The sequence below is a fragment of the Phaethon aethereus genome (genome assembly GCF_964289735.1).
Source record: "Phaethon aethereus genome assembly, chromosome: 5".
Lineage (NCBI taxonomy): Eukaryota > Metazoa > Chordata > Aves > Phaethontiformes > Phaethontidae > Phaethon > Phaethon aethereus.
This window is the reverse complement of record NC_138579.1, coordinates 53,104,177-53,176,265: the sequence shown is the minus strand read 5'-3', so window position 1 is coordinate 53,176,265 and position 72,089 is coordinate 53,104,177. Positions and strand designations below refer to the sequence as shown.

General features: G+C 40.5%; 1 protein-coding gene across 1 annotated transcript; it reads right to left on the bottom strand.

The window, feature by feature from the left end:
• Positions 1-19,620: 19,620 nt before the first annotated feature.
• On the bottom strand, positions 19,621-65,504 carry LOC309405203 (mucin-5B; the record flags this gene model as incomplete). The annotated part of the gene is made up of 47 exons (XM_081999917.1): positions 19,621-19,792; positions 20,355-20,478; positions 21,191-21,230; positions 22,134-22,262; positions 23,450-23,545; positions 24,470-24,592; positions 25,135-25,175; positions 25,898-26,002; positions 26,989-27,166; positions 27,611-27,642; positions 28,009-28,130; positions 28,283-28,352; positions 28,879-29,057; positions 29,735-29,927; positions 30,480-30,663; positions 31,088-31,338; positions 31,642-31,819; positions 32,338-32,579; positions 33,271-33,363; positions 34,654-34,809; positions 35,880-35,917; positions 36,126-36,210; positions 36,644-36,772; positions 36,955-37,111; positions 38,027-38,263; positions 38,660-38,839; positions 39,604-39,714; positions 40,457-40,595; positions 42,330-42,481; positions 42,778-42,878; positions 43,263-43,315; positions 44,346-44,598; positions 47,700-47,826; positions 49,300-49,394; positions 50,247-50,411; positions 51,128-51,265; positions 51,517-51,586; positions 52,606-52,707; positions 54,765-54,903; positions 56,132-56,249; positions 57,002-57,127; positions 57,919-58,144; positions 58,542-58,675; positions 60,670-60,757; positions 62,098-62,212; positions 63,474-63,729; positions 65,423-65,504. 47 exons carry the CDS (start codon positions 65,502-65,504, stop codon positions 19,621-19,623), a joined length of 6,324 nt encoding a protein of 2,107 aa, XP_081856043.1.
• Between the last annotated feature and the right edge of the window lie 6,585 nt (positions 65,505-72,089).

Sequence of the window (72,089 nt, the reverse complement as noted above, 5' to 3'; positions counted from 1 at the left end):
GGATTTATTTTCTCATTGAATGAGCTTAAACTGGTGTTCCTATGGAATTGAACTGCTGACTACCTTCATGAAGAATGCAAGTACTTAAAAATCACCTTAGTTACCTTGGGAAGAAGCAGTCATCTAGGGAAAGACAAGGCATGGTGTGGGAGAGAGAAGTGACGGAAAATGAGATTTAGTAGGCAACAAGTAGGTGAAGACACTGTCATGTATTGTTTGGTACTGGGGAATCTGCATAACACTTCTTCTGGAGATATTTCTTCTAGATTCTCTAGAATCTAGTTTCTCTTTCTAGAGATAAATTTCTTTTTCCAGATAGTTCTGCATAGTAGCTAATGTCATATTGACCAACTGGATAACATCTTTCTTAGAAGAATAATTTAAAAACATGTTAATACAATGGATAAACATTTTTAGTGATTCACTGTTAAGATTGGGCGTTCCATGTGTAACTCAGGGTCCTTTCGTTACCCTTCTAAATACTGACCCCTTTCAGCTTTGGCCGGTCACCTCCTACTGTCCTCCATGGTTAGCAGAGCAGGAAGACTCAGGATTACATATATTCATCCAGTACACTTCTCCCTTCCAATTGCTAGAACTTCTATCACAGATGTTAAATACTACAGCTCTGATCACAAGTGTTAAATCTTCATCAAATGATATATCAGGAGGAAGACTAAACAACCTCAAAAGTTTCACTTTACTTGGAATTGTTTGGAGTAAATTGCCGAGATATTTTTTTCTAAAGGTGTGACCTGACTCTACCAATCCCAACTGCCTATAACAGGAAAAGTTTTGACTTTCCTCTCCCTGTACGAACCATTAATCCAGAAAACAATGCCTCAATTCTTAACATCTCTCTCTCCTCTCAAGTTGCCTGTTGCCATTTATTCTTCATTAACTCTTCCAGCTCTACAACTGCAGTGATCTTGCGGCTATAACATTTCTGCTGTGAGCATGGGTTGTGAGGCCACGTGCTGTTCCTGCAATTGCATCACAAACACATGATATAGGAAAGAATGAGTAGAAGAATGAAGATAAGAAGTGGGAGAGGCAATTCAAAAGGAGCTTAGCCTCTGCAATGCAAAGCCACATCCTTCTATTTTCTCTTTTAGAGGAGAAATTGTGAAATAAGGAAAAATCCCATATGGAAAATCAGAATACAGAATTTGAACACCTTAAAATTTGGTTGGTTTTGGTTCCAGGATCTGGTTTGGAAAATACCTGAAGTCTTTATGGTTTTCTTGAGGGAGAGAATGGGTTCTGGCCTTAGGCATAAGGAACAGTGTGTGTACACATAGGGCCTCTGTCTATTTCGTAACTGAAAATGGTGCATAGTGAAAGTTATTCTAATTACTCTCACTTAGAACTTTACAAGTCTTAAATCTTCTCCTTCACTTTCCTAGACAGAAATCCCAGCTAATACAAAGGAAGATTATCTGTCTCATTCCAGCCTCCTTATTCTTCTGCAAAGATGGAAGTAACCAAAACAACAACAGGAATGGCCACTGGAGAACAGTAATTGTATGGGGTGGGTGAGGGGTCTTACACCATATAAGGGTAACAACCATGCATGAAATTCTTTGGGAAGGGCTCTGCACCCTGAGGACCATTTCACTTACAGCATAGTTTTGAACATCTTTCAACTAGCCTGTTTACACCAAAGATGGGCAGATCCCAACCAGGGCAACGTCTTTATTCAAGAAGCAAATTTTAGCATCTGTTTCACTTTAGGCCTAAGTTCCACTGACTTCATATAAAGTCTTGTTCAAATGAGGACCAAAAAAGCAAAGTTTTAAGCTTTTTTTTTTCTCCATTTATATCATATTTCAGTGACTCTGCTCTTTTTGCTCTAGTTTTCCTTTGAAAAGAATGCTACAGACCAATAGCAACTCTGTTTATCAGCTGTGCTGATGCTGTTCTTGGCAATAAGCATAGGGAGACTGGAAAATTATTTTCTTGATGGAATTTCCGCAATACTTTTGGCATTAGACACAATGGAGTGAACATGACTTTGACGTAATAACTTAATTGATATATTCGTTTAAGTCCAACTCTCCACGACTCTTGAACATACCTTAGTCAAAAGGAGATAGGCTAGAAGATCAGTGATCAACTTTTAAAAGGAAAAATGTCCTTTTTTTTTCAGAAATATATACAGTTTTAGGATCTATAAAGGCAATAGTTTGACAAACTAGGGAATTTTTCATTATTAGGAGACCAGACATGGTCCATCAAACACTCGATATTTCTGATATGGTATCAGCAAAAATGTAATCAACTTCCTAGTACTGTGTGTTTTGAAGTCACAGAACTGCGTGCTGTGACCCTTTAAGAAACAGAAAAATTTTTCTCTAAATCACAGAATCATGGAATCTTTGGGTTAAAAAGGACCTTTTAAGGTCATCTAGTCCAACCCCAGTGCAATGAGCAGGGACATCTTCAACTAGATCAGGTTGCTCAGAGCCCTGTCCAACCTGACCTGGTGTATACACCCACCAGTACTGCAGGTGGGTGTAACAGGATTGAATTTTTTTTTAAAAAACTGTCTGTACCTCCTCCCACTACCTCCTGCTTCTTGCACTAAGCAGCAAAGGAGTGGCAGCTACAACTCTGGTTTCGAAAGAGACTGGCATATAAAGCTATTAATTAGTGACTGGTCAAAGACTAGACTAAACAATGACTAAAATTTAATGGTAACCAGTTTTTACCTACTTTCCTGAAAATAGAGTTTGTAGCAGTGGAATTTTCCCAAAGCAGAACAAAAGTCTTGAGATGTGTATGAGAGGTCTTATAACACTGAATGTCTGAGGATAGCAAGAGGGGCAAGAGGAAGTAAATTTTGTCCATGGAGAAGGCTGTTTCTGACTACAAACCCAACTAAGGTCAAATAAAATTTAGTTGGAGTGCAGTGAGTCGATGATTAAGAGATCAGCTACAGGTAAAAGATCCTGTACATGCTGCAGTGGAGAGGCACAACCTTTAGTTCCTCAGCAAGCCGGACTTTGATGACCCCCACAGGAGGACTGGCTAGACCTGTCCAGGGCCACACAAGGTCCACAACATCCCATCACACATGTGCCTTCTCAAACTTGAGTAAGGACTCTCTGCCTCTCCACTCTTCCTACTCCTCCATCCTCGTGTTACCTTACCCATATCTCTCTAGGGTAGAGGACACCACTTTAGAAAGGAGTAATTTCCCCAGTTTCCCAGTGTCCAGGACTCACACAAGATGTGAACTAGTGTACAGTCAGCAGGGCCATAGCTGTGGCTTCAGTTGTTCCACAGCAATTTCTGCAGGTGCCTAGGCTGGGGGATGTACAAAGTACCAAAAAAAACAAAAGAGGCAGGGAAGCCTCCATGCAGGTATATGCTGTGAAGCTGGTAGCCAGATGTAATTTGGTGAGGGGTAGAGATGGCCTACAAGACTGTCAGAAGGACAGGACTAGTGGCTTGTGTTGCTTACACCTGGAGCTGCCAGAAATTAATCCATGTCCTGGAAGAAGGTTCTTGGATAATCTTGAATATTTTGCAGCTGCCACTTCCTTCCCTCCCTCTCACACGCCATCAAACACACCTACTACATGCAAACAAGGCAACTGGGATGCAGGAATCATTCTTAGAGGGTGCTCCCAGCTGATGAGGGAAAGGAGATTGGGCAATCCATGCACGCTTTTGCAATATCATTCAGAATGCACTCCCCCACTCATCCCCTGCCATGTAAGTTTTTGTTCTATTTAAAGAGGAAAGGTGTTGACAAGTCTTAGCAATGTCTGACTGGGATAGCTGTAAATCTAGAGCACCCATTGGGCTGGAGATCCTGCAGATGGTGACACCAGAGGTGGTGATGAAAAAGCAGTGCCAGAGCTCTTTCACTCCTTCTGGGAGAGAGGCTGTGCAAAGAACATGTAATTGAGGGACAAAGGGAAAAGCCACCAGTAAAATCCCCATCTACCTGTGGAAGCTTAGAGCCAAATGGTCTCATTGTAGGACCCAAATGCATCAGGCTGGGGACCATCTAGTTCTGTGATAAGATGCACTCATTCAAAACACTGGTCTGTTTTTTTTTTTTACTTGCAGCAACTTAAAAAAAATTAACCACATGCAGCAGAGTGGAAAAGAAAATGCCAACACTGGCTTTAAAAGTCTGTAGAATCTGGAATAGAGGGCCTTTCCCCCCAGCTCCTATGTGCTAGGAGCATTACATAACCTTGTAAGAAGCACACTGATCTGCCACTGAAAAAAAATAGATGTTGACTGCAAAAATGGGAGAGCCAGGAATGTATTATACAGGAACAGGTCTTGCCAAAGTAAGCAAAGTCCAAACATCCCACACTTCCCAAATTATCTTTCTTTCCTGCTTAATGCACTGTCAATGTAATGCAGTTGGACTTTGGCATTATTGTGGACTGGTTTCAATCCCGTTTATATTGTACCTAGATAGGAATTGATGATAAAATTATATTGTTTGAACAAATAGCTCACTTCCTTTGCAGTAATTCTTACAGTTGTTAACATATTAATAATTATAATCATGTGTTGCATTTATAATAGTGCCTTTCTTCACCAAGAATCCTAAAGCTCTTATGAAATAAAGTGATTGTACTGTGTGTATGCTTAACTGAAAATATATCCGATATCACAGCTCTGCAAGTAAATCATGCTTTAAAACATAAGGAGGTTAGCTTTCCTACCAATCCATTGCATTTTCAGCGCCTTTAAGTAGGCCTCTGCTCATTCCTCCATAGAGATTATAAAATATTTTCCACCAAAATAAAAGTGTAAGAAATACGTAGCATTAGGGAATCTTCCTATGGGAACTCTTCATGTCTTTTCAGTGCTGCAGCCATTCCAGTTAAGTTTTATTTCCCTTCATTTCCAAAAAAATTAGACAAAAATCAGTGGCAGAAAATGACTCCTTAATCAACAATATTAGTATTTCAATGGTTCTATTCAGCCATTACTGTTGACACTCTGAGTGTACAGAAAACTTGAGGCAAGTCTTCATTGCTCAGTCTTGAGTGAAGCAGGAAGGTGCATGCTGTTTTTACCCAAGAACATTATGTGAGGTCAACGCTGGCAAATACACTCTTTAAAGTAGCTCATGTTTTTTAATGTCATTAGAGTATACATCATGGTAATTTAGGCTAGGTGTCTCAATTAAAAATAAACAATCTGTACATCTTTATGTAGATGAACTAACAAAAGTCCTCTCAATTCTTGATTCAGTAAACAGGCTTGCAAGTATCATATAGTTTTGTTTAGATCCACAGGGACAGTCGTATTTATTAGAAATTAAAACGTATGGAAAAGTGTTTAAATGAGCTAGGTATTTCTTTAAATCCAAAAGTAAAAGCTTTCTAATACAAACTTAATATGAATGATTCCACTTTCTCTTACTGCTCAAGGGTTAAACATGAATGTCTTGGAGGAATTTTTTAGGAACTGGACAGTGAAATCCTTTCCTACATGTATGGCACATAGCCATTGTAAATAGAGTGTGTCCCATCACTGCCTTAACTGCCTCAACGTCTCTGCGTGATGGGGGTAAGAGCACAAAATCTGTGCTACTCTGAAAATGCTGAGAAATTATTAATTTTTTCTCTCTCAAGGTCGGTGAGTATATCATTAGCCAATGTAGATAGTAGAAGTAGTCAATATTGTCACTGCTTACAAGCCCAGTGTCAAGATTTAACCAAACTCTATTCTTCTTGGTGTAGATTTTTATTTGTGATCTTAGAGTTAGTATGCTAATTGTATCTATTGGCCCTTTTAATCATATCTAAAGATCAGAAAATAGGGAAAAGAGAAAGAATGGTAATCACTCATGATGAAAACAACGTCAGAGGACGAAGTCAAACTGCATTTCTGAAAAACGAAGTCTGGAAACTATTTTTCCAGTAGAAACCAAACCAAACCAAACCCAAGCCAAGCATGTTGGCCAAGCATGGAAAATGTCTATTCCTTAGGTAAATGTTTGAATAGTTAAAAGAATGAGGGAATGATGGTGTTAGCTAAAATGTTTTGTGCATGGGTGATATAATGATCTTTCTTTACCAGACAGACGTAAGAACAGTGCAAGCTGTAGGAACGCCCTGCCCTGTGAGTCAACAGACTGACAACATGGCTATTATTTGCCAGTTTAGAACAAGAAGCAGCGAATGCTTTGGCTACAGAAGCTGAAACTACATGGGTTAGCAAAATGGAAGTATACATGCTGGAATATATCCAGGATGCCAGGTCGTTAAGACTTCTACCTCTCTGAAAAATACTATAAATACTGTATTGCCCACAAATAAGGAAGAAATGTAAATGTTGTTCAAGATTCCAAATTATTCACAGAAGGCATATGGAGACTTAACAGCAGCAAATACATGCCTTTTGTCTCAACTGTTACCAGCTCTTGCAGGTTTTGGTACAGGTGGCGGGTTCATGCTTGATGCTCTATAGGGCCAATAGCACAGCCCTTGTCTTCCAACCCTTCCTGCCTCTCCCTGTGTGACCCTGTTATACCAGAATAGATGCACTTTGTAGATTAAGGTAATTCAGAAAAAAAAACTTTCTGAAGATTGAAAGAGTGTCTTATTCTGAATTGGCTTTTTGCACAGACCACTCTTAATTCCCAGATAAGAGCAATCACCCAGGAAGCCAATCAATGACAAATGGCACAGCTGAAATTCATACACACACCTATAATCCAAATTCACTTCCGTAAGGAGATAAGTTTTCAGGAAGTTCACTAATCAACAAGTGGAGAAAGCAGAACAGGAGGTGTGCTTTCACTACTCAGTTTATTTTCCAGGATTTACATTTAATTAACGTCAAAGGTAAAATGAGAGAAGTGTTCCCATACTGGTTTCCATCAGAAATGTTTCTTTTTTAACAAGCCAGCATTTGCTGATAAACTTATCTGAAAAAATAAACTGAGAACGAAGACGTAAAATGGTTGCAAAATTATAAACAACCATTGAAAAGGATGGGCTGAATAGAAAAGAAAAAAACCTCAGGAACCTCACTAGGCAGCAGCTTTTCCAAAGCCAGTGGTGTCACTGGGAGTGGTTTCATTGTATACTTGAACCTTTCAAGACATGGGGTGGTGTGCAATACATCAGACAAGCTTAGAGGCAAAACCTCCAGCAACTATCCTAATATTTAGCTCTGCGGAGACTCATCCTTCGTGACTCATCAAAAGAAACTGAATTATTCTAAAAAAATGAAGAATCTTCAGTAATATTACTGGGAGAAAACACAAATGCAGCTAGTTTTGGCCCATTTCTTAGGAAGTTTGTTGCACAAGAACATTTCCAGGTTGTGAACCTGAGGTACAGTTTAAAAGGGAGGAGATGGGTCCATCTCAGTCTTTGCAACTAAGTTGCTGCTTTAAGTCAGGGTCATTTTTACAGGAAGACAGAGGTCCTTGTCTAGCAGACCTAGATTTGTCTCATTACTGCTTTATTAGCATTTCCGATGAACACATTCAAAGCCTTTTGCACCAATACTTTTTTTTTGCAGTGTTGGCCCATTCACTCTACATGTTTTGAGCAACAGGCCACAGGATGTCTGCAGATCACCTGCTGCTCTCCAGGGTAGCTCCTGTCACTCATGCTGACATATTGGTAATTTACTAAACTCCTAAATTTGTTCACCTTTGCCATGGAGCTCACTAGTACATGGTGAAAAAGACTCAGGGCTGGACATGGATAGGAAGAATGAGGTCTACAGTGCCTTGACAGCCTTTCAAAAGTGCTTGCTCAGTTACATAATATAAAAGTTTTGTCTGGTAGCACTTTGTCCTGTTTTCAGAAATGCAATGACTTTAAATTGTAGCTGCTTCCTTGTAATTAACTAAGCACAAAAGCTGAACCCATGGAAATTGTACAGTAAACACTACTTCTTACTTGTATACTGGAAAGAACAATGAGGGTACAGACTCCCATGCTAAAACCTAAGAGCAACAGAAAATACTGTATTTTGGGGTGATTCCATTGTGCTGGCATTTGGTTTAGGGAGAAATAGTTGCTTTTGCCAACAGAGAAACAAATTTTCCCCTGTCATTGTGTATGGGTCCCTTTTCACCTCTCCCGTGCACAGTGTTTGCTGAAGTCTGCCTGGCCAGTTAAGCAGGAGGTTAGCTGTGCTTCAGCAGACATGTGGAAAGCAATTAAATGATTTATTGCCTCTTTTGAACACAAGTTTTGAAAAGCAAACATTGTCCAGTGCAAGAACACCACTAGTGGCACACAGCAGTTTGCCTCACTGTTACTTTCCTTTGGGACCTCCCAAAACACGGCAGAATACCACTGGAGTGACACTTGGTCCCACGGGATATGCTATGCTGAAAAGAAAATATGGCTGTGCTAGGATGAGGGAGATACAGTCACCTTTTTTGCAGTATGAACACCCAAGAGACCCTGAACTTATGACAGTGAGTTTCAAACAACATGTGAATCACGAAACAGAGACACTCTCACAAGCCTCCACATTTCTCTGTCAGGCACAGCCAAAAAAAAGCCAGGTCACTTGATTTAACTTCAGGCTTTGAGATCAGCACGCTCATGGTGAAGAAAGGGTCACAGATAAGATAAGGTGACAATCAGTGACCTTTCCACAATTATAATAGAAATTGCAAAGCTAATGCTAAAAAAAGTGTGGGAGCTGGGTAAGGAACGCTAGCTCAGGACATAAGCTATGTTAAATGCTCAGGCTGGCAAAGGTCCTGGATACGCCATTGCAGCCATGATTTATGCCAAATCATGTACTGAAAGCAAGAGGATGAAGTTTAACTTGGATCTCTGTACAGAAATATGCCAACGGTCAGGAACATGTTCGAACAGGCACTATGGACTTTAATGTGCACTAAAAGCATCAGCATGGCTCTCCTGACTTGTGCCTCTAAAAATCATGTCCCTGGTCTACCCATGAAATTTGTTAAGAACCTCAAAGTGGAAGAGAGTTCTCAGGTCACCAGCTTCCCTTCTAGTATCTAGAAGGAATCATATCAGGTAATCTCTCATAAATGCATTGATCTCTACCTTAAATCAAATATGTTTTTTGTCTTTGCCATTCCCTAAGCAAAATTGTTACAGGGTCTTCCACTTTTGATGGCTTACAAACTATATCTGATTTCAGATTAAGGAAGAAAAAGCAAATACCTCTGTAAAACCTGTGGATTATTCCACCCTTCTTGTATTGACTTCCTGACTGCTGATGGTATGTGCACCAAAATATGCAAACTGACTCTTTATCATTCACCTGAAAAAGCTCTGACAGCATCAGATCTTTTTGGTTCTCAACAAACATTCATCTTTACAGACACATGGACTATGGTTGTAAATAGGAATTAGGAGAACACAGGATACATGAAATAGTAGGATTGGTATACAATTAAATGGATGCAGTACTAATAAATCTAATGCTTTACTGTAAACAAAAGTATAACTCTCTCTTCACATAATTTCTTTATTGTCTCACTAAAGTTCTGTTGACTTCAGTGAGTTTTGTTCTGGCTTACATTGTCCTAAGTAAAAACAGTAACACTTGCAATAGCAACATAGGATTGTTTCAAGTGGACTGAAAGGGTAACACAATAAGCAGTACTTAGTATTTTCTCTATACATGCATATGCTATGCTAAAACTGATGTAAAGTCATCCATAATAAGATGTTCCGTAACAGATGATATAAATGCATTGAGAGAATGCCATTGGTAATATGACTGCACTAGACCTTGGTGCAAGCAGAACTAAAAAAAGGCTACCAAAATACATAGTAGGAAATCATAAGTTATATTTAAAAAAATGAAAAAAACATTTAAGAATAGTTAAGTTTAGCCATAGGGATTATAAATAGAATTCTCATCATGCTAAATATTCTGTCATTTAATGAAATGGGAGACCATCAAGTAATTTACGTCCAAAACTGATTTAAAAAGAATTTTTCTCCATGGTTTCCTTAAATCCAAATATAATTTCTAGTAAATGAAGAAAATTTTTACACAGGAGTCACACATGGTCAAACTGTATGGGATTTTTTCTTAAAATTTCACTTTTGTGGATGCAGTTTCATCTAATACTCTATCAAAACATGAAAAAGTATCTCAGTACTTTTAGGCATAACATAGACTTTTGGCTTTAAATTTGTTCTGTTAATAGCTTCATTGTATTCATTGTGCTCTCTAGATTATGGCAAAGGAAAGATCAAGGCCTGCCAGAGTGAATGAACTGGCACTTTATAAAGTTTCACTTCTGGAATGCCTACAATACCCCTGGTATAATTTAAAAGCCAGAGCACAAATAATCTTATGAATATAGCAGTATAGTAATCTAATCTAAGTCAAACAGTTTTTTAAAAAATTAACTTACTTTTTTTTTCACCTTGGCAATTTGTCACATTTAAAAATACTGCAAAAGGTTCAGACCAAGGTTATTTTCTGACACAGTATTGCAAATCTTTGCTCAAAGAAAACCAGGATTTATGTGAAATAAATAAGACGCAATGCTGTGTATTCGTAGTGAGCTCGGGAGTAGCAATGTCACTGAAGGGGAAAGACAGATTTGCAAGAGGTTTCTGTTCCAGTGATGCAATTATGCATGAAAGTTTTTAACAGCAGAAATTACTATAACTTGTGGTTACTTTGCTAGTATTTTTGTGGGACAAAAGCCTGCAAAAAGGCTGACACCATCTGCAAGTTAAACAACTAGAAAGCCAGCTGGTGTGACCTGGCACGTTAGAGACAGAGGTCCAGAGAACAAGAAAAGAGGGATTTTTGGTGGTGGTGGGAGGTCCTGGAGTGGTTTCCTCTGCCTAAGAGGGATGCAGAGCACTGCCATGCTTTTCACTGGTCTTTGTGTTTATTAAAAATAAAAGCCCCAAAAATGAACATTACTGTTTTTCGGTTTGGTGAAAATAACTGCTGTTTGTTGCACGTTCTGTTAAAGAGTGTGTCTCTGCAAAGCAGAACATTTAGAATCATAGATTCATAGAATGGTTTGTGTTGCAAGGGACCTTCAAAGACTATCAAGTCCAACAACTCCTGTCATGGGCAGGAGCATCTTTGACTAGATCAGGTTGTTCAAAGCCCTGTCCAACTCGACTTTGACCACTGCCAAAGCTGGGGCATCCACAACTTCTCTGGGAAAACCTGTTCCAGTGTCCCACCAGTGTTATAATTAAAAAATTCCTCCTTATATCCAATTTAAAACTACCCTTTTCCAGTGTAAAACTGTTGTCTCTTGTCATGTTACTATGGGCCCTGGTAAAAAGACTTTATGTATTTTTCTTGTAAGACCCCTTTATATATTGAAAGGCTGCAATAAGGTTTCCCCAGAGCCTTCTCTTCTCCAGGCTGAGCAACCCCAACTCTCTCAGCCTGTTTGCATAGGAGAGGTGTTCCATCCCTCTCGGCTTTTTTGTGGCCCTGCTCTGGACCTAACAGGTCTATGTCTTTTTTGTGCTGGGGCCCCAGAGCTGGATGCAATACTCTAGATGGTGTATCACAAGAGCAGAGGAGATGGGGAGTATCACCTCCCTCGACCTGCTGGCCACACTTCTTTTGATGCAGCCCAGGATGCGGTTGGCTTTCTGGGCTGCGAGTGCACTTTTCTAGTTCATGTCAAATTTTGCATCCACCAATACCCTCAAGCTCTTCTCTGCAGTGCTGCTGTCAACCTCCCATCACCCAGTCTATACTGATACTGAGGATTGCCCAACACTTGTTGCAGCCTAAAGTAGACCCTCTCGAGGAAGGGGAGATGGCTCTTTTTCTCGAGAGTAACTGCACAGGCTTATCTGGGAGAAGATTTGGGAGGGCAAATGAACCTAGCCAGGGTGTGAAATATACGGGATCAGCCTGCAACAGGAGTGCAGACAGGGAGAGGAGGAGCAGGGGCTTTCTGCAACTGAGAGCAAAACCCAAAGCCAAACTTCAGAGGCAAGGGAGAGAAGGAGGCTTCCCAGGGACCCTGAAGAGACCTGTCAACCACAGTGGTGCTGGCAGTGGGTGGACTGGGGGAAAGGACTCTTCGTGAACACAGCTCACAGGGATTAAATAGTAAAACCATTTAAAATCAGATTCTCCCAACTGCTCTGCAGTTCCTGTGCTGAGAGTCACCCTGTTGTAGATAATTATTTTGTACTCTAGTAAAATCCAGCTGTAGGGACTGGAAGTATCTGGTTTTTTTTTTTTTTGGCATGGAAGAGCCCTTTTTACTTTAAGAACATTCCACTTCACTGAACTGACTGGCTAGGGATCCTGTCACACCACGTTTCTGTTCACATCATAACACTGCTTTCAATGTCAGCTCATATCGAATGACAGGTTGGGTTTTTCACAGAGAGCAAAGGCTTTTCTCCCTTTCACATTTTTCTGGAGTAAGCATATATTTCACTCTAAAGGACTGTACTGACCCATCTCATATCTCCAGCTGTAGTGCAGACTGAACACATAACTATTTTGTATTTTCTTCAAAGCAAGTTGTGCAGATGAAGCAGGACCTGCTAGTCCAGTCAGAATCCATTAGCAACAAAGACTATATATGTCAATGTTTGCTCCATTGTTTTGACTGCAGGAACAAGAAGAAACAGTTCTTAATTACTAATAATCCCTCGCATGCATTATTAACAGGCTATTTTCTTCAAATAGTTGGAGACTGCAGTGTTTTAGAAGCTCCGTGTACGAAGTACTCATCTTTGCTGATGATAATGAAAAACTTTGTTATTTATTGTTAGGAGAATCTTTCTCAGGCAAGGCAGCCCACCTTATATGAGGGAAATGAAATGTAAAAATGTGGTTCAGTTTTAAAGATGTAATAAAAAGCTGTGATTAAATAAAAAAAGGTGATTCCTGAATTATCCCAGATGTAGAAACTAGAAACTAGAAAAGAATCAGGCCCAAGGCTATTAGAAACCAGTGATTCCATACCAGTGAAATATAACTATTATGGAACCATCCAGTAGCTACAAGCAAGGGTGATATTACACAGTGGTGTAGAACTGTTCATCAAATAAAATAACAACTCAGTTCTTTAGGATTTTTAGAGAACAGACAAATATCCATCAGGTAGACCTAAGATAGAGTGGTAACACTCATGTCCAGGATGCAAAGAAACTCCTTTCACTGAGTCTTACTCTGCAGTGAAAAGTCAACATCAAAATCAAGAAGCTTAATTCATTAGTTATTAATAAAAACATGTCAGGGATGTTGAGCCCACTCTCAAGCATTGCTATGAAAGCAAAATATGAGACCACTGGGAAAACTTTGTTTGTTTTTTTAACTTGGGGTTTTTTTTCAGATGTTTTTCAAGTCATTGAGCTTGAGGGAAAGGTGGATTAACAGGCATAGCTTCTGTTTCTGCCAGAAATCTTTGCATGAGCAGTAATCAAATACCTAACTATCCAATTATGAAAGTGTGTATGTAGGGTGAGAATGTGTCTGAAACTGCTTTTCCTTTTACAAAAGCTATAGGGGTCATTATTATAATCTAGTCTGAGCATGAGCAGCACAACATGCGACAGAAAAATGTTACCCAATCAATTACCTGCTGCTGGGAAGGCCCGTATGTCTTTAGGAAGATGTCCAGTCCAATTTATTTGGTGATGGAGAAGAACAAACATCCACACTGATGCCACAGGCACTTCACAATACAGAGCAAGCATTGACAGCTATAAAAATTTCTTGAAGGATTTCCAAACTAGTTATTTAGGAAGGGTGTGACAAATTGTTGCTGTTCCTGAAAATTTTCCTGGGGTAACAGTAAAGGAAGATGGATTTATAGTATATATCGCATGACCAGGAAATCTTTTCCATGCCTAACTTGAAATGACTGCATCTGAAAAAGCTAAAGAACATCATCAAGAGCAAACAGAAAGTGTAAGTGGGCAAGCTAGAAGTAGGTTGGGGTGCTTGGGGATGTAAAGGTACCTGCTATGGTTGTTGAGACAAATAGCCCTGGGGGAAAAACTAATCCCAGGCCATAAAGTAGCAGCTGGTATGGCTACATTGCACTTTGGCAGCCTTTTGTTTATAGAACAATGCTCACTGAGGGTCAGATTAAACTCTGGTTTTAAGCCAGGTTTTTATGGCATTACGAGGAATGGATCAGTCAATATAGAAAAATGTCTGGATATGTAAAGACGTGAAGGTAAGATGCTGTAAAGGAGTGGCAACAGCCTTGCTTCATGACTATCTTTGAATAGTAGCATAGGGAGAGGTGGTGTCACGGAAAAAAAATTTCAGAGCTGGAACACAAAAGGGCACTTCTTCAGTGGCGTTCAGAAATTCAAGATGAATCTAACTTACATATAAAACACATAGGAATGGCAGCAAACTCCCCGTCTGGTAGGTTAGCCAATTTTAAGCTCCCTTTGATTTTGCTGGAGTCATACTAAGGGATATTGGTGTAAGTCAAAATGTGACTCACTCTGTTAGGGTTGAGAATAAGGTCAGTTACTAAGGATTACATTTAAAAAGAGAGTAAACGGAAAATTCATAAGACCACTACAAATGTTAAAAGTGAGATGAAGCCCTTGCCAAAGAACCTATCAAAAATAAAGAAACTGTTCTCAGCATCACACTTACTAGAAATCAAGGTGAAAGGGTCTTTCACTGAAAGTCCTGAGGACAGTTGAGATGTTCAAGGCAGTAAATATCTGGCACTTCCTGTTACAAATATATAAAATCGGCATTTGGGATCAACTTCTTACATGGTTTTAAAGGATTTAGATGATATAGGGCTGTACTTACCTTAGACTGCCTATGAAGTCAAAAGAGGGAGAGGTGGGGACATTTCCAGAAGGCAGTTGAGCTCTCAAAGTAAGATACATAGCAATTTTCAGTAACTACACAGAAAGAGTGTCTTAAAGTCCCAACTTACACGTATTTATTTTAGGTAGATGGGATAAACCAGAGTCTCCTCATCTAGTCCTCTTTGATTTCTTCACTCATAATCAATGGGTGACCTCACTGGACTGGACCCTCTGGAGGATCAGTAGTTAAATAATTTTCTTTCCAACAAGGAGGACATTTTAAAAACAGCCCTTCACAGAAAGCAAGCTTGGGTGAAACAGGGATATATTATAAACAGAGGCGTCAACCTACAATTACAGGAAGGCACTAGACAGAATCCCTTTGGATTAAAAAAATCATTAAAGCCAGCAAGTATCAATTAAACTGCCTTAGACACTACTGATGAAAACTGGGGCTTCACACCTAAAGAAAAGTAAAGCACATAAGAAATTACAACCTCTCTGTAGCTTCATGATCAAACTCTGGCCTACTTTTGACACAAGGCCAATTGCTTGGGTACGCTGATGATGGGGTTGCTTTCCTGAGAGAGGGATTGCTGTTGTCAAAGAATTAAATGGATGTGAGAATGGCCTTGTACAAGCGAAACTGAGACTCCATTGTTGCCCTAAAGATAATGAATAATCAAATCCTTTGAAGTGTAAAAACCAAAAAGATTTTCACAACTGATACCTTTGTTTTGGTGTCTTTGGAAAATTGTCACAGTTCTTTCTCCTAAAGGATGTTTGGGGTGCCTGACAAAAGGGAGCGTAGCTGCTTCAGGTTTGCAAATAGTGTGTTATATACTACTGCAAAAAGGCTTTATAGACTGAAATGTTACAATCACATAAAAGAAGCAAAGACCTTCCTTTATCCTTATCCTTTAACATATATTACTTTATAGGAAATATAAACAAGGCCAAGAACATGTATTTGAGCAAACGAATCTGTAGAAGAGTCAAGCACAGCTCTCAGACCACCCAATGCTTGGTCTCCCCCTTACCTGCAAGACGATCCATCAAATTTGCCAGATTATTTTCTTCTCTGGCTCATTACTAATCAGGCAACTTTCCTGAGTGATTTTTAGACGAATTTTTTCATGTTTACATTGCAACTTTCTCATTCTAATTGTTAAGCCGGTACGCTCAAACAAAATAGGTACAGCCTTCTTTTAAACAATCTCTTCTGTATTAGAGGGCATTTACAGTTCACAGTCTTTGTTTTCAGCTCAAGATTCTGGATACCAGGATAGATTAATATCGATACAGCAAACCTTAGATAACACTAGAGGCCCGATTTCGCAGCCAGTGGATCCACTCAGCGGAAAAGTTTGTAAAAGAACAGTGCCTCTCCCCAAATAAAAATCCAGAACACACCTTTAATTTTCTTTTCCTCCTTGCAAACACCAATAATTGGTAACAAAAGCCAAACAAAAATTTAGCTAAACTACGTCAAAGTAGTGTTGGGAACTGACCTTTCAAAGCCGCAAACCAATAGGCAAGTCAAAGTTCATCTCATAATGGCAACCCAGGCTCAGAACACACCAGTGACATGACAAAGTGTCTTAGAACTTGTTCACCTGACACGAGGCAGTATCTCTGGCAAATATTTATTTTAGCAATATGGGACAGTACTTCCTGGTGTGTTGCCTCAGAACTGTTCAGTGAGAGGGAATACCATCATCCCATGATAAGAAAAGAATGGCTACAGGCTGAAACCAGCTGAGCCCTGGCCCAGCTGGCTCAGCTGAATGCTGGTTCTCCTGTGGTTACCCTATTGAAGTGGATGCTGGTGTAAAGAATTCACGCAAAAGGAAGAAACAGTGCTTGGAGCAATGCCACTGATTTTTCTTGAGTTACACCAGGGAAATGTTTGACTTGCAGAGACTAGTCGCTAACTGGAAGAAATGGCCTGGGGCTACAGATGAGGGCTTGACCATGCACACGTGAGAAGCAGCCACACAGCAGTGGCAGCAAGATCATGGTCAAGTAAAACGTTTACAGAGAAGCTTTTCCTGGAAGAGCCACCTGTGTTCGACTTTGCCACTTCTGGTGGGAGGCTTTGCGACACCAGCCTAAAGAAGGACTCATAGACTGCAGTCCATCTTGCTCTGTGCAAGCAGCAATTCTGCTGCACGCAGAGGCAGAGCCACTCGGCAAGAAGGGCCAGCTTGTAAGTGTGTCATTATATCTATTTGAAAGAGTAACTTTCCCAAGATCGAGCAGCTTTCAGGCTGATTTCTGTTTCTGTGCATTTGTGTGTGTGTGGATGGGGGGGATGTTTGACCCATGGACTGTCTCTGAGCTGAGGAAGCTGAAGTTCTCAAAGACGCTTTGCCTTGCTGGCTGCATCTCAGCTAAATAGGACTCTGCACCTGCAAACAAAGGACCAATGAGCTCACTTTAATACCCAGCCGTCAGAGCTATAAATAGTATTACACAGGCCAGTTAGATGCTGGACTGAGCGAGTAAATGAAGTGCAAGGTGTAACTAGGAATGGAGGAGGAACATGTGAGGTTTCACATGAACCTCTGTTCAAAAGCACTCTGGCGATGGGAATATGCCTTTGATTCCAGCATTTCACTTGCCCGAAAAGCAAAATGCATGCTAAAAATGAACAGGAAAAGTATACCTTTAAATCAATGCCATTCTCAGTTTCTGTGTAAAGTCTCATCATCACTAAAACACACAGGAGAGCAGAAATCTAAGTACACCTGGTAAGATTAGATTGTATTTTATGCCCTTCTCCCACCTGAAGATAATGCAGAGATGGGAAACATTTCTGATCGTCTCCTTGCTAAGCCATCCTGCTGAGAATGACTGATTTGCAGGGTGGTTTACATGAACGTGTATCTGACTACTTACAGAGTCTGTTTACTCTTCTGATGACAAAAGCATTCAAGAAAGATTTCTTCCCCCTCAGGGAAAGGCAAGGAGGAAAGAAAGGAATGTCCTTTTTTGCTGCTGTTCTTTGCATTGTAAAAGCTTGCATGCACTTGATTTGTATCAGTAGACTAATGTGAAATTTATACATGAGCCTCACTGTCAAGCAGTTGCAACACATGCCTTCCAAGGGAGTTGCATTGCACTGACAGTTAACTGAATTATTTGGAGATTCCTATCATTTACAATCAAGCAAACTGATCCACTGACTAGTGCAGAGTCTGGGAATGGGAGACTTAGGTTCAGTTCAATGATCCTTATCGGTCCCTTCCAACTTGAGATGTTCTATGATTCTGTGATTCTATAATTCACTACTTCAGCACAAACACGTTGGCTTTTGTTGTCCATGTTTCCCAAAGATACCTGCAGTGTACCTATTCCCACTGTGACGGTTAGGTACACCCAGCATCTCTTGTATTTTTTATAAGGAAACAGAATAAAAACAAAGGATGAAATGAATCTCCTCTGATTTCAGCTGTCCAAGCCAGCTACTCTGGCTCTCAAAATACCCAGTGGTGAGAAACTGATAACGTCCCAAGGGCTCTTACACCAGTCTTGGGCTGAGACAAATCATTTCAGAAAGGGGTTGGAGAATGGGTTAGTTAAAACAATCTGAGCTGAATCCTGCAGAAGCATAACACAGACTGCCCTATTACATCACAGTGATGACCTAATAAGCATGGCACTCTCAGGTGAGAGCAGAGAAAAACATGTACCATCCAACCCTTATGCCTATTCAAAGTCAAGGATTCCCACAATTTTAAGATCAAAAACACCATAATGAAACAGTACGTATGAAAGTAACCTGACATCAGCTGAAGTGATTTATTATGAAAACAAATTAAATTAATGATTACTTGGGTGTCAATAGCTGCAGCATTTTAAAATGGAAAGCTAAAGGTTAATGCATTTCGTATCTCTTGGTCAGTTCAAAGCATTCCCTTAAAAACAGTTTCCAAAAGCCCCCACATAGCAGGCTGCAGGACATCATACTCTAAGAAAGTCGCAGACTTCAGTTCTCTTTCAAGTCACGAAAGACCAAACTGCTCAAGTAGCAGATGCATCTGCCTTCCTTGCGTACTCTGGAGGTTTTGTTTGATCCCTGTCCACATACGGTATTGTCACCAGTATCATTGGACATGCTAGCTGGGAGGGAATCGTTTATAACACAAATCACAGTCATGTAACCAGTAGTGAGACTGAACATCTCTCACCTGACACACAGGTCAGATTTTGATGTTGGCAAGTAATAAAAGACGCCAGTGAGATAAGGACTCACAATAAGGGTGCAAATATAGTAATTTTGTAGCGTATATGTAAAACATGTTTTTACACTCCTGATGTAGTGCTCACTGTGCAGAAGGGAAAAAAGCACCTTGCTTTCCTCCAGTGACCCAGAGTCACAGCCAAAGTAGCTTCAGGGCCACTGGGAAGAAGAATGCAAATGTGCCCCGGAGCTGAGTCCTGCCTCCCTGACTGAACCGCAGCTGTGGAAGTGATTGCTGTTTCTCTTCTAAGGGAAATGAAGTGATGCATGTGGCTATGGTTATTTATAAGGTGCACTTTCTTCAGGCAGGATGTTTGAAAGGCACCAGCTCTCTCTAGAGTGTCTTGTAATAACCTTGCTTTATATGTAACTATGGGATTAAAGACATGAGCTACCTTGCCCCATTAGCAGCATCACTGAAACAGGAGAATAAGTCCTCTTTGAAATGCAGTTTATTCTACAAACATTTAGAGTAAAATCTTTAGTTAATTTCCATAACTGCATATAACACCAGAAGGAAAAAGCACAAGAGAGAAGTATGGTCATTTGAAGGTTACTCACAGCTGTTTTCTAAACTACTCACTTGCTAGGGAAGCATTAAATGAGAGCTGAAATATTTCCTTTAGTTTATGCTCATGTTCTCTTTGGGCATTTTGTTTCCACACATCCACATTCATCTACATGCACATATGTGAACTGGACTGTCTTACGCCCAGAGCAAACCAGTTCCACCTTCACTTCATGATTCCTTTTTTCATGGCAGCAAATGCATTTGTGTTCCATTTGGCTGGCCTCAAAGGAATACCTATAGAAATGAGATTTGCACATGAGTCTGCTGCCTGTTGTCTTCCCAAACTGATCTATACTTGCTGCTCCAAATGGATGTACTTCTAAGGAGCAGAGGAACAAAATTCCCTATCTTTTTTCTGCTTATTCATAACAGTCTTCCCCAGGACACTACTAGCCACACAGGGCCAGATCCTCTAGTACTTAATAACTTCTGTGGATTTTGGATTAGGCCCATTCTGGCAAGACAGAAAGGAATAAATAACTCATGCAGAGACCAAAGAGCAGGAAAAAAACTCCACTAAACACCAGAGCTGTTGAAAAACCACATAAGGACATGTTTAAGAACAGGTAGTTAATAAATGTAGTTGGTATCTTTTTGAAGGGACCTATTTTCCTAACTAAAACAAGGCACTCTAAAGACATTTAGTCACATTGCTAATGACTGCTCTTCTGCACGCCCAGTCTCCCAACCAGGTCCTTTTAAACAGCAGGAAGGGGACAAACAGCTGCAGACCATTGGTGATGAGAACCCAGGAAGATTAGACATGGGAGGGGGCAAAGAAGGGTTTCCTACTTACACAGAATAGGTACTGCACGTCCCTTCACAAAAGGGCACTGGGACTGGAGCAGCTGACTTACAGTTGTCGTGGACGATATACTGCTCTTTCACATTGCGTTTGCATTTATGTGGCAGGTCGATACCTGTACAGGAAAACACTTCTGTTAGATTCCTTCAGGCTGGGGAGTAAATGTTTTGAAAGGTATCTGCTAGGAAACCAAGGGCAGATCATCCTACTAAAACTTTTTACAGTTAAATGCGTAACCAAAAAAAACAAATGAGAGTGCAAAGAGGCTCTAATTCAGCAAAGCAATTTCCTTCTGGTCAAGGTACTTTTCTATTTGTGGACTAGCTTAAATGTTATGTCTAAGTTCATGTAAAGATACTGTTGAACCAAGACCTAAAGGAGACATGAAGGGTTTGGTTTTTTTAAAAAAATTCCTATAAATGACATTTTGTAACTCTATGACAACCTATGATTTAAGGGTGGATGTACAGAAAAAAGACTCTTTTTTCCATGCAATTTCCAGATGGAAGAATACAGAGCATTTTTTCTACAAATTTTCTTATCAGGAGTATGGTTCAAACTAAAATTGTTTCAGTTGTTTAAAAAAAAAAAAACAGAAAAGGAGATCAAAGAATTTTCGTGTCAGCATTGGAAAAATGAGGCAGATTTTTAGCCGCAGCTGTGAGTGGATTTTTAACATCAGCTGTGAGGTACAAAACAGCTCTGCTGCTGTAAGAACAGTCTTCCAGTCTTTGGAAACTGCAGACTCACAGTGCATGTAGAAACAGGACTACAAAGGGAGAACTTAACAGTATTGGAATAGGGAATCAGTAATTTAATGCACTCACATGTTTTACAACAGCCATCTGAAGTCACATCAACTGTCCCCTGTATTGAAAGCAAACATAACCAGAACAGTTCAGATGCACACATTGCTAAACAGCTAGTAGCAACGATGAGAGTTCAGGTATATTTCCTCATCTCTGACCAACACAGATTCCTCGTCAGACCTATTTGTCTACCAAACATATATAAAACTTCTTTAAAAAAATCCAGCAAGGCAGGGAGTGAATTTTCTTAAAACTATATACACTCTCACAAGCCAGGTAAGATTTCCTGTAACACATGCCTGACCTTGTGTAGGTCCTATTGAAGGCAGCACAAAAAACCCAGTCCCAGAGAATGACAGCTGCTCCTGGAATTGAACAGCCTGACCAGCACAGAACCTACCCCAAAGCTAATTCAAGTCAATGGCTGTCTTTGCCCCTTCTTTGGTTTTCAGATCTGCTGCAAAGCCCCACAATGCCTCTGAAAGTTACTGGAAACCACTAATTACTGAAAGCCAGGGCATGAATGATACACCTTGCTCATCCATGTATCACTTTGTTGCTTAGTGATGCATTGTGTATCAGAAGACGCTGTGTTCATCGTTTCCCCCAGGGGTCCATGGTGAGGTACTGTTTGCTCAATTGCATTTCATAACACTGGTGTTTCTCAAGTGACAAAATATCCCACCTTTGTATTGCTCCAAAAAGCTTTTCCTTCAAGTTCTGGTGCTTATTCCACAACAAGTAAAATGTGTGGATTGTTTGCAATTAGTTTTCTTTTACTTCCATAGGACACTCCATTCAGGGATGAAAAAGTACATTTTCTTCAAACAAGGATGATCAGTTCAGAAAGATCAAGAAATAATCATTGTATCAATGGCTCATTCAAAATAATAAAAAAAACTCCCAGACCAGCAGCAGGGCTCCTTCCAGAAGGTTTTCTTTCTGTCTCTAAAATACTTACTGGTACACAGTTTGATTCTTCAAATGGTAGGCAGACCTTTACTGTACTAGTCAAGGAAAACTGGCCCGCTGATTCAGTGCACGTGTACTGAGTACAGTTATCATATGGAGCTTTGTAACTCTTTCCAACCTGAATAAAAACAGGAAAAAAACCAACCCAATGTAGTATAGCAATAAAAATAGAATAACACAACAGTAATACAATTAATGAACTGGCAGAGGGACTGGGTTGTTCATATCACTCTAAAAGTGCTGGGATATCTTGAACTCACATCTGTAAATTACGTACCAAGCTCACCCACTACCAGACTATGCAAAATCCCTTCTGTGGCCACCTAGGTAGAAAGAATCAAAAACTCGTGGCAGAATGAGCATAGAGGTATGAACAGAAATGCCAGAAGGTAAGTGTGTTAAAGTATGTGGAATAAAATATACACAAAAGAAAGATAACTCTTTTAAAGGATTTCCACAGTTTTCTTTTTTAATAGATGGAAAAAAAGCAAAACGCGTGAAAGAGGAGAAAGGTCTTCATAATAGAGGTTAAAGGATAAATGTAAAGCTTCCTCATGGAAACATAAAAGTTGTGTATTTGCACAGGAAAAGCTAGCTTGCAAGATAAATTATCGAGGAATAAAAAGATGAACTAGAAAAGATGCGGAACACAAGAGCTACCAGAGAAGCAATAGCACATGAGAGAATAGTCATTGGTTTGAGACAGCATCATTAACCGTTCATCGGAGTAGCAGGCTGTAAAAAAACCAAAGAGCTAACCTGAGGCTCAGCCCATGTCTACACAATGCTACGCTCAGAAGACATGATGTATTACCTGCGTATGTTACCAAGTCACAGCTACACTACAGCACTACTTTTGATTTCTGCCTCAGCAAATTCAGAACTAGTGGTAGTACAGCTATATCAGCTCTCTCACCCTCTTTAGCCCACTATCTCCAGAGCAAGATACTGACACTTTCCAGATCGGAGCAGTATGATGTGAACCCAGATCACGTATCTCTGCAAGAGCAGTATTACACAATGTCACCATCCCCTCCAAGTTCTTTCTCTCTGTTGCATGTCAGGAGGAGGGGCAGTAATATGATTTCCATTCCTGCCAGAGATGCATAATTTTCATCACAGTGGTGCCTGTGAGATGCACACAGCAGACAGCAGCTGTATAAATGTCTACATTTACTTTGGAAATACTGGCATTTTTAAATCTCCTAGAGGTCTTCCCAGCCTCAAAATATATGACACTGGTTCAAAAAATGCTGAGGTCTTTTTGATAATTCAGCCTTGTGTGCAGAGCAAGGGAATGCTTACCTCAATGGTCACATTGCCAAATGGAAAATTTGCCACACATGCCACTTGCTGGCACCGGCTGCAGCACTGACCCTCCTCTTCCACATAGCGGAAGCCCTGTGGGAATGAAGTTTCCATTTAACCATGTTACCTGATATCTTGTTCATGAAGCACCTTTGGATCAAAGCCACACCAGAGATGGCAGAAGAAATGAGACAACCCTCCAGTTTCATTTCTGTCATCTTTAGAAACCTGTTGGAACCACTTCAAGCCTGACAATTAAAGCTGACAATTTCTTTCCCTTATTGAATGGTAACTTCTGGGCACTTCAGTTACCACGAAGACCCTGTCATTGGCTATTCTTCTTCAGGCTAACACACAAGTCAGGTCAAATAAATTGATTCAGTGTATGATTACTTGCACAATCTACCACCAGTGCTTGGTCTGATATGAGCACAAGAATTGCTGCTGTCAGACATGTGAAGATCATGCATTAGTTATTTCCTCCCATTGGTCTCTTGGTGGGTGTGGGTGTATCTGTCTCCAGGATAAAGGATAATGGTTTTATCCATTTTTAGGATTGGTGGTGGGTCTGGCCTCATCTGGGCAAGAATGGAAAAGAAACCACTCTTTGCTTACATTCAGTAATAGCCTGAACACTTTGTGTGCACTCTCAGCTTCATCAGTACTGAGAAGTGTCTGGAAATGTATGAACCACTGTGCAGTTTCTTTACAATCTTGATTTTTGAGCTGACAATGGCCACACCAACAGAACGGCACAAATACCATCTTTCAGCAGTTGGGACTTCTTTTTAACAGGTTTGCAATTGTTCTCCCTCAGGGCACCTTCCCAAGGGTGACCTCTTAAATTTGCTAGAGCAAAATTAACCAGCACCCTAAAAAGGACTTTACAAAAAATCTATCAGAAGATTGTATCCCACTATCTTTCAGTGAGGAAGCAGTTATACTACCCCAGTTTTACAGTACATCCCCTCAACAACCATTGTCTATGGTCAGGGAGGCTGAGCGCGCAGCACTGACCTGCTGGCAGGTGGTTTGGCATTTTACTGGAACACACTGGATGCGGTTGGTCGTTGTCACAACGTCCTGTTCATCTGTGCACACACAGTCCTCGCAAGAGCTTTTAGGCACTATTGCCCCAGGCTGGAAATATAGAGGAGACAGGCCATGGCAACAGTTCAATGGGTTCTAGAATAAACATCCATCCTATCAAAAATGAATGCTTGTGCTTGGGATTTATTTTTTGGAGCAACTCCCTGAAATTAATACCTCCAGATCTCTAAAACCTCATACTGTCAGTATCACAAAATGAACGCAAGCCTGACACTCCCAAGTGCATTAATTGCGTTAAATGAGTTCTCTCATAAATTCCACACATCAGTTTTCTCTCCGTTTGACCTAATAATTAATCTTACAACATCCAATGAGATGTAAAATTTATATTCATTCACAATTATGCCTTCTTGACTCTAAAACATAGGTAAGTTCTCATTTAGTAAGCAAGCTACTAGTCTCTAGCGTTATGTATTCAGTAACATTTCCAATATGCATAAGACTACTGGCATGGAAAAATTATGGGCCATTCTAATCCTGCTTTTTATGTGAGTGTTGACAATAACAGCTTCAGAAAATTCTGACTCAGACAGTATTAACTTGTGGAAAGAAGTGTCTGGAAGAAGACCTACCTTAAATTCAACTCCTTCAGAAACACATACACTTTTTGGTACTGTAAGAAAAAATGAAAAGGATATGCTACAAATGATGTAAACAGTTACTGTACTCATCTCTGAATTGTGAATAATTTAAAGGAGACAAAGAGTAGAGCTGAGCTAATTCACTAGCCTTAATAGCCTGCACAAAAGGGGGAAAATAGTAACTAGTACATGGTGCTAATTCAGAAGCCCACAGGTAATATCTGCTGAGCAACCTGATCTACTTGAAGATGTCCCTGCTCATTGCAGGGGGTTGGACTAGATGACCTTAAAATGTCCTTTCCAACCCAAAGATTCTATGATTCTATGATTCTATGTTATGGATGAAGTGGGGGATAATTCTATATCCTCATATTTATATGGAAAAATCTATTTACCTCATTTTTTTTACCCATACTTGTAATTAGTTGAACTTTTCTTTACTGTTAACCACCTTGCTGGTAACAGAGCCAAGGGAAAGCTGGGTCATGTATGTGAATCTGGAAATATAATCTGTCAGCAGAGCTTCGGAATGGGTTCAATGTAACCGACATTCAATATCTGATCAATAACTTAACTCACTGAATACTAGCTACAGAGAATCTACATCAGTTATTCCACCTCCAAAAAAAAAAGGCAGCAATTGTAAAGGCTGAGAGAAAAGGGGAGAGGTTACTGCTTATGATTTTGACTCATTTAGAAAAAATTAAATAGTTCAAGGAATAAATAAAACACCTTAAATAAACATGGTACTTACTACAGGAGAAGATAGGACAACAACCGTCCTCAGATAGAGCAACAACTGGTTGGAAGCCTAAATCACATGCTGTTTTGTTGATAATGCAGGTTTTTATATCACATTCTGCAATAGACAACAGAGTTAATGTAAGCCAAAGTATTCCATCCAGTAGTGTCACTTGCAGACCAAAGCTTGAACATCCAAGAAATTGGGTAGAAATAGAAGATTCTTGAACAACACATTTTTGGAGTTTGGGAAATGTTCAGGTGAAGTATCTCTGAACTTGCTGTATTGTAAAGCTCTTCCCTGGACATATGCTTCTGTCCCTTGTTCCTGCTTCTCTTCCTCCACTGGATGTTAACCTCTAAAAATCCTAAACACCCTCATCTCAGAGGAATGACAGAGAAACAAGTTGAGATAAAGGTAAATGAGTCAGAGAGTGAAAAAGATAAAGAGGCAGTGGATGAGAGCCAAAGATGTAAAGGTTAGGACATGCTAGACAAAACACCCTGACAGTGCGCACTGCTCCTTCAAGGCATCCAAGGAGCCTAATGGACCACTGCCTGGCAGCATGAAGGGATGAGCGACAGAAAAACATCCCACCACCATTGCCAGGATCTCCTGTCTTGCATCTTCCTATAGATGCTGGGAATGGCCAGGGTTAAGAGCCAGCTGATGAGGAAGTCCTGTGTTGTGGTGGGTATTTGCAACTGGGAGGAAACAAACGGAAAGGTGAGGGCAAACATATATCAGGAACCTCTACAGGAGACCTTGGGGGAGCCTGGAAGATGAGCACATCCTCCTTTACTGGATGGATCTGTGCAAGGATCACACTCTCATCTCAGAAGGGACAAGAGCCAGAGGATCCTGTGAAGCACCTGGTGATCCCAATGTTCCATGGGGGATTTTCCAATGTAAGTATCTGGTGGGTCATGGCACAATCTGGACCAGAGGAGGTGTCTCCTGATAGCAAGAGCTCCTGTCACGTAGATGAAAGAAATGACCGTTCGTGTGTTTATTTTATTATTCGTGTGGGGTACCAGATCTCACTTGAGGATTGCTGCTAAAGGCAAATGATGCAACATTATGACATCTGAATTACTACTCACCACAGACTGTTTCTGTACAGCATGGGTCATCAAGACGCGTTTTTATTCTGCGTACAAAGCCCTCTTTAGTGCAGTTGATAGGTGGAAATTTAACACAAGGGCGGGGGAAGCAAGAGATATTCAACGTTGCTTCATCACAAGCACAGTATTGACAGTCGTGCTCCCAAGCCTCTCTAGGCTGTGGAAACAATAAGGATAGTAATTCAGAGAGAAAAAACTGGAAGCATTATATTAATGAATGCCTGCTGCAAGACTAGTGTAGGGCTGGGTTGCTCTACTTTGTTATGTAGGAAAATCAGAGTTCAAATCCCAGAGGGGGGAGAAGGGAACAGTAAGAAAAAACGCTATTATCTGTCACCTTCCTTTGCAGGGTTGCATGTTTCCAGAAGGGAAGCTTGGTAGTTCTACCAGGAAAGAACGATTCTCACAAACTGCTATTTCTGCTTCTGTACCTCAAGTGATTAATAAAGTTCTGGAGTTAAAATCTGCTGTTTTGTTTTCCACTGTCACTGCAGTTCACTGGTATTTAAGTTTAGAGTCAAAAGAAGAAACTCATGCAGTCATTTTTACAGGAGGTCACAGAACCCAGCTATAGTATAAAGAGTATTTTCCTTTTTCTTACCTGTTTCACTGACCCATCTTGTGCAGTGCAACCTATAAAATGAATTACAGATACCTTTAATGATAACAGAACCAGGGAAAACAACAGAAGCAGAAGGACAGGAGTAGAAGGAAGGTTTCAAAATCTGAGAAACAACCACAAAGAGAGATCCAGAGTGCAAAGTCACAGGTTGTGTACCCAAAACATCTTAAAGATCCTCCTCTTTGTTCTTTTGAAACTTGTGCTTTCTGCAAAAGAGCAGGCAGAAACTGCCAGTCTGAAACATTTCCAGCCTAACTAGAAAGGGTCAGTATCAAGGTCTCCTCCATTTCATCTGTACTCAGACATCTCCCCTAATGTGCACTTCTAGTCAGGACCTTATCCCCACTTCCCATCCCACCATTTACATTATTTCTTACCACAGACAGAAACACAAATGCCATCGTGATCATTCAGCAGCATTTTTCCATCAGGACAGTGGCATCCCTCAACAAACACTGGTGTGTTATTCTGGGAGGGGATGGTGTTCATAATGACTTCTCTGCACAATTAGAATATAAACAGGAAAAAATGAGAAGCAGAAATGTGCTCCGGGGCCATCAGACACCCAAATCCCAGGGGAATGTGAACTTCCAGCCTTCCTCAGCAATTCTCAAGTTATGGACTTGAAAAGTGCTTTAGGAAATGACCCACCTGCTGAAGCAAGTGTTTCTTTTTGCTTCCCCACATGGCTTGTATACCTGATCCTGAGCACAGCTGGCCTCTGTGGAGCATTACAGCACACAGGTTAGAAAGCCCAGACCCATGCATACCCTTCGGCACACAACAGACGAACCACACACGCTAATGCAGCCCGCCCCACGGGTCTGCACGACCCAGGCTCCTGCCCAGCGAGGGGATCCCTGCAGCTGCAGCAAGAGGGGGTCAATGGATTCAGCAAGGTGCTTGCGACACTAGCAGTAGAGCTTACCCCTGAACCACTGTGTCCCCCTGAGCACGGCAAAGCACTTCAAGAGAAGCTGTGTGTTGCCATCTAGTGCTGAAGCTCCAGGTAACGCACAGGGCTCCTCATCTGAGCTGTTTAGTAGAGACTGTGGGCCTGTTTCACACTTGTTCTGCCCCAGTTCTGGGCTGGAACAACCTTTTTGATTTGTTCCTGTTTTTTCTCAGGTCCACAGCAGCTCAGGAAAGATTGAAGCCTGACGATTTAGAGGCTACAAGCAGGCATGTAGGTGAGGAAAGGACAGACCGGAGTCACTTCACCATGAGCAGGACTTTCCCAGGCTTACCACACTGCCCGTTCGCCTGCCTCCTCCAGTCCACACAGACCCCATGGAGCCCGCACAAGGCTGCGTACGTCTGCATGCTCTGGCACTCGGTGCTGGGGTGCCGTTCTGAGCACCCACTGGCCACACAGGCCTCATAGTAGGGCTGTGGGGGGACCACGCCGTGGCACTCCGTCAGGTTCCTTTGCAAAGCAAGCAGACAGACATGACATTTCACTTCTTTAGGCTACTTCTGAGGATGAATTCAACTCAGAAACAAACCCATCACCACCCAGAGAAAGCCTCAAGGTAAAGACACAACTACAAATTGCTCTGATAGGCAATAAACCCACAGAGTTTAATTAAGAATGAGCTTTACCTCCCATTCTTTAAAATGCTTTGAAAGAAAGCAATTTTATGTTGGACTGATACAGGCAAAGGAAAGTCTCCTGCATAGCTCACAGCTATAATTCTATATGCTGATATTTTTCTGTCAACATGTTTGACAATCCTGTTTTAAACTACAAAATAATTTTAGAAACAGACGTACACTATTGCTTACTATATTCTGACTGTGTTCCTTTTCAGCCAGAGATTTCAGATATTATATTATAACTAGTTCCTGGTTGGCTTCTCCAGAACTGACAGGCAGAGGGAGTGTCAAGCAGTAGACACTATTAAGGGAGCACTGATTTTGATGATGCAGCTGAAAAATATCTGCCAAACTCAGCAACATCCACACATCAGTTCACTGCTCATTTTTCCAAGGCATGCTAGACTTCATATTTTCATCATGTCCCATAAGCAGCTCACCAAAGTCACGAAGTCCACAAATTATCTTGTAGACTTATGTTTCTGGCACTTTTGGGAGTTGTCTTACCAGATGATTTTACACAGATTGGAAGGCTCACAGTGCTGATGATATTCAATCTGAGGTGGTTCTGAGACACCTGGATTACAGTATCTGTTGGTAGGGTCTGGGACTTTCCAATCTAATGCCATCTCTTTGAAGGACTCAATAACCTCACCGTTCCTCTTCATAGCATCATCAGACTTCTGGTTGGTGCAGGTACCTGGTAGCAATATAAAAACAAAGTAACAGTTCGAGGACAGGACAGTTGGTGCAGATGAAGCTGCTTAGGGAAAACCTGGAGGGAAGTTCTCCTCCTTGTGAGAAGGTAACCACATGTGGGGTCCTGCATGAATTTCACAAGAACTATTTGTAGGAAGAGAAGGCTAGAAGAAATAGTTTGCCAGTTACTCATGAAAATCAGAGTTGATGTGTTGGTTGATGCATTTCTCCTGGTGGCTAAAGCAACTGAGATGTCTCTGTCCAGCACAGGACTCTCCAGATTCATACATTCCCATATTGAGTAGACATTATCAAAAGAAAGGCCTTAGAAAGAGCCTATCTCCATCCATCAACAGACTGAGAACAGAATGAAAGGAAGTGACTTAAAACTGTTTCCTGACAGCATCTTTCCATCAAATAGAGATAAATTTGTTAAAATTTGTGAGAAATAGAAGTGGAGTTTCGAGAATTTACAGATGTTTACAAGGGGATGAGAGAAAGAAGGAGTAAAATTTATTACATTTCATTACAATCAGCTGATGAGGACACTCACCACACAGTCCCATGGTATTATTATAAAACTTTCTGAAAGGGACTTTTATGTAAAAAGCAAGTCGACTGTAGGAGACATAAACTTCTAGTTCAGGTATTTCAACTATGACGTAAAGGCCAGAACTGGTTATCCTGATACCATTCTTGGAAATGTCTGGAACAACTTTCTTATAATTAAACAAAATCTAAAAAGAAGAGAAACAAAAGGTCTCTATGGACATCCTTCTGTTGAGTAAGGTATACAGTTTGGAAACTAGAGCAGCACAAATTCAGACCTCAGATGCACCAAATGAAGTCTGACAAAGGCAGTCATTTAAGTAGTTTTCTATGACTCCTTTTTGATATGTTCTAATTTATATTTGAATACTCATGTCAGGAAGAAAAACACAACTTTCGATTATGTGATCATTTCCCAAGTTTTCAGAATATACAAATTTTTGTTGACACAAAGGAAAAAAGAGAGAGAAAGCAAGCAATGTAATTGCGTTGCATTTCCTACCCATTCCATTTTTTTACAAGCTTCATCCTTTGTCGTGACAGGACATTTGGTAGTAGTAATGCAACTACAGCAAAATAATATTGAGAATTCATTTTAACACAATACTTTACCAAGTTTGTTTCTTTTCCATGTTCCATTGCTTGTGTCAGAATCACAACAGACTTGGAGTGAAAAATGAGAAGGGACATTGAACAAATTGCTCCATCAATAGCACCACAGTAGTAGTTGTCTAAGTGAATCCAAAAGCTGTGAGAGTCAGGATGAATTGACTTCACAAGGACATAGGTGCAGTTTTCTTTAAAATGATAATATGTTCCATCAAAAGTCACATAATGCTCATTTCCCCATCCACTGCAAATACCTGGAAGACAGAGCAACAGATGTCAAGTTCGGTTTCTGAGCTTCTCTAAGTACAAGCTGGTTTTAACTCCTTTATTTGCTTTCGGTGAGAGCTGAAATAACCAGTTTGATAAAGAAAAATTAGCCTAGCAAGGGCACTCTTACCTGCTCTCAACAGCCAGTGTTTTAGATGGGACTGCTGTTGCATCAGATCCTACTTAATTAGTACGAACATAATATAGATGTTGACCACATAGACTTATCTTTCTTGAGGCCCAGCTGAACATAACATAAATTTCAGGAATTCTCCTGCTGCCGTACTTACACTGACACTCAAAGACTTCACAGCAACCAGTTTCGTCATAGCGTTTCGTGAATGGGAAACCATTGACACAGAGTTTCAGATGCTGAGGAGGGCAAGTCATGCTGGACAGTTTAATATTGTTTCCTTCTCCCAGGCAAGTGGCAATCTGACAGTTTCCAAAGTTCCATGTTTCGTTAAACTATTGATGGATTGAAAAAGGAGAGGAGAGGCACATAACAAAATAATGTAACAAAATCTTTAAAATCACACACAGCAACTACGCCCCATTCAGAGAATTGTCTACGATGGCATTATTTGCTATCTACTCTTTCTCTGGAAGCCAGGCAATATGAAACATGTAGCAATCAACAGAGCCTTGATATCTACTTCTGTTCTATAACATTTTGTATAGGACTCAGTATTAAGGTCCTGACCAATTCTGATGATGGGGCACTGCCAGATGTGGTTTCCTAGCCTTTGTTCAGCTCAGATAGCTCTGCCCATGTACAATCACTTAGATGTTTCAGGTGAACAGAATGTTTAACTTATTCCCTTAATTATTTGGGGTCTTCTCATATACTTCTAAATAATCTAATTCAGCCACACCTACAGTCCATCTGTAGTGGTGGTTACCAAGAATCAGAAGAGAACACTGAATCTTGGCTGCAGGCAATGCTGTAGCTGATGAAACACATTTTCTTCTTTCAAGTTGCTCACCTTTCTGGGAGGAATGAGCCCGAGACAATCACTCACAGGAGTCCCCATGGAAGCAGGAACCTGGCTTGTTGCACTGGGAGCAGATGTTGGTGGGCAAGCTTCGAAGTCTGGATCACAGATCTTGAGGGCCTCAGTATGACCAATTTTACACTCTGCCCAAATTAATTCAATCTGACACGATGCATTGCAAAGGGAGTAGGCACAACGACCTGATATATTCACTGGCAGAGAAACATTTTCTCCTGCAAGGACAAAACCTGATTGTTAGCACTGGACTGTGCATGAAACTAGTAACTCTCAAGGCCTCTGCATCACCGATCGACCACATACTCAGCCCTGCATTTGACTAGGTGGGTCTGCCTGTACCCAATGGCCACGTTCAGGAGTGACTGTCTGCCTGCAACTCCTTGAATTCAATGGCTGAACTGGGGCTCAATTCATCTAAATGGCAAAGACTGAGGAAGGGCCACAGGCTCTGAAATTCTGCTCTTAAGTACATTAGCAGGAATTGAAAATGAGTACAAGAGGAGAGAACACTGAATACATCACTGAGCGCAATCTGGTCTTCACAAAGACCAGGAGACAGGTGGTTCAGGAGCTACTAAGAGATGAAGAAGAGTCTTCCCTCCAGTTTTTAGAATATGACTGTGGATTACAAGCCCATGTTCAGCAGTTTGCAATTCAGGGTTTGTGTTGGAGTCCATTGAAGGTAGCATCTGGTGTGAGCTTCCTTACACCAGGGATATCCGAAGCAGGATACTGTTATAGGATATGAAAGAGTTGTAGTTCTGAAGGTGTTACAGTTCAAAGATGTAACAACGTGTGGTAATGTGTAACTGCAGCAGGCTGAATGAGCACTTGCTGAAGCACATTTACCTATCAGTACATCTTCCCACATCGATGGTGCAGAAAAAAACGTGTTTGATTTCTCACCCTTTTGTAGCAATTGTCCATTGTTACTGCAGAAGCAGGGAGTGGCTACCATTGACGATGGAATTGCAGATGTTACAGGCTGCATATGTGGTTCTGCAGGAAATGAGTTTATTAATATTCAAATCCTCTGCTACTCTACTTCCAAGCCCTATGGCATCTATTACTTTCTCTCCAATCACAAAAAAAAAAGGGAAAAAATAATAATTTTATAGCTCCACCACATTCTGTACAGGTACACACTAAACCCATCCTCTCTGTATTTATATATACTCTCTCTATTGCACTGTAAGCTATCAGAGTAATATACACACACTCTCCCTCGTAGTTATTTTTTATGTATCGTATACAATAAACTGCCCTTCTACTGTTGCTTATTAATTCCAATTTAAGGTTTCTTTGACATTTCTAATCCTGAGGGACTTCACCTGATTTTGGAGACGTGATTTTCAGTGGCACTCCATTTTGCCTTTTAATGCCTTGTTGTGAAGAATCTGTTGGTTTAAATACAGCCAGATCATTTAGACACTTTACTATGCCACCTACATTCTGCTTACAATAGTCCTTCCTTTCCTAGCTATTACTCCATTATACTTCTTATTCCTCTTGTTAACATACTTAGCAAATACCAAACACACAGGCTTACCATCAAGTCTTTAGCTCTTCCACTCACTTGAGTACAAAAGCTAGCTTTTAATTTTCCTTGTCCCCCCTGTACAATTTGCTACCAGGATAACACACATTTTTTTAGACATTTATTTTTCTTTGCTATAATCATGTGGCAAAATTCCAGCTTTTCTTTATTTCTTTTTCCTTCCTATTTTCTGTTCATTCACATCCCCTTCCCCCTGCAATTTCTTTTTGGGAAGGGAGTAAACCATCAGGCAGCTTTATTTTCTTGCTCCAGTGATCCATTTGAGACTGACTTATTCCAATGCAGAAAATACAGTAAGTATTATATACTTACTTATAGATAATACTTAAGTATTATATACTTACTTATAATAAGTACAATATGAGAACCATAGTGTGATATAGGTGATGAGAAGGAGAAAAATAAGGTTTAAAAGTATGAAATATTGAGACTAGCAACACCAGAGTGTCAACTGTGGCATGCCCAAGTTTATTGTAAAAGCTGTACTGAAAAATGACTGAATCCCTCTATTCTCTCTTTACCCCATTGACAGTAAGAATCTATAAAAATTACACTTTTTGTCCCCACCATGAGATCCACAAGCTCTGAGCACCCATTCCTGAACCTGCAACTGCCTTAAATTCTACACTTATCCTCGACATGCAGTAGGAGATTTTTTCCAAGATGGAATAATCTTATTACCATTACGGACTTTCATAAAATCACCACCAAATCATCTATAAATTTATTACCTTGTGCTGATGTGGGTGGTGTTCTGCAAGGGATGACTGTTTTAATGATCTCTCCGTTAGGGCCACAGACAGCATCGCCGCACTCAGTCCCATATACTTGGCTGTATACAGTTTCATTTAAGGTGTAGGTCTTTCCATTGTAGCAGCAAAGGCAATCTGAGGCACCAAAAGAGCAAATTCCACAGTAACAGGGGAACACTTGTAATATAAATACAGAGTAAAAGAAAACCAACCTCTGGATTTACCCTTCTGTAGGTCATATCATCAAACATTAATTACCTGACTGAAACACTTCCTCAGTTTCTGCTTGAGAAGTTGCACTGGGACTTTACCTCATTTATTTAGAAGGGGTTAGATTTTTGTTGTTGCTCGCATTTTGTGGAGTCAGCTTGCATAGGGTAATTACTGGCTGGTGAAAGCATCAGAACTGACACTGTCCTCACCCAGCATGGAGCACAGGTGCGTTCCTTCTTGGCAGGGAATGTGACTGGGATTACTGCCTTGCTGAGCGATAAAACACTGGCTCAGAAGGTGTTGCACAGCCATTTCCATCCACTCATGAGGAACATGCAGTGACAAACAATTTCATTTAAATATATGAGAACCTCTCCAGGTTTTGGTGAATGCACATTCAGGAACCCAAGGGAATATATCTATTACTGTAACAAAATCAGCAAAACTGAAGATGTGTTGTCTACTGGGTCACCCTGCATTTTGGGATGTGGCTTCTCCTAGATATGGGAATAAAATGATACCATACCTTAAGCAAATGTGTCTTTTAGGCACATGAACATGCCTCTCATAAGCTAGCTGTCTAGGCTTATTATGAAATTAGTGGAAATTAGAGGAAATAGCACCTCTACAAGATTTGCCCTGTTCTAGAAGCGCTCATTAAAACAAGTACCATGAATGGTCTGCTTCAGACTACTTTCTGTCTGTCTTCACTGACTACCAAGGAAGCATAAATGTGGAGAACTGGTATTTACCTGGGTGAGATGAATCCCACATTTCACACCTCTCTCCTTCCTCCCTATGATTATCCTTTAGACAGTTCTTCAGGTCAAAGGTTGAATTTTGCTTATCAAAGTATATTTGTACTGCTGTGCATCCACCTATTGAACTAGCTAGCTGGAGTCCTATTACCAATATGCCTGCGGCAACATGTGATGTTGGGTTGTTTCAGTCCTATCATCACGTAATGAATGGTGAGGGTGGTGAAAAGTTACCTTTGGAGTCTTCAGCACATAGTTTCTCTTCAGGATCACTGAAGATAAAGAGTAAAGGAGAAGACTTGTTTTATTGGCTTGAATCAGTATGGGGAATAACAATGTCTGCAACAGTATCTGCTTTTACATAAAAGCCTATCCCTGGAGGATTTAATGACAATTGCCACTGCCCATGAACATAAACCAAACATTGCCACATTGTCCTTTACAGCCCTATTCTACCTCTCTCATCATCAGCTGACTTACCATGAAGTGCAGTTAAGGAGAGAGATGCACTCCCTGCTCTCCTCATCAAAATATGGCTTGTCAGGACTACACTCGGGGTAACAGCCTGGAAAGTCAAACAAAGCATTCTTAGTCTGCTTTACATAGATCCAGGGAAAGCACATAAATACCTCTATCAGATCCAGATTTGATCCCAAAATGAACGTGATCCCAGTATGAATGTTCTTTATACTACACATTATTTTTCCACCTCCTCTTTTTCCCTCTCTTCCAAAAGTTTTGATTAACTCTGTCAACAGATGATTATTCTTTGCAAATTGAGACTGAATGACCTTTTACCTCTCCCCATATTTAAAGGCAACAGGCAAATTATGCTATGAATGGCACCGTCATACAGGGAATTAGCCCGGGTGAGGCATGGTCAATGAGTTTCTGGAGTAAATGGGATAGCTTTTCATCAACCTTGATTCTTAAGACACTTAAAACCAGACTAATGGCTTCAACTCTCATAAACTGCATCAAAGTCAAGCAAGAATTACCTTCTAGACTGTACAGCAAGTTCCCACATTTCCCTTGTGGGTTCCTGCACGTCATTAGACAAGGGGCTCCACAGGGTTTATAGAACCACTCATGTTTGTCCGGCGGATTGTAATAATCACAGAACACAGCTGGAACAGAAGAATAAAAAACCTCCAAGTCTCAGACATCAGACAGGAGTTATTTTCTAAATCTTGTAAGCAAGAGCTTGTTAAGTCACGCATGCACAGTGTATTCTGCTCTTCTTTATCGCCCATGTGCCCGAGCACATGGAACACTGCTTTTCTGAGTGCATTTTCAGTGCAATACTTACGGCAAATGGCAGGCGTTCTCCAGTCGATACAAACACCAGCTCTGCTACAGCTTCTTGAATAAGCAGCAACTGAGGTGCAAAAGCACTCACAGTCTCCCACACTGTCACAGCCACAGAAGTCAGAAATACAAGATTCATAATATGGTATTGGGTTCACCTGCAAAATAGCAACAGGTCTGTTACCATAGATATACCTGCTGCACTGTTTTAATGGAAGAAAGGGCTCTGAATTGCTGCCATCCACTGGCAGTTTCTTTGCCAGAACCAGGCTGAGTCTGTGACAGACTGGGATTATCTTGACGGCGCTATGATATTTTACAACAGGCAGTTTTTTATTTTCACCTGCCTGGTAGAATTGGACTCTAAATCTTCTCATTCTCATGTGTGTAATATTGGCATTTACGCTCAAAATGTCTTTCCAGTGTAATTTCTGCAGGACTGAACTACCTTGTTTTGGGCTAGCTCAACTATATAGTGTGTGCACTCTCTAACTGAGAGATAGTGATTAAACGAGTATAAAAGGAAATCCTATTTCCATTGAACTTCAGTTATCTCGTGTTTTAACCTGTGCCCACAAGAACTAACCAAGGAAATTAAGTCAAGTTTGCTTTTAAAATGGCTTATTAAACTGCACTGAAGCATTGTATAGATATTCTCATTAAGAATTATTAGCCTTGTTTCTGTTTAGATTAATTCAACTTGTGTCTAAAATAAACCAAATAATTATATCACTCTAGGTAATTTGAGTATTTTTTCCCAAGGATCCCCATACAAACAGTCCTATGCTAACTTATCTCTAGATTTTACAGATTGATACCTAACTTTTTACTTCTGGTAGCCAACTGTTACCCTCTTTGTCTTCAGTTGCTCAAAACAGGCACTGCTGTTTCCTGAATGCTGTGCAACAGGATTCAGCTGGCATAGCTGTAAACTGAGGTTTTAAAGGAGGTAGCCCTTGTACAGGAGGATGCTGTGTAATAACCTTTGATAGTAAAAATTTGTGTGCAAATGTGCTGCATAATAGCGACAAATACCTAGTGTGAAACTGCTCAGGATGAGAGAACAAGATTACCTTACTGTGACAGGCTTCAAAGATGTTACTCTTAATGATGCTGCAGTGCTTCTGTCCCAGGACAGACTTGAAAGGCTGGTCAGCACACAGGTCTGTCATGTTTATGCTTGAGCAGGTGCTTGTTATTTTCCAGCTGTTTCCAAACTCCTGGATGCTCATCTCCACAGACTGCCCTCTGGTTGTGAAGTCATTCTTTGAGCGGCCATCGAAGTCCCCACAAAGGCCACAGACTTTTCCCTGAGTGATTTGCGTAGGCACAGTAAACAATTTGGTTATTTTGAGTGCAGCCAACTGTTTGACAGAAATAAACTATAGAACAGGCCAAGGCAAAATAGATGCAAATTTCTTAACAGCCATCAAAATAGGGATTAGAAAAAGCTGGACTTCAAGTGGCAATTCACTCTGTTAACCCTCCAATACTGCAAAGCATCTGGCTTTACTTCTAGCTACAAATATTCCAGAGTGTTTCATACTGACTGAACAATGAAATAAAACACAAGACATGGGCTGCTTGCTTCTTCTCATCCACTTAACCCAACACTTTTCCAAGCTCTGCTTTTCAAACTGGGGCTCCAGTTCTGGGTACATAACTTTGAGTTTGAGATCATAACTCTCAGTCCCTGCCATACTTACCTGGAAAGATGGTGCCACGTGAACGACAACAGTAGTCTTCTGGTCCCACATGAAGTTCATCCCTTGATTTGTTTCAATCACAATATAACCTCCTCTAAGATCCACTTTGTAATTCTTCTCAGCTCCTGGATTAGTGGCTATCTCCTGAATTCTTCCTTCCAACAGCCTGATTTCACTGCTCTGCAAGGAACAGGTACATTGTATGGAAGGAAATTGAATAGAAAACTTACTGTAACAGCACTGGTATTCTGCCTTTTGTCTTCCATCTTATTTTTCTGTAGTTTTTACACTACATCTTGGCCTATTGCCAGATGTGTAAGCCACAGACAAGACCCACGGAGTTCAGTGGGAAACGTCTGCCCTTGCATGACAAGTCTTACCTCACAGCCACAGAAATTGCTCTCATTCTAGACAAAATCTGTTTTGCTGGCACAGCAGCTCTTGAGTGTATGGGTGATTCAGCATGCTAGAATACCCCTTGTCACACTGCTTTGTTTCACCATCCCCTCACCACCCCACTATGGGAGAAATCTCTTTTGTGTATACTTTGGGGAGATGCTAAGCCTGAGCTGGAGGTAAGAAACTCTTCCCTCTGAAGTTACATCTGCCCTGTGCTTAAACCATGGTAGAGAAACATGCTCCTCTAAAAACTTTACAATCACTTGTATACCTCTAATGCCACAGATGCAAATACACACACACACACATGCACACATATGGGGTGCTGTTGACTCCCTGCTTCTTTCCCCTCACCTGCAGAAGTGCCCAGTCCTGTTAACACCAAATGCCTAAACCTTTCCCAGCTTGCCTGCCTCTGCTTTCTGGCTGTTTGACTTCCATAGGTACTCTCTAGCAGCAAGTGAGTTGGAATATAAATGGATACTACACTAACTGCTACAAAATAAAAATTACAGCTCCTCAGTTATAACCAATTTTAGACAAACCTCAAAAATCAGTGTGATCTTCAGGGAGCAGATGGAGAGTGACTTCCCACAGGCGTTGTTCTGAATTACAATTCGGAAGGTGCCAGCATCCATGTTATTGGGGCAAAAATCCTTAGAAAAATAGATAATGTTGTATTAGATCTTTTCAGACAACTAGACCAGCCTTATACATTTTCAGGAGCTCTAAATGAATGACACACCAATCTGACTTCTGTTATTTTGTCACTTTTTTGTTCACCAAAACTCTGGGCATTTTGGAATAATCTGGTGGCAACCAACTTGGTGGCAGGTTCATATTTGACCAGGAATTTAAAAGAGAAAACCTAAGGAAAAAATGAGCTTTTCATAGCATCAGTCCTGCACAGCCAAAAATGTAAAAATATTTTTTCTTAAAATTAGCAAATACAACTGTAATTTGGGGAAGAAAAAATGTCTCATGGAGTACTGTCTCATTACATGCAACTATTATACACCAGGCTCACACATTAACCTCTACATGCGTCTGCCACAACAAAAATATTGTCAGTCTTGGGTGGCTGAGAGAAACACTTAGCTGTTCAACACCACACCAATTCCTTTCCCTTGCAGATGTTCTAATTATGTCAGGAAAGCGCTGTCCAGCCCGGGACTTAATAATTTAGGATCACACTGTACCCTCTTGTGTCACTTCTGAGGGTTAATTGCATTGCTTTTGTATGGAAAATCTCACTGGTATCTGCTCTAGGTACAAGAGGAGGGGAGTAGGCTCTGCTCATCAGTGTTGACTATTTTGCATGGGATAGCCCACTCAGTCTGAGCCCTACAGTGTAAGTTGTGAAAAGTATATGGATAGGAAAGTGAAAAAAATTGATACCTGAGCTAGAATATAGTCACAGTCTCCCAGGAAATCAAACTTCTCACCATCAAAGCTCATGTAGTGCCCATTTCCATACACAGTGCAGGTTCCCTTGCAGGGATTGTCTGTGCAGTTCCACCGCCTTTTGTTACAGGTGCTGGGAGGCAAAATGCAAGGAATCACAATCTTTGGATGAAACATGGTTTTTCCTTAACACCAAACAGGAGCAGAGTAATTCAAAGGTTTGTCTTTTGCAGTACTTCAAAGAAAACAATCATGTCTGACTTTTCTGGGCTTACCTTCTCAACTGTTCTGAGACCATGCCGTGAGATGGCTCACTAATCAGAAAGTTCATGCTTACTACCAAGGCATGTTTGGACTTTGTTTATTTTTATTCTATTTTTACCTTCAAATATCTTTAAAATCATTAAGTCTGGCAGCAGACAGTGGGGATTTAGGAGGTAAATTTAAGGTGAAGAAATGAATACTTCAGCCATTTCTGAATATTAATCTGCGAGGTACCATGTGGTCAGTCCTGTTCCTGACAACAGTGGTGTGAACCAATAATATCCCTGTCTTCCCTTGTGTATTGGGTCTGGCTGAGATGGAGTTAATTTTCCCCATAGCAGCTCACATAGTGCTGTACTGGTAGCTAGAAAGGTGTTGATGACACACTGGTGTTTTGGAACAGTGCTGAGCAGTGCTCACACAGCATCAAGGCTGTCTCTCCAACATTCCCCCCTCACCAGTAGGCTGGGAGTGGGCAAGATCTTGGGAGAGGACACAGCCAGGACAACTGACCCAAACTGACCAAAGGGATATTCCATACCATATGACATCAGCTCAGCAATAAAAGCTAAAAGAAAGGAGGAGGAAGGCATTCGTTATTATGATGTTTGTCTCCCAGAGCAACTGTTACATGTACTGAAGCCCTGCTTCTTGGGAATTGGTTGTACATTGCCTGTTGATGGGAAGTAGAGAATAAATCTTTTGTTTTCATTTACTCCACATCCGGCCTTTGTTTTTGCTTTATTAAACTGCCTTTATCTTGACTCACATGTTTTTTCCATCTTATTTTCTCTCCCTTCATCCTGCTGAGGAGGGGAGTGATAGAGCGCCTTGGTGGCACCTGGCATCCAGCCAAGATCAAACCACCACACCTTGACAAATTTTACCTCCAGTTCAAGGAGGCCACAGACAGAAAATTTTAGCTGTTATACCCTTGACAAAGAGACTTCAATTTTTTTTGCCATGTGTCTCCTGTTCTTATAAAAAAACAAAGCCCTCACTGCAATAAAACCTCTTAATGGCCTCTGTGGTGCATTGTCTTGGCAGGACTATACAGTCTCATCCTCATTAAATAATGGGTAAGGATTCAAAGCATTTTTGCCACCATGATGAGTAACAACAGTGAAGTCTATGGCAGAGTTATACCAGCAATGGGAGCAACTAGATCATTCATTTATCTTATGTGACAGCTATACACCCAGAAGCACTGGAAGTCACTGGAAGATCATTGCGATTCCTCCCTCCTCTAAATTCAGTCCTTTTCTGGGGTTCAGCTGTGCCCAACAGACATGGATTCAATACCCACTTGTAGAACAACCAGCCACAGACCAACCTGGATGAGGCTGGTACTTCCAAAGCTGGTATGGAGGCAGTTTGCAGAACAGGATGGAAATTATTTGACAGAAGATCTTGGTACTCATTCTCCTGAAGTGGAGGCTCGTGCAGCATGTTGCAGAGAGGAAATGTTTCACCTTTTATTTTTACTAGAAGCCTGATGGCTCTAACAATGAAGAGGAAGGCTTCAAAATGTCCCATTTGCTCACTATGCACTGACAATTTTAACAGTCCTTGATATAAAACAAGGCTCCATAGAATAACATACCATGTGTTGCAGTCCACTTTGATGGTGTCCCCAGGTTTATAAAAGTGTCCTCCATGGACACACGGGCATTGATCTTTGGGAATACATCCTCCACTGCCATCTAATACCAGCCCATCAGGACACATGCAGCCAGAAACACATTCTGTGACATACTGCATATATAAAAATACAAAATAAGGCAACTCGTTAATACACAGAAAGTACAGGGAACTAGCAGAGGTGCTAGCTCTGGGTACCAAACTTTTGGATTTTTTTTAAAATCCCATAACTGTAAGTTAGCGACAATGAAACTACAAGTATCACAGCTACATGGGTAGCTATAGCGGCTGTGTAACCAGTATAGCTGGTCTGTCACCAGCATAACACGTTACTGTCAGCATTTGTTAAGGACAATCATACATGCACAATCATGTTGTCCCATGCTCCTGTTAGGAGGTGAAGTCCTTACACAGTGCATATCCTGAGTCTTACAACTTTTCTGACACTCTGATCCAATTGCATTAGGACCCGCAGAGCTGCAGTTGAAGTAATACATAGGAGCTGGGCAATCTATAGGAGGAAGAAAACATTTTAGGAAGGTAATTTAGTGAAATCAATAAGGATGCCATCAGCAATTGTAAAGCAGAGCACAGCATTTTTAGGGCAGCGTGTGTCTCTCGTACAGTTTCTATTAGCTTTCATTTCTGCCCATCAACAACGTGGAGAGAAGGAGGCAGATAACTTCTAAGCTTTGGGAAATATCTTCATCTTTTAAAGAATTCAGCAAGTCTGGTGACATTTTTACAAAGACAACTATTATCAACGTCCAGAACATTTGAGGGAGAAGGCAAAAATGTGCAGGATACTAAAACATTACAGAAAGTGAGAGAGAACACAGAAAAACATTATAAATACTAGCTGACACCATAATGCTATTATTTAACTAAATCTCACCTTTTACCAGGACAGTTTCTCCAATGCAGTCTAATCTTCCTCGAATGCATTTGCTAAAGAGATTACATAAAATGAAACACATCAGTTCTTTGCACATTTATCTCTCACTAGAGAGAAAGGTACTGTAATTCTTCACTGGTCACACAAATAACAAATTCCTATCAAAATGAATATTTGGTACAGCTATCAGGTTCAAAGACATGAATTACCATCCCCAGAAGGAAGATTAAGACATCCATCTCTTAAATACTCTTCCTTCATCTGCCACTGGTTTCCTATGTGTTTTCCCTAAATCAAGTTTTCCTAAGCATCTATTTTCCACCCTGTGAAATGATACTTTCTCTAATAAGAGACCTTTTAAATTACTAAGTGAATCTGTGTTTACAAAATAGTCTAGAATCCTCAGGAAAAAATATGGGAGTTGGAAGACAGAGAGAGACTATGTAGACATCTAAAGATACAAATAAATTGTTTGAATAAAACAGCCTTCCCCTGGTATTTGTTTGCATTGCTGCCTTGAACTGGTTGAAAATGAGAAAAATGACAATTTTTTTTCACTGCAGATGCAAAGTAATTATGTCATTTTTAGTATTTTTCACAAAAATTTCTTTCTCTCTCTTTTTAAAAAGAATCGGTTTAAAAACTGAGATTTTACATTTTTTTCCTGGATCATTTTAATTTGTTTGAATAGTCTGCAGGATGGTGTGTTGGACACTGTTTTTTACTTTGCTTTTTCATTTCAAAGCCAGAAAGTCCCCCAAAACCCCTATCTTCTAGAATACTTGCTCCCACCATATAGGGATATTTTTTACACAACAATAAACTTTGTATAGATATAGGTTGCAAACAGTACTCTACTTAAGATGTTTTCAGGTTCTTGTTTGGTAGCAGGAATATAGGATCTTAACCTTTGCTGTGGCTGCACTTCCTGCCAGGGGAATATTTGCTTTGGTAGAATCTAGGAGAAATTTGTCATTATTCCTTACGGTAAAATGACACCATTCAGGGATTAGAGCAGGGACTTCCCCAGTGAGACCTGATGTCTCCTAAGTATGCAGCCTTTGCATCGTCAGAGTAGCTTACCACATCAGTTTGTCCTCTTGGAAGGAGTTGCCAGGCTGAACAATCTTGCCTTTGTAGTAGCAGGGACAGTCATCTGGAGTTACACATTCCTCCTCGTCATTGAGGTAGGTCCCTTCAGGGCAACCACAGCCCTCCATAGGAGCGATCTGAACTTTACACAGCGGATCAGGTTCATCCAGCGAGTGGCAAGACTGGTTACAGTACTTCACGCTATAGTTATAAACCATAGTCTCAGGACACTCCTCAGAGGGATCTTTGCAAGAAAAATAAAATGGATGTATGGCCTTCTCTGTGCAATCATCACTCATGCTGTTAATGCAGCTTTCTGCATGTTGGTAGCCATAAATGTGCTTTTTTCAAACTAGAAGACCTTGTCTCCCAGTGGTCTGGGGGAAGTCTGCTCACATAGGCTAAACTACGTGACACTGAATACTGAAACACTCAGCAGGGTATATCTTGACTGAATAAGGGAATCAGTATATTTTTGTAATTTGTACAATTTATACTTCTGTCCTATGCCAAAAAATTAAACCAATGAATTCTACTTTGTCCTTGTAAGCTAAAAATTAATTTTCTGTTCTTTACTAATGATTTCTTTGGCTGGTAATAATTGAAGAAATTAGCATATTTTGTAAGGGGTAAATTTTGTTGTTAAATGGGCAGTGCCAAGAAACTCTACTAATCCTTTGATGCTACCAAAGAAAGTGTTTGAATTCTCATAGATATCCTGAGGGCAACTCTTGTTGTCATCCTCTGAGGAAATGAGAAACAACAGTTTCTAAGACCTCTGGGTGGACCAAACAGTTAAATACCAAAATCTAAAAAGATCAGCTGACCCTGTAAGACGGTGAAAAGCTGGTTAATTTTCACAGACTAACAATAAATAACAGCTTCAAACTCTGCAGTAAAATCTGCAGTAGTAATCCATAGGAATGACATCAAATTTTGTCAGGAAATATCACCTGCATTAAGGCTGTGGTTTTCAAGAAAGCCTGGCATCCAGATTCCTCTGAAATTCAATGAGAATGGGGAATCTAGTCATCTTGGACGTCTTTCTAATTCACAACCACAGATTTAACCCCTCAGATGTTTTCCAGATACACACAGATGCACTACAAGGTATAGGTGAGTTGTTCATAGGCAATGGTGTTAATTAACTTTGCAGCAATATCATTAATATATTGGCAATAGATTCCCTGCTTAAACAAAGCCCTGTATGGTTTTCCAGTCCATGACCACAGTACACTTTGTTAGATTAGTTAGTGTGCTAGGTTTGTATACATATTCAAAAGCACCACCTCCACCAACAAAAAACAGCTAGTTTCCTTGGTCTTAGCGGGAACAGACACAATATCTCATGTATAATTTGGGCAGGTCATGTTCTCCTACTTTATAGGTACACTATGAAGACGCAGTAACTGGTAAATCAAAATAGGCCAAATAAGAAAGATATTAGTAAAGATGTTGAACATGAATTTACATCAGATTTGCCTGAATGGGTATCTCTATTGTTAGTTATTAATGCAATAACATAATGTGTTTATTTCTCCCTTTAATTTTTCATAGAGGAAAAAGATCAATTTTGGTAAAGCGTTATCTGGTAAGGAAAAGGTTATTTGATCATATTATTCATGTGACTCATGGTCACAGATTTGTAACCTTAGATTCCACACGTCACAACTGGAAATATGAGTGCAGACAGCATGAACATACCAAAGACAGCTTCAAGCTAGCTTGCACAAGGAGTGCTAGAAAAACAGTGCCGTGACTTAGCAGAGGCTACTCACCCAAATGGTCTTCTGGGTAACCAGTAACTCAAGTAATGGGTCATGCATCCTCTAAAGATTGTGTCATATATATGCATTGCCAACGGTTAGCTAGTAGGGTTTACTTATTTCATACACTCTACCGACTGCAGTGTAGACATTCCCTTAGGATATAACCTGCCTTGGATGCTGCCTGCAGCCCAGCACAGGTGGAGACAGCTGCAGGAGCTGGAAGAACCTTCCGACCCCTGCAACAGGACAGACCACTGAGAGCGACTGTTCTGGCCCATTTATTCTTTCACTCATGAATAATGCAACCTTCAATCTTATCACAGGCATGTTCCCAAAAGATTATTTCTTCTTAGATAAGGCCTAAAATGATTGTGCTGCTTAATCCATTAACATCTTTTTCCCAAGGTTACTGCGCTGTTTGAGTCAATATTACCTACTGTGCCATGAGTCCACAGTTTTCAGTCTAACCCATGCTGCAAACCAGTTTTGCTTTGGCGTAAAAAATGTCAGTAACTCTATGTTGGTAACAAAGCTTTCAATAAACAGAAACTGTGTCTAGTACATAAATCTGCATGATTCTAGGATAATTTGCTGTGGACTACACAGTGTTCCTTTTGAATTATTTCAGCACGGGTTTGATAAATTGTTCTTATTGCAATCTTAAATGCCTTCGGCAAAGCACCATACCAGTTACATTGTTTGTCTCTATTAAATATCCCAGCTAGTCTCTAAGTCAGGCAATTAAATAGATCACAGCTGCATCAAAGCTGCATAAAAATAATTGTTGCTGTGTTTCCTTTTCAGATGTGTTATTAGTCAAGAAACCTGTACCTCTATTTTCATGTTGATATAGGCAAATCTCACTTGAACTATCTGATCGTCAATGGAAAAATGGAAATGTTGAAGTAAAATTCAAACGTTGGGACTTGTGAGTTTTATTCTCAGCTCAGATACCACCTCATAATAAATTCTGTCAGAGCCAAAGAAAAATATATACATATGTGGACTTCGAACCCAGCATTTAGTGACAATGTGTATGTCCAAGAAACTTTTATTCATTTCTTAGATAGTCCTGAGCTGAAAATGCCTTTAAACACTTCCACATTCTCAGATATTACCAATATATATCTATTAAAAACTACTACTATTTTACTGTAACATGGAAAAAATGCAGTTAATGAGAGTGGTACCATTTGCATGGGCAATGTCTAAGACAAAAGGACTGAGATGAACTACAAAAAAGGTATCAGAATTACACATGGAGAGGCCCATGTGTTCAAAACTAACCTAATTGCAACTCCTTGTTGTGATTTGATTAATACACTTTACAGTCTTTTGCTTCTCTGAGTACTGAATTCACATAATATTTTACACAAGGAACATAAATCATAAGAGCATGAAGTGGACATGAACGGATTTTGGCAGGCAGAAGTTTTTTTATAGAATATATACTTATTCTATTTGTCAAAGACCCACTGACTTGGTGACTAAACAGGAAAAATACTGACTGCTACAGACTGGGCTCTCCTGGAACTGTTCCTCCATATCCCTACTCAAGTTATTTTAGGATGCATACCACAGATGTCCTGCCTCCAGCCCTTCAGGGACATGCCTGCTGCAGCACAGTCTCTGGAGTAAGTAGAGAGCACACTACACAGTGCAACTTCACTCTTCTCAGCATTACAGGTGTCATACATACATTTCTAGGGGACAGAAAAGGATATGGGTGTTATGCCCAGGTCACAGAAGAAGCAGGGAAATATACAGCAATTCAAAAAGTAGTTAACCAATATATTTTTGAAAAAGTATTATTACCAATGAAACTTAATTTGTAATATCTCTAAGAGAAAATGTATGTTAATGAAATATGCAAACCTGAGAAATAGGAAATCAATTACAATCATGTAACTGCAATAACGTTATGTCTAACACTCATGAATAGATGAATAATAAGAATGATAAGGATACCTATAGCCCATTAAAGCACCAAGAAATGTCTATACCAGCTTCCCATGAGGTTGTATCTAGGACATGTCAAAATATGTCATCTGAAAACATTGCACAGCGATAACTGGCACTTGTGCAACTATCTAGTGTGTAGATAAGATACAACCAATTGACTGACAGGTGCATAACAGAAAATGATTTAATAGGGAATCATATGTAATTACATCTAAAGAACTAGTTAAGTAAGTATAAAGGGGACTTAAAGGTCAAGTTCCTTTAATTGGGTGGCTGGACAGAAGGACCCAGGTACAACCAGTCACTCAAGAGCAGTAGGATCATAATGCATATATGGTGACTTATCCTGCCATTACTGATGTCTTGGAAAATGCTTCCATGAATTCTGGTTTAAAATCTGATGACACCAGCAAGAGTAACAGACATATCCATAAGAAACTGGTTATTACTTTTCCTTAATTGAAAATTGCAAATTCCTATTTTACTTATAGTTAACATGAATTCTCAAGCAGACACTTTTTGAGGGAAACTTGGGAGAGGTAAAGCATAAGCTGTGTTCTTAAAGGTAACTGAAGACATATTCAATTTTAGGCAAAATTTCAGGCTCAGGTATTCTCTCAGTAAGTTGTATCACACACACTCCCTACATGAATTTTCTGTGTTTTTGCAGAAACTTCTTTATTGTTCACATAAATGTGGCAACTCTCTAGCTCAGCCAACTTCCTCAACAGCATTATAGAGCTGTACACCAAGAGTACTTATGAGCAGCTTCTTGCATTCTAAATATGAGTAGATAATAAACAGGATATAAACAATGTAAATATAGTATATATTCTTCCCCTAGATGTGAATCTCAAACCAAGTCAGAGGCTGGTGGGGCTGAAAAAAGTCTCAGTTCAAACACAGAAATACTGATTTGGTTTTCAAAGAGTGTACAGTTTTCAAGAGCAGTAAACCCATTTTTTCCTATTTTGCTTCTGGGTCATGCAACAGAACTGTCAGTGGTGGCAGTCACTTAATATTTTCAGGGCTGCAGCCAAAAAGGCCCATCGTATCTTGCATAAATTCTTATTTTATTATTTTTTTCATCATCATCAGTGAACTTTGCAAACAAGCATTACTGTAACCTATTTCACTCCCCTAGGCCAGACTACCTTCATGGCAGATCAGTCTCTGGACTAAATTAAACCACCCATTTAGACCAGTTGCCTTACCTTGATGTACACAGAAGGGTCTACAACAGAATGACAGGCAGCAAACACACTGCTTGTGTTAGACAGAAGAGCACACCAATGCTGGGCAAATTTTTCTGAAGTGAGCAAAAATATAGTCCATAGTCACTTAAACCACATTACTACCTGAATCAATATTCTTATCAGGTATCACACAGAACTAGAATGTCTTGAAGTGTTCAGATAATGCTGGAAGGAAATACGGGGCATTAACGAATCAGGGTGATAAGCATAGCTGGTTGGGTGACCAGCTATCTTGACCAACCGTCAAGGTTTCACCTTCCAGATACTAACATTATTATTGTGGCTGGATTTGCAGAACATCTGCAAAAACTCCCCATTTTCATGGTTTTCCATCAAACTTTCCTATTTCTTTACAGTCAGGCAATTCTTTATAGTCAAGCAATGTAATAATCAGTGAGCTGTGTGGCTATGAGCTGCAGTTTTAATTACATGCGGCAATACCTAGGAGACTACAATCTGAATCCTATATATATCCAAACCCAGTTAAAGTGAGAAACCAGACAGGGCCCCTAGTAGAGCACAATGTTTGCTGAAGTCAGTACTGTTGATAACTTATTCCTTTTGACTTGAGCACAGCTTTAACAACCTAGATTGGATGAAGATCTTGCCCAAATATTGACAACCAAGTATGCTCTGTCTGAAACCTAAATTGTTTTCATTGATGCTGCGTGTGCTTTTCAAGTCATCAGTGAAGAAGATGTTGGCTCTTTCTCCAGCAGTGCAGTCTTTTGGTTTTAAACGCAAATCTGTCACCTTAAAGGCCTGCAAAACCCAATGTGTAGTTGCCTAGTAATAGCCTCAAAGGCAGTGGCTTTTGATGTTTATGAGATTTCTAAAGCTTTTTTGGTTATCTGTTGTGTAGAAACTATTTAGCACTGATAATCCAGGGATGAAAAGCCTGCTACCTTTATCCACACTGTTTGAACAAGGATCTTCAAAGCTGTCCTCAACATCAAAACAGCTGGCTCTAGTTTTCCATGAGTTACCAAAAGCAGAAGCTGAGTCTTCCACAGCTCCAGTGACTGTTCTGAAGTCGTCAGTCTGAATGTTATTGAAATTGCCACAAAGACCTTGTATGGGTGGCAGAAAAAAAAAAAAAAAGGCAAAAGGAAAAAAGAAATCACTACATGAGTGGAAATGAACTGCATGAGAATGGCTTCTAGATAAACACTCTTAGCTCTATAATAGGTCTGTCAGGACCTCGCCTGAGAGAAGCCCATTTTCCTTCGGAGACATCCTGATGTTCCCACAAATCAGACATGACCCTTCAGAGTGTAATTATTATTTTTCTGCATTACAGTAGCACTTAGTGATAGCACAGAGATTGGAAGCTGCTTAAATGTGCTTCAGTAAGCACTGACAGAGAAATGCCTTCCCCAAAGGCTTATAAGCAAAGGAAATCGCAAAAGCAAAACAAAATGGGTTGGAGAGACAGGATGTAAACCCATTACATGGATAGGAAACAGAAGCACAGAAAGCTTAAATGATGTAAACAGGAGATCGGTGGCAACCAAGAATATAGTCTGCATCTTGCAAGTCTCTGACGAAGGCCTGCTTTTACAAATAGAGTCTAAAAGACCTGCACACACTAAACATCACAGAGATTATCTAATCCCCCAAATTGAAGGGTTTAGCCAATACTTTGTTTCAGGAAGGCTATAGATTTAACCAGGGATTCTGGCATACCAAAGTCAATATAAAATCAAATAATTTGTTCACTTAAGGTGATAGACAAGCAACTATTACTCAGTTTAAGAGCAAACTGGAAGAGCATGATATGTCCTACCAGATGTGCGATTCTGATAAGAATGATCGACTGTTATGGAGAGCTGCATTACAGGTTTCATTTGCACTCGAATCCGTACTCCAGTTGAACTCAAGATTTTGATGAAAAATGTAGAGGGTCTGAAGATGGTGATGCCATCTAAAGAGGAAAAAAAGGGGGGAAAAAAGTATGCACCTGCAAATCTTTATGAAGCTGAGCAAACGGGAACTTCCATTTACCAGTGCATCCAGTGTAACACAGGAATTCCCAGGGAGTCCCAGACCTAGTGTCCACCTAAGCCAAATGACCTAACAATGAGCCTGATGATGTGCTTTTCAGAGAATAGAGCAGGAATCCCTCTGTAAATAGATGTAGGCTAGTCTGGGAAAGATATGAAGAAATACATTTACCTTTGCTTACTGGCAGCTTCACAATGAAATTGTTCATGTAGATATTTCCACAGGAACATATTTTTATAGTCTACAGGGAAAAAGGAAAAAAGAAAAAGCCCACAGTAGTGAAAGCATATTACGTGAGATACACAACAGCTACCTGACAAGATTCATTGAGCATTAAGAAGTCATGTCTTCAAAACATGATCACCTCCGGGGTCAATGTAACTCAGCGTCTGGATGCCATACAGTAACGTAGAGCAAATCTCTAGGCCATAACAAAAAATAAGCAACAGCTTTGATTGACTGCTCTCACATACCTAAGAGGTTAGTTATCTTTTTGAGAATCATGTGTGAGATGTTATGTGTAGGTTTGGATCCATCTCATTGGAAACGTGATATACCCAAAATGAAAGCTATCTGACTCAAACTCCCTCAGTAGTCAATGGAGGGAGACAGACCCCTCCAGAAGAATACTTCATATCTTAAGTGTGCTGACTTGTGCTTTGCAGATCCTCTTCCTTTATTGACTATGGAAAGATGTTGGATTTCCTAACAAGGTTAGGATTGCACCAGTTAAATACCATGTGGACAGAATGAATATGTATATCTTTAGGAGTGCATAAATACCAGTCCTAACTCAGTTTTCACCACATTCACTTTGAATCATGGCATAACCTTCCATAGGAGAAGCCTCTGGCCTTCATTTGGAAAATTCTGATATTTCACTCGTTGCATTAGGAAAAACCTCAGAACTCAGAACTGTTCTAAAAATAAGGGGATCTTTCCTTATAGAAATCTCAATCTTTCAAGAAGAAACAAGTGAAAAAGTTTGAAGTAATGAAAAAGAGAGGGAAAGTTGACAGGATAATTTTTAGCCATTTCCCTCTAAAGAAAATGGGAAAGCGAGAATCCAAAAGAACTGGAAAGAAAATAACTCTCATAAAAACAAAACCAGTAAACACATGCACAACATCATCTGCTGGTATTAATCTTGCAGGCTCAGGACTGCAACAGACCAAAATGAGCACACAGTGTTAGAGAAATCCCATATTTGAACCTAAAGAAAAGTGACATATATTTCACTAATTAAAGCAAGTTACTTACAGTTCTTCCTAGTGTGACTAATACATTCTTTAAGCAAGTAATTGTCTTTGATGTCCCACACTGGATGATCTCTCCAATCACCACAAATGTGTCATCAGTATTCTGAAAAGACGTGAGAAAAGGGATTGTGCAAGACATTGTTAGCATGTTACAGAGAAGGGAGCTAGAAGAGAAAAAAGGTATCTCTGAAAGGCTGAGATGGAATAATGAAAGAACTGGGGCATTTAATCTGAAACTGCAAACTGCTTTATTTCATTGCCAAAATCAATAATGTTCACTGCCATTCCTCTGCACACTGTTTCTTTGCTATCAATCTATGTGGTTAGCATATTTGCAGACAGTCATGTGGAATTCAATCTTTTTGCAGGAATTTTTGCTCATCCACTTCTTTTTGACAGTCATGATGAAAGCTTCAGGAGAAATGCTTAAATCTACACTAGTGCATCCAATAAGAAAATTAATTCATTAAAAAAAAGAGATGTAAAACTATGTTTTACATAGTTGACATAAGCTATGTAAAGCTTTTTTTATGTAAGCTGGCATAGTTGCCAAGCCACTCTCCATGATATTTGAAATGTCATGGCAGTCAGGTGAAGCCCCTGGTGACTGGAAAAAGGGAAACATTACACCCATTTCTAAAAAAGTTAGAAAGGAGGACCCTGGGAACTACTGACTTTTGTGCCTGGGAAGATCATGGAACAGATCCTCCTAGAAGTTATGCTAGGGCACATGGAGGACAGGGAGGTGATATGAGACAGCCAGCATGGTTTCACCAAGGGCAAGTCCCACCTGACCAGCCTAGTGGCCTGTATGATGAGTACATCAGTGGACAAGGGAAGAGCCACAGGTGTCGTCTCTCTAGACTTCTGTAAGGCCTTTGACACAGTACCCCACAACCACCTTCTCTCTAAATTGGAGAGATATGGATTTGATAGGTGGACTGTTCAGTGGATGAGGAAATGGTTAGATAGTCACATCCAGAGCATAGTGGTCAATGGCTTAATGTCTAGATGGAGATCGGTGACAAGTGGTCCAGGGGTCCATATTGGGACCAGTACTCTTTCATATAGTCATCAATGACATAGACAGTGGGATTGAGTGATTGATTTGCAGATGACACTAAGCTGAGTGGTATGCCTGAGGGATGGGATACCATCTAGAGGGACCTGGACAAGCTTGAGGAATGGGCCTGTGTGGACCTCATGAGGTTCAACAAGGACAAGTGCAAGGTCCTGCACCTGAGTCAAGGCAACCCCTGGTATCCATACAAGGCTGGGAGATGAAGGGATTGAGAGCAGCCCTGCTGAGAAGGACTCAGGAGTACTGGTGGATGAAAAGCTGGACAGGAGCCAGCAATGTGCCCTCATAGCCTGGAAAGCCAACTGTATCCTGGGCTCCATCAAAAGAAGCATGGCCAGAAGATTGAGCGAGCCAATTGTGCCCCTCTAATCTGCTCTGGTGAAATCCCACCTGGAGTACTGCATCCAGCCCTGGAGCCCTCAGCACAGGAAAGACATGGACTTGTTGGAGAGGGGGGAGGGGAAAGAAAAATGATCAGAGGGCTGGAACATCTCTCCTATGAAGAAAGGCTGAGAGAATTGGGGTTGTTGAGCCTGGAGAAGAGACGGCTCTGGGGAGACCTTATTGAAGCCTTTCAGTACTTAAAGGGGGCTTCTAAGAAAGATGGGGACAGATATTTTAGCAGGGCCTATAGCAATAGGACAAGAGGTAATGGTTTTAAACTAAAAGAGGGCAGATTTAGACTAGCTATAAGAAAGAAATTTTTCACAACGAGCGTGATGAAACACTGGAACAGGTTGCCCAGAGAAGTGGTAGATACCCCATCCCTGGAAACATTTAAGGTCAGGTTGAATAGGACTCTGAGCAAACTGATCTAGTTGAAGATGTCCCCGGTCATTGCAGGGGGTAGGACTAGATGACCTTTAAAGGTCCCTTCCAACCCAAACTCTTCTATGATTCTATGTTGAAGCTGCAAAACTTAGATGCTAAGCAGCAATGGGAAAATTTATGGGGTTTAAGGTTGAGCATGTGTTGAAGTGCTTTGCTGGATTAGTGCCATTTAATTAAATAAAGCCAGCACAGCTTAATGCCTCATGCTACTCAAGAGATTTAGGAGTGAAATGGGAGATTGTTCATACCTTAGCTAAGACATAATGGCAGTTGCCATGAAAATTGAATCTCTTATTATCGAACGTTGTTATATGGAATCCTCCATCTATATTGCAACTTCCAGAACAGGGCAGGGAGATACAGTTCCAGTGGCCTCCTTTGCAAGTACTGTACAAAACCCAAAAAGGAGCAGTTAGAATAAACATAGCTTTAAAGGAGCAATGGTGAGATAACATCTGTATCTGAATCTGCACAGATGATAACCTCTTTGTCTTTTTAGCTTGTATTCAGCTACTTATTAAATCCCTGTGGGATTTTATATTAGTCCATTAAAGTGTGAAGGTTGAATGCCTCTCAATGAGGGACTTAACTGCACTGGGCTTCGAACTAGCTGCTTCAAAGACACTGAGGTAGTCAAGCAAGAAATGTTTTTCAGGGTCTTTGACTTTTTAAAGAAAGAACGAACCTCTTCAAGCAGGATCTCGCAACTTTTTATGCTACAGATGCAACTGTTCAGCAAGTTGCTGATGCAACATTTCAGCAACTAATTGTGGAGGGCCTGAGATAATGAGCAGTTACAGTTCTTACAACTGTGCACACAAAGAGGAGAACAGCTCAGACACATTAACTCAGGCTTTGTGGGGATGTGGCTAGGTGGGAACCACCCAAAACCCATCAAGTTCAGTTCCTCAAAATTGCAGGTTTTGAGGAGTATTTCCTCAAAATGTGGGAAATATTCGATCCAAAGGGGTTTGCAGAACAGGCCTACCCCTACCACAGCATATTTCATTCCTCCCTACAGGAAAGGTTAGGCTTATGGTCAAGAAATGATGCTGTGTCACAGGAGCTCAAATAACACATATGACTGTTCATTTACTAGATGGATATCAGAGTAAGAAATAAAACTGTCTTGAGAAAAATACCTGAGGTCTTATCACCTTTCACTAATGCACAGTGGTGATGGGCTCAAGCTACAGGTTCTTTTCTAAATCAAATCATTCTCAGGGATCAGGACTTTTGAGATCCAGGCATTGAAAAAGCCTTTTGTAGATCTAGAAGTGGTTGCAAATGTAACTCATTAACATGATATGATTCCTTGCCTCACTTTAGTGGCCAATACCTCTGAACTAACCAGTAAAGAGTCTCATTCTTCTGCATTCTGAAATCTTCAGCTCAGTTTTTGCTGGCACTTCCAAGTGAGGGTTGTAACTACGTGAGGTTGAGGATGACCTCTAAGTTTTCCTGTACTGTTGAAATTCAGCCCCAGGTTTTGCATTATTATTTAAGACAAATGTTAGGAATAGGAAGAAAAAGGAGAAAAGAACAGAATGCAACTCATCAACGCTCTGAAATAAATGCCTCTGCCTTGTTAGTGCAATCAAGCTTACAACAGTACCAGCTTTGGCAGGGAGTGGAGTAAGTCCCTCCAGATGTGTAGACTTTGCCTTGAAACATGCAGGGGCAGCTGTCTCTGGGGATGCATTTTTTGCCACCGAGGTCATCAAGGATAGTTCCTGTTCAGACACATTGGCTAGTTAATATTCCTTTGGTGAGTGTGGGAAACAGCATTAAGGAATATTAGAGTAAGGAAAAAACTCTGGAGTGTTCAATATTTCTGTAAATGAATGGGATATGTTTTAAGCAAAACACCACAAAAGATCCTTTCAGATGTTAATGGATGGGAAACATTTCATACTAGACCTCAAATGAAAACAATACAAAACCCAAAGAATATCTCTGCATATTACTAGAATTTGTCACTGTGAGCAGGACTATCAAGTGCCAGATTGCAAGGATGCGAGTCCGTTTCCATCCTTTTCTAATAGTGACTCTAACAGAAATCAGACCCTCATCTTAGCCTCTACTTCACAGGAAAACTTCCACATGCACACACCTGACAATGCATTGATATTACATGTGACTTAAGCTACAGCAAGATCTGGCCTCGTAACAGGGAGGCACCTCAGCAGACATCTTCACCTGCATTCTTACTATCTAGAGAACACTTCTCCTCCCACTTCTGTACCATTTTTTTTCTGTCTAGTTCTTAGAAATCTTTCCCTCTCCTCCTTCAGTATCAGGATCTTGAATCTTTAGAGATCTGGTTCTTCCAAGAAGAAAGTTGTTAAATTATGCTAAGAAGAAGAAGTCTATTCATTGGGTTTAGTGTAAAATGTTAAAAAAAAGTGCTATTAACTAAAAGGGATCACCCTCCCTCTTTGTCTCTTGATACGTGTGACCCATTGGAAGAAGTGAACTGCCTTACCAGGAGGACAGAAACAGCCATCTGTACATGGGGCTTTACAAATCTTGCTCCTTTCTGGGTCAGCACATGTGTCAGCACAGGAGTTTCCACATTCCATGTACTCCATGTTGCTTGGGCATTCCCGATCTGCAAGACCAAATGAAAAGGGATATGTTAACGATGTATTTATAAAGGCTCCCAAATCATTGTATTACTACCCAACTCCTTTTTTATCCTTTCACCCATATCCTGTGTGCAAAACTTTCTATCCAGATGTGTCATGTTTGTTTAACTTCTAAAGGAACTTTTTATGGTCACTTTTACTTCACCTTTGGAGAAAACAGAACTGTTGGGAAATATGAGTTATTTCACATTATTTTACTAGTTCAAGGTTGGCTGAAGTCATGATACAAGCAAAGGACATCAGAATCATTTCTGGAGTCATAATAGCTTCTTTTTGCCTGAAGCATCAGTCATTCTGACAGTACTTTTCTATCCCAATCCACACCAGCAGTTCGGGAGAACTACCTATAGCCTTCCCCCTGGATTTACAGTGATTTCCTACTCAGTAGCTACAACTACTGAGTATGAAAGCACAGGATAAGCTAAGGACAAACACATTAGACTTCCCAGAGACTTCTTCTGACTAGATGTCAACATTTAAAACAAGGTTATTTATGAGTTAATTGTGCATGGTAAAATTCAAAAAAGAACTGGAGAAAACGTAAGGGGGAGGGGGACATAGATATAGTCTAATATATCAAGATATAGTTCTAATTTAAGAAGCAAAATCAAGTTAAATTTGTAGAAGCTTTCCCATTAACAATGTTTCCATTAAAGTACTTGTACAGAAGTAATTCACAGCTTTGCTCTGCTGGGATCAGAATACATGTGTATATGTCTAACTGAAAGAAATCTCCAGAGTAGGAGTTACTTACAGCAAAGTTCTTTGGTTCTCCATTCCCCAGGGTCTCCCTTCCTGAGGACACAGTCTCGAGAGTACTGGTTTAAAGTGCTGCAAATACAGCTGGAAACCAAATCAGAGTGAGAAGAATTAACTGCACAGTGGCACATATCCTCAGTGCAGGTCTCTACGTAGTCATCAAATGCAACCACTTTGGAACAGTTTCCAAAACGGGACATAAGTTTCTTGCATCTTTTTTTCTGTAATATAGAAAAGAAGGAAAAGAAAAGCAATACTTGACATTTTACCAACTTTCAGGTTTATGGATGTGCTTCTCAATTTTTGATGACATGATTCCAGGGTCACAGGATAATTCATGTTGGAAGGGACCTCGGATGATTTTCCAGTCTATCTTTCTGTTATGATATCCTTTTTCTTGGACTGGAAGCTGTCATTCAATTGTGCATTTCCCATTATTTCTTTAACACTATAATAGGATATTCTTTCAGCTATAAGATCAACATTTTGCTCAGATTCATGAGTGGACTCCTGAAAAATCCAACTCAGTTTCATGCTCTGTAATTAACACTTGTTTCAACACAGTCTCTCCAGCACTTTAGTTCAGGAGGGTTTATCTTTTTGGCCACGCGTACTTACATATTTACTGCATCTATCGTCTGCCCTCCTAGGATGTCTTCCAGTCTTGTCATCGGGACTCACATCAGCACACTTTTGTGATGGATCCTCTACTTTGTGGAAGTTCCCAAACTGCCTTGGATCCATTTTGTACCCTGCAAAACCCCCAGACATGTCTGAGTAACTGCCTGCAATTCTTTAGATCAGTTAATGGGCTATAAAGATGCACTTAATCTTCGGGCTCTAAGGCAGTATGCTCTTCACCAAATGCCCAAATTTAACCACAGCATCCATATTTTAGAGGATGACAGCCTGATACAACTTCTGTTGAACTAGAGCCAGGAATCTGGCACACTTGTATCAAGGCCTGCTGTCAGCCTGGGCATTTATAATCACATGAGACTCTTGACCTTTCTGTTGCACCTCATCACTTCCAAAGACTGGGTTTGTTCTGGGTGTATTTGATCTTACAGAGTTTTGTATTTGCATGTGTAACAGTCATACATTTTAGTTTGCCTTCTACTATCACAACCTGAAGTACAGCCTTACGTGCATATGTTTGTAATCATCTGGAAATCTATTATTTTTTACAGGCTAGAGAAGGTGGGAAGGGGGAGCAGGAGAAAGACAGCCACAAAATACATGTGTGTAACCATTACACTAGCTAGAGGGGTGCATTTTCCCAAAGCATTACCAGAAACTTGATCCTGGATGTGAGAAATATTTCTGACAAAAATTTATATATTTTTGTGGAGAGTATGCATAAATTGCCATTCTCTGATATGTCTTTTTTTTAAAAAAAAGTTTAATAGACAGATTTCTGACCAGGTCTGTTCTCCTATACTGGCTCAGTTCCTTAACTAAGTGCAGGCCTGAGAGAATGACTTCCACAAATGTGTTGTTTTCAGGTGCTTTGCTACTAACTTTTCTGGAAACAGAAGCCCTTCTAAAGCCCTGAGCTCTCAGAGTCACATGATTTGCCAAGGTTGTCAGTTGACATTAAAGAATATAAAGAATAAAGTTTCAAGAGGAGCTACTTCATGTAGAAATGGGATTTTTCTTCCTGACAATTTTTTTCCTCAAGAGCAGAGTCTGAAAGTGAGAAGAAATTTTGAACCTTTACATGCAGTGGATCTTAGCCTGGGCAGGCAGACTGACTGCTGCCAGCTCAGCCCGGGAAGAAGGATGTGTTCAGAGCAGCAAGGAGGGACGTGGGAGGACCCCTGGTACCCGGGTGTGGGAACCTGTTATCTTTGGAACCAGATACATAAAAGAAGAGCCTGCTTTTCTTAGACCAATGCTTCTCCGTATCAAACTGATTCTTCAGAAAAATCTGAGCCAGCTTTAGTTTTTACCTATTGCATTTGTGAAGTAAAGGGCAGAAATGTGACCAAGCTGCATACAAAAACCTTAATATGAAATATGACAGTGAACCTCAAATCTATGACAAGTGGTAGTTTTAATCAAATGTCAGGATTCTTTCTGAATGGCTGAGGTAGATGCCAATATTTTCCTGGCGACTTAAGAAGACCAGGTATATGAAAGGATTATGTTATAACTTTGGCTTCATTCCTGCAGCTAATTATGCCAGAGTGCAGGTTTCTTTCTGCTTATACAACCTGCTGCAGGATTGTAGCCTGAGCTATTTGCTGTGTTGGCCTCTCTCCAGTTCAGTGCAATATCTGAAGGTGTCGGTGGATGGCACCATGGTTTCTGCAAAGATGCTCAGTGAAATCTCTCTGGCTCAATGATGATGCTTTCATTTCATTACAGAGGAAAAATAATCTCACTTGATACACAACTGTAAAATGATGAAAATGGAAGGGCAGAAAATGCACTCGTGCCTCAACTGAGTCTACAAGTTCCTTAAAGTTTGCTGCTATCAGTGGAAAACCTGGCAATGTTCTTGCATGACAGCCAGGCAATTAATTTCGGTCAAAGAGGTTTGAGATGCTTGCAAGATTGCAAACAGCAGAGGAACCCAAATCATCCCAGAACCTCTTAAAGTACATCTCCTGTATATGAAAATGTTCATGTATTTCAGTCTGTCAGGAAAACTGAAACCCTGCTTACAGGAAACAGATACCAAGTTTCATGTCACGTATTAACAGTTCTGTTCTATGTGGAATATGCTGTATTCATGGCCTACCATCCAAAATTAAATCATTCTTCTCACTGCCATCATAGTTCCCACATAGACCACATATTTTCCCTTTATATGTTTCTTCAAGGTCCAGCTGCAAAACAAAAGGAAAGAGGAAACCTGGAGTTTAAAGGCTTTTCCCCACATCAAAGTTGTTCACAACAGAAGATCATAGTAACAGAAATGCTCATTATTAATTTGTAGCAGTCTCATTTTCCATTATAAACCTACCATAAAACTTACCTGCAGACAGGTTGAATTTAAATGAGAAGATAATCCTCTAGCAATTGTCATTCCTATCTACTAAAGAGCTAATTGAAGCATGTTGAATAGTGGACTAATCCTTGAACCAGTGTCTCCCAGTACAGAGACACTGGTATATAGACGTGTGGTACCTCTTCCAAGGTAAGATAGATACCAAGGTAAGAGAGGTACCTCTGGACAGGTCAGATAACTGTGCTCTGATGCTGGATACTTGTGGTCAGCTTTTAGCTATATCTAAGGCTTTTTCTAGTCCATAGGCTAAATGGAAAACTTGGTAACATTTCTAAGGGTGAGTCTGTCCGGCATAACTTATTCTGCCCACATTCAGGGACAATAAAGAGCCATTGCCTTGCTAGATAAAACTATTGCACCTAAATACTCCTACATGCTTGGAGAGTAGTACTGGTGTCACTCAGGTCCACCAAAAAAAGGCAGTGCTTTTCCTACAAGTATATCACACTAAAATTGTGTCCATTCTACAGGTGGTGTCTGTAATTCTTCAGGTATTAATTGGTACAGGGGAAGAGGGAAAACAAATACTTTATTAAATCAGAATTTGAATACTACTTGACTGCTTCCTGATTTTTTTTGTCTCTATTCACCTCCTACCCTCTCTCTGAACTGCGAAACATGACATACAAGTTTCATTTATTTAATTTCAGTCCTGATTGTGGAGCAGCAGTGTTCACACCCAAAAGTGTAAATACACTGTTGCAGAAGAAGATATTTTTGGGTGGATGTATAGAGGGTAACTCCCACATAGCAAGGCTTTGGAATGAGAGAGGCCAAGGTCTGATCTGGCCACACAGATTACTTTCCCACACAAGATGTGCATCGAGACAGAGGGTAACTAACAAGTCAGAGCTGGAGGAACTAGCTGTGCTGCTGCCAGTGCCCCATGGAGGATTCAGATAACTAGAGGTGTTCTCTCCATGGTTAACAGTGGCACCTTTTGTCACACAAAATTGGTTGTGAATGCCTGAGGGTTGTGACTCCATGTCCCTGCCCCAAGAAACTATTACCTAGTTTGATATGTCCCTATCAGCTTATGGATACAGTGATACCTCCTCTCCACAATCTCTTATACCAACACGGTGCCTGCATCCAGCTCTGCTTTTCATCATTGATGAGGTTCACCAAGAGGAAAACAACTAAACTGGTTGTTCATACTAGGAGAGTGTCAGCCCAGTTCCACTTGAGTGTCAGGCCCATCTTGGAAGTGACTTGGAAGTAAGCACAGGTGTCCTCAATCAGGATACTCTTCAAGTTGAAAGGCATGGGGATCCTGGAAATTGGAGGCAACAAAACAGACTGCATTGAAAAAAAGTCTGAGTAAATCCTCTCAGAGATATAGAAAGAAAAAATAGAGTCAAAAGGAGCTAAATAAGCCATGGGGACATTCTTTTCAACCTTGAAAAGAAATGCATTAAATTTAGGTATCACCTCATCCACTGTGATCTTTTACCAGCTTTAATCCACAAAATGTATTTTGGTGATGAGTGTGTCAATACTACATTAGCCACTTGACTGATACCAATGCAGCTCTGCTTGTTTATGTATCCTGAGGACCTAAACCAAAAGGTTATAAGGAGCAAGATCACAATACTGGGAAAATGTCCCTCGACATGAGGATACCGCAGGTTCTCATAAAAGAGAGATTTCTTGCACCTTTGATTTAGAAGATACACCTGGACTTTGCTACTATAATTACAAATTAGTGATGCTATTCTATATTTGGTTGTTTCTAGCAGGCTGTCAAGAGAAGACAGCCCATAGGCTTGCCATTTTCTCTCCAACAAGATTGTGAGGGTTTTTCCCAGAGTCAAAGCTTGCCTTGGCCCTTCATACCTGTATGCTGAGAGCCTTCTCATGAAGGCTGCCCTTAAAATTGTGCCCAGATTTCAGCTACCGTTGTATATGACTTTTTACTTATGGAGTACTTTACCATTCTGTTTGCATTTTGCTTTCTGGTTCATTTCAGATTGGAATTAAAGGTGTGGATTTTGACTTCTGAAATTTCTCTCTTTTGTGTAAGAAGATACCAAGGCAAGCTGTGATCTGCAAAGCGGTGCCATCTTCTAGACTAACCTATCTGGAAACAGAAAACATTTTCTAGGAGGACTGAACAGCATCATACAGTAGGGTTAGTACCACAGAAATAATGTTTTGAGAAAAAAAAACAGTTCCTACAAAATCAAAGCCTTCTGTAAATAAAGTGTCAATTTTATCTTCTTCCCTCCACCCCTCCCTCCCAAATCAAAGGAACATTAAGGAAACTTACACTTTCTACTTTTATAACATACACATTGCCCTTTGCTTAACATATTGGTGTTGATCCCTGGGAGATGTACTTTATATGCTCCTTGCCTCCTCCACCACTCTGGGGGGACTCCTCGCAATACCCTGTTCAAAGTGCTATGAACATGTCATACACAGCCATTGGCACCTTTGCAGAACAGGTCCGCTTCCTAGACAGACCACCTGTTGCTAATAACATAGCAACACAACCGCTGCAGAAGGAAAAAAACAGTACGGTCTTTACTCACTTGTTGCCGTTCACTGTGATGCCTGTCTCCTTCACCTCCAAGATCACTCCATCAATGGTGACAATGAAATAGATCAGGAAGCTATTCTTGTCACTGCGCCTGATTTGGATGTTGAAGTCCTGGTAGCTGTCATTGCAGTGCGAAGCGAAGACATATGTGCAGGTTCCAGGAAAAGTGAACTTAACATGGTCAAATGTATGAAAGTGGAAATTGCCCCAGGTGGCACATTCACTCCTACTGACAGTAGAGACCTGGACTAAAGAAAGAATCATAGGAGGGGAGCTTAGAAATTCACCTCATATGAGGCCCTTTGAAAATCATTCCTTTAACGTTTTTTCAACAAAAAAAACAAAGGGAAAAATGTTAACCCCTGGAAGATACTAGCTTGTGGGAGAGAGTTTCGATCCACTGAACTTTTGAAGTCTGTGCCAGAGATACCTCCAAGGTCAGCAGATGAGCCCAGGCTCCTTTGAAGCTAACAATGAGAAGCAGAAGAGGCTCACCTTCCCTACCTAGTAAGAAGATGCCCCAAGACTGCATGTTTCTGTCCATTGTCTATAAAGATTGCTGAGGAGTTCCAGTGTAGATGGCACCCCTCCACTGTAGATACATTTACACTGTAGGTATCTAAAGTGAAGTGAGGAAAATCACATTCTAGCTGCCTAAATCTCATTTCTACTTTTGAAATACTGCTTCTTAACAGAGGCAAGACTTTGGTCCAAAGTTTTGAATTGAATCCTTTAATTAGGAGATAGCATGGCAGGTGGCAGGTGGCATGACTCTTCAGCAAAAATGGCAGCCACTGTTGTCAGCAGTTGAGGCTGTCACCAGCTTCAGCAGGCAGCTCAGAGCTACTTGGTTTTCATCTCAACCAAAACTCATGTCTTGGACCTCTGAGTTGTACCTCTGTTGAAGGTATTGATACATACTTTACGTGCATATAAGACATCACTTCAGAAAGTAGTTTTCATACCACTAATATGAATCACCTTGAGTTAAAAAAGATACGTTTGCTACAAAATGATTTTAGCATTTCTTCTAGGCCCATCTGAAAGAATGACAAATGAAAATGGGCAAATTTCTTTGTGTTGTTTATGTAGCATGTTTAGGAAAATGAATGTGCAACATCCATCACAAATCAAATAAAAAAACAGTCATTAATACACTCAGTGATAAATATTCCTACCTAAGAACCAGCAAGAGAACACTGAAAAATTCAGATCTTCTTGTTAGAAATGTGCAACACAAACTCAAGTGCCAAGAAGTCCTTACAGAAACAGCTTTTTAAAGCAACTGCAATTTGCCACAGGTGTTTGCAACACTAAAGTGGAGTAGGGTGATTTAGCACTTTCCTACACAATAATGAGGGGAAATGCGAAAGTTTGGATATTCTATTCTTGGAAGTGGAGTTGCTAGAATTGCTAAGACAGCAATAACTGTCACATCAATTTTTTGTGTATTAAGCAACTAGGAAAAGTGTAAGACATTCAGAACCAAACCAGGAGGTAACGGTGCAGCAGACCACAAAAAATGGGATTACTCCTAATGCAGTAATGCACAACGTTCAATCAAGCCTAGCAGGCATTATGGTAACATATTTCTTCTATAAAGATTATATGTGAAATATGTTAAAAAGGATGTCACCATTTTTTTATAATGCAAACTGTATCTAGAGAGTCTCCTCTTTAAGATTAGTCACCTAGGACATAAACCAGTTGATAAACTACCTAGTAGTGAAAGAAAAAAAGTAAAATGCTTAAATGGTTGACATTAAGGATGAAAATGTACAATGTTAAAGAGTATCTGGAATTCCTACAGCTATTAAACAGTATTTGGCATGCCTACAGCTCTTACATGAATATGTTGCACATTTTCATTTGACAACTCTATTTGTCACCTATGGAGAGCAATATATGAGCAAATAATCTGAGAATTAGGTTTTTTCTTACCTATCTGAACTGGTTCTTTGCCCTTGCAACAACTCCAAATTAGGCAGAAGATCCAAAATGACCTCCCCTTTTTTATTTCCATCTTGCCATGAAGCAGTAACTTGAAAATCCTTCCAGGGGAGTGTTTTTTTCTTGGCTTATAGGCAGATTTTTATAGGCCAGGAATTTGGCATGAGAACAAAACATTGATGACAGGATGCCTGAAAGGTGGAGCTTCATTCAAGTTTCCTTCAGTGGTTTCATGTTTAGCACCCAGCAACCTCCCATCTTTCAGACAGGATAGGGATCCAGTTCTCTCTTGCTTTAATGTGGAGACAGAGAGCTGTCCTTTCCTTATTTATTTTTTTAATATACACCTCTAAATAAATTAAAAAAAATTTAATATAACCAGCCCTACAGCATTGCTTTTTCTTTCTCAACAATAGTTTTTCCTTTTCATAATATCTGATTAGTAACAAGCAATCATTGCCCTCTTTCAGAGCTTTTCACTGGCTTGCACATCAGCACGGTCCCCCAGCTCAAGAAAAAGTGTTTGTAACCTCTGCTAACTTGGTGGCGACTTCTAAATGTTAGAGCAAAAAATACTGTAAGATAGGCATGATGTATGGTTTATCTAGAGCAAAAACTTCTGGCAGGAGGGCAAGGTCCTTTAAAAAGTGTATCCAAAATCTCTTACAAAAAAAGCCAGAGATTTACTGCTTCACAGACCAGGAATGACATTAGTCCACAAAATACAAGCTTCTCACTTCTACTGCACAAATGGGATTTAATTGCACCAGTCAGACACGGGAAGTTAATTTATTCTTTACGCACGGAGGTGGTGGTTCCTCCAAACAGCATAAGGGAGCAGCGCCCAAGTCCCACCAAAATGTAGACCACAATTCATTCCTTCACCTCCTATATTACACTGCTGCAAAAGGGTCCCTTAGTGCTACCAGAGTGCTTTAATACCCTGTCACATACCCATAAAAAATCCAGGGGGCTCAGTCATGAGCTGATCTATATTCCACTGTAGGACAGGTCTCAGATATCATGTCACAGATGTTTGATGTCAGTAATTTTAGGGTCTATTTTAGAGATTTACTTGCTCTGTTGGCACAAGCTGACCTAGCATTTCCTCACCTTATCCATGCCCTGGGGGAACTGCTTTTGGCACAGAGGAAGCCTCTGCGCTAGTCCCAGCAAATCAAACAAAGGTAACAGACATTTTCACACTTGCAACTGCTCCATGCCCCTTTGGGAATACACTAATATCAGAATGATTGCCAGTAGTAAGTGGGCTCAAATACAGTTTAAAGTGGACTTGGGTTTCACCCTTGTTGTAAGTCCTCAGGTTGAGTCTGTCCATGCACTCACTGGGGAGTATGCATGCCATTTTATCTGGTTGGCAGACAGTAAACTGGTCTTTGAGAACTGTGTCTTGCTCACTGCTTTACCAAACTTCCTGGCATCTACAAAGTTAAGCGTCCTAAAGCTGGCCCACTGCTTCTTTCAGCTGTTCCTCCTACACAGTTATGAGCTGCTTACTAAGCGTCCTGCAGAATTGCAGATGCAAACGTCTGCCAGATGAAGATTTGCTGCTGCTCTTAAGAAAATCCTGCACTAGTGGGCAAGAGCATTGTGCAGTACATGAAACATGAGTTCATGTTACCCCTTTCCCACTGTCTGTGCCCCATTAATTCCATTGTCAGTCACACCTGAGGCAGGGCGCTACTGGAAGGTAAATTCTGTTCTTGAAGCCCTGCCATTTTGGCTGGAATACAGAACAGACTTTATGGCACCGGTGATGCAAGTAATAAGCTTGGGCTGCTTTTCCTTTTAATCACAACACATCTTCCCTGCTGATCTCTATCCAAATAGTTACAAAGTAAACCAGCAGTTCACTAGTAGATAAACCGAACCACCAGACTATGACATTGTAGATATAAGGATGATCTGAAATCGAATACAGTGCAATAGTAACACTCAAAGTCAGCAGACTCCCATGGTAACTTTCAAATTGATTTCCTGTTCAGGCCACAGATCAGTGTTAATGGTAGGGGTGGGGAAGGGCTGTGAAGCCCATGAGAAAAAGCAGGTAGGTCAGTAGACCACAGACATTGACAAAGAGCGCTTAGTTGAGGATAAAAATGGAAAGTTGAAACCTATTAATTTTCCCAAATCAAAGGTAGCATGAAAATCCATATGCAGAACTCTGCTGAGATAGAGTCCTTTTTTTTTTAATCATGGCCCTCTTCCTTTCCCATTCCCACCCAGGCAATCAAGGCACCTATTTCATTCATATTGGTATGAGAGCAGAAAGAAGAAGAATAGAGCTCTAGGAGTATGATTCCTCACACTAGAAAAAAATCCCTTTATTCCCAGCAGGTAGCAGCAGGAAACACATATGAACTATTTGCCACAGGTACCCTTCAGGTTGGAGTAGTCTTGAGATGACAAAGACATGGTGAGGCTGACCATTGCAACCCCCAGCCCTTTGTCTTCTACGTGTGGGGTGGTTCAGGGGCATGCCAGGGTGGGCAGGAGGGATGAGCTAAGGCATGGTTTCCCCCTGCAAGCCCCACTTAGCACTTAGGGGCTTGAACAACATGAACAGCATATGTTAAAACTGTATCCAAAAAACAGACAGAATAAAACAAATAATTCATTGAACCATCATCCACTTATGTTCCACTCTGCAGAGGAAGTAGTATCAGTCATCTGGGATCCTCTTGCTACTCAGAGAAACAGGAATCCCAGTGCTCTTGCTCTGTACCTGCCATTTTCTTACCTCTGCTTGTCTGCTCTGTCATTTTTGCCATTCCTTTGCCATTTGCTGGGGAGCAGAGTTCTTAGTGACTAACCAGAGCTGCTGCTTCTGGCTTCTCCACAGAGAGTGCTGGCTACACTCCTTAGAAATCACTGGATGTTTCAATCCCCTGCAATGATGTCAGGGCTACTGATAAGGGAAGGACATTTGCATTCAAATGAAGTTTTTATATTAAAGTGTGGCAACACTGAGGTTTTCAGAAGAAATAAATGGTAGCTTTTCAGAAAGAAATTCAGACCGACAGGGAGCTGGTGAATATGTTGATCACTCACTACTGAATAATCGCTATTGCAGACATGCAAGTTGTAACTATTGCCACTGCAGTGACATACTGCGATTATAACTTTTCTCTTTATTGGGCCATGTGGCATAAGAAGCCTTCACTCTGCTGCAGCTGTACTAGCAGAAAGAACAATTCCTCTTGGCCCCTTTACAGCCCATTTCATGGATCATTTGCCATTAAAGGGTATGTGATTTTAGTAAATACAATAGGTAAATATTAACTCAGCTTCTTTATCGCCACTGACTCACTGGAGATAAACTGTCACGAAGCTAATGTAATACATCAGTGACTCACATCTCTTATTTTTGATACAAACTTGGTAAAGAGGCACTCAAATTGGGGGCATCTGGTGTATTAATGCCACACATAGCCAGCCACAATACTGAAGCCTGGCAGCTGCATTTGTATCATACCCTTCTGTCAAAAGGTGATCCCATATGTACTGTAAAGCATTAAGGCTACCAAGACTTCTGTGACACACCATCCTGTTGTCCAAGCACTGGTGGGGTTCAGCCTGGAAATCCTCTAATATTCCAGTTCATTTCAGGCAAAGCTGATACTGCTTCTTAAAATGTGAATCCACTATAAAATGGTGTTTTACAAGCATTACCTAGATAATAACTCTAGAAAAATGCTGCGTACTTCATTAACAAAGTAACATTAGCTAGGAAAACAATTAATTTGGATTTGGTGTCAAGCCCTCTTGTGCCGATAATCCACATGATAAAAACATCTGAAGTAAACTTGGCAAAATATTTTACATAACTGATATTGTAACACTATTTTGCACATTCTGAATTGCCAGAGAATTCAAGAATACCATGGATTATTGTTTTATGCTTGGTATAATCCCATAGAATTTAGGAAATTCACATCAAAGATTTGTTTGATCCATCAGGTTTGAATCCACCACACAGATTGAAATGACTGGCATTAAGTATATGGTGATGTGTAACAGACAGAAGAAAAGCAAGGAATGGATCTCTGTCATTAATTATCAATTAAAATACATGAAGAATGCCTTCAGTATTTTAATTTTGATAGGAGATAGCTGGGTGTTTTCTTCTATTTTACTTTAGAATGAACACAAAACTCCTTAACCTTTCATCTTGCCATAGAGTTCCTTGACTTCTCCTGAACTAACCAAGTGCATTAGTTACTCCTGTTTGCAAGGAATTAGTTCAGCTGCTCTTTTCTGTTTTTTTTTTTAAAGAAGATGTAGATCTTTCAAAATCCACATACAAGGAGTAATGACACGGCTGACTGGTGTTTGTGCACACAGGTCTCATTGACCCATTGGCACTTCCTCACGTAAGAAAGACTCCCTGCATAGAAAGCCATCTCATTGTGAGGTTGGGTCCTTGAGATTTTTCTACTTGAAAGATTTTTTTTTTTTAAATAGCCTTCCTGGTGAAAAATATGGAGCAGCAGAACAAAGGGAACCCAGGGCCCCATGTGGGGAAGGATATGAACGTTCTGCTTTAAGAATTAGGGCTTTATGGGTTTCAGGCTAGATTAGATTCCACCTCTTTTTTTAAAAGTAATTTCTTATTTCATGGATGCCAAGACAATTCAGAAGAGGCCACTGCATACTTAATACTGAAGTCTGTATAACCCTGAAATTAAATGAAATTGCATACCAAGTAACCCTGTCCATCATGACTGAAAGTTACTGCAAGCCAAAAGAAAGGCAGAGAGACATGGGGCACAGAACAGGTTGAAATCAGAAACTAAGGAACCTTGGCCTGTTTCTTTTCCTAAGCTGGACTTACACTATGTCCCTATTAAGGACATGATCTAAAATTCTGTCTGAGCATTTCTAGTGGACTCATGAGATTGTAATGCTTCCAGCATGAACCATGATATTTCACAGTAAGCAGTTGACTTTTCTATATTATTCAAGTTTCAGAGCTTGCCTTGCCTTGAACACTGTAGTCACTGAAATCAAAGCAGTTTTGTAGGTGGCTGAATACCAATTTTATTTTAAATTCAGATGACTATCCAGAGAGAGGAAAACCAAGACAAATAGAGCCACAGTCTTTCCCTAGGCTTCTGCTTAGCATTTTGCAGAAGTTAGAATTAGCCACCCAAAAGCTAGCTGCCCTTATTCTGCTGTTTTATCTTAGTGTGGTTAGTTTAGCTCAGGCTCCCTGTGTTTTTAAGAAGAATGAGTGCACAGCTCCCATAGATGCTGCAAACAAAGTGCAAGAACTGCTCAGCTACACTAGTCCAAAGGGACAGACTATTGAATTTTCATTGCTGTGTCAGGTCACAGGCACTGTGTAAATCCACGTTCCTTGATCACAGTTCCAGTTGCCTTTTGTTGCTGTTTAAGAGAGCTGCACGAAGAAAAGGTGCTCCTTCTCAACCCCAGCTCTGCCATATTTTCTCTCTACTTGATTTCTGCCAAGTAGGGTAGTTGAATGTTACTTCAATTAGTATCTGAGGTTTCTTCTCCACCTTGCTCCCCACATGCATGCTAATCTTTGCATGATTTGAAAATCTGTGACACTTCTCTTATCATTAGGCATACTGAAATTAATGGCCTTGGTATGATCAGGCAGTAGCTTCTTCTATGTGTGAAGATTAACATTTGTGTGACTAACTGAATAAGGCTGTCATGACAAGTCTTTCTGCTTAGACTTCAAAGCAAAGGACAACGCTTTCACACATCAAATATACCATATAATATGACTAGGAACAAATTTCCAGAATGATTCTTACAAGCTAGTCTTTGTAAGAGTAATTGTTTGTCACTGGAAGATTCGTGATTTCCTGGAACTAAGAAAGCTCAATGGCAGTTGGGAGAACCCATTTCTTTCTCAAATCATAGAACCATAGAACCATAGAATCATAGAATCATTAAGCTTGGAAAGGACCTCTAAGATCATCAAGTCCAACCACCAACCCAACACCACCATGCCCACTAAATCACGTCCCGAAGTGCCACGTCTACATGTTTTTTGAACACTTCCAGTGATGGTGACTCCACCACCTCCCTGGGCAGCCTGTTCCAGTGCTTGACCACTCCCTCAGTAAAGAAATTTTTCCTAATATCCAGTCTAAACCCCCCCGGCGCAACTTGAGGCCATTTCGTCTCGTCTTATTGCTAGCTACTTGGGAGAAGAGACCAACACCCATCTCACCATAATCCCCTTTCAGGTAGCTGTAGAGAGCAATAAGGTCTCCGCCCTGAGTCTCCTCTTCTCCAGACTAAACAACCCCAGTTCCCTCAGCCGCTCTCCATAAGACTTGTGCTCCAGACCCCTCACCAGGTTCGTTGCCCTTCTCTGGACACGCTCCAGCAACTCAGCGTCCTTCTTGTAGTGAGGGGCCCAAAACTGAACACAGGATTCAAGGTGCCAAGTACAGGGGCACGATCACTTCACTACTCCTGCTGGCCACACTATTTCTGATACAGGCCAGGATGCTGCTGGCCTTGGCCACCTGGGCACACTGCCGGCTCATATTCAGCTGGCTGTCAACCAGCACCCCCAGGTCCTTTTCTGCCAGGCAGCTCTCCAGCCACTCCTCCCCAGGCCTGTAGCGTTGCATGGGGTTGTTGTGACCCAAGT